Source organism: Chelonia mydas, chromosome 14 (genome assembly GCF_015237465.2).
Source record: "Chelonia mydas isolate rCheMyd1 chromosome 14, rCheMyd1.pri.v2, whole genome shotgun sequence".
Taxonomy (NCBI): Eukaryota; Metazoa; Chordata; order Testudines; family Cheloniidae; genus Chelonia; species Chelonia mydas.
Genome location: NC_051254.2, coordinates 35,224,978 through 35,295,381, shown reverse-complemented (window position 1 = coordinate 35,295,381; position 70,404 = coordinate 35,224,978). Strand labels below are relative to the sequence as shown.

Genomic DNA, 70,404 nt, shown 5'->3' with positions numbered 1-70,404 from the left:
GGGGCAGGGCCTCAGGGGGGAGGGGCGGCACAGGGGCCGGGGCCATGGTTTGGGCACTGGTTGCTTCCCCCCTCCCTCACTTTTAGGGAGCTTAAGCCGCTCCTGTCCCCCACTGGAAAGGTCCATAGACAGATAGACAAAACAATCACAACAACCTGCTGACAAACAGACTAACTGTCAGGGCACCCACTTCCTGCTCTGCTTTGTCTCCTGTATCCCCTTCCCCCACCCATCGTCTGACTGGTCAACCTAAACCAAAGGGTCTTCAGGGCAGGGAAGGTTTTAAACCTCCGACCATCCCCGTCTCCTCCCACTGAGGGCAGGTCTACGCTTAAAACGCTGCAGTGGTGCCGCTGTAGCACTTCAGTGAAGACGCTACCGACGCTGACGGGAAGACGTCTCCCGTTGTTGGCGTAGGTGCTCCACCTGCCCGAGAGACGGGAGCTACGGCATTCTCCCGGCCACACAGCGCTCTCTACCCTGGGGGCTAGGTTGTGTCTAGGCTGCACTAGGCTGTGTCACTCACGGGAGTGGATTTTTCACATCCCCTGAGCGATGTCGTTAGACAGCCTGAATTCCCTAGTGCAGACCAGGCCTCAGTTTCTGATTTTTGCTTTTTGTTGCTTGTTTGCCTTGCCTTTAATGGTCTGCCATGGCTGATGTATGGCCCTGTCTGCAGCATCCACTTCTTTCCCCGCTCCAGGAAATCGTGGGAATGTTAATGAATACGGAGGAAGGATTTTTCCTTTGACCCAGGTCCTGGAATGTATTTAGTCTCCTAACTTCCAATGGAGGCTAAATACCTGAGGATCTGGGCGTTTATTACAAGTCTGTCTGGCTTGCAGCACACCGAGCCTGACTGGGGCAGGTCTAGGAGCTACAGGAATATCAGTAAATATAAACACAACTTGGGTGGCGCAAAGGTGGCAGATCAGCAGGGGATAAAGAAGGACAGGGACAGAGATACGCTTAGCTTGGAGCGCTTCCCTACTTGGTAATCATAGAATCATAGAACTGGAAGGGACCTTGAGAGGTCGTCTCGTCCAGTCCCCTGCCCTCATGGCAGGACTAAGTATTATCTGATCATCCCTGACAGGTGTTTGTCTAACCTGCTCTTAAAAGTCTCCAGTGATGGATAATCTTTATCTGTTAGGTGAAATCTGACTCCTAACCGCCAATAATTTTTCTTACTGTGTCTGGATGTAAATAAATGATTACATTACATTCATTTATTGACATTTGGGGGCAGGATTTCACCGTTCTGCCCTTCAATAGCAGAGAGATGCATTCTCTTAAATGCAGTTTCAAAGAGTTTTTTTTAACCTGGGAATTAAGTAGCACTGTTCCCTGCATGGGGAGGGTCACATTGCTCTCCAGGGCCTCAGGGGCTGAAACTAGATGGGGCTCATTCCAGCCCAGCAAATGAGCCGACTCCAGAAGAAGAAATGCTGTCAGGATGCACTCAAAGGGAAGTGATGTGAATTTAACCTGCTGTCACACTTGTCCTCACGGAGAGCCATGGCTACTGTGGAAAAACTCCAAGAGGAAGCTTCTTGTTCCATCTGCTTGGAGTATTTCCAGGACCCGGTGTCTATACACTGCGGGCACAACTTCTGCCGAGCCTGCATCACTCAGTGCTGGGGCGAACTGGCTATAAACTTCTCCTGCCCCCAATGCAGACAGACCGCCCAGCAGAGAAACTTCAGGCTCAACAGGGAGCTGGCGAACATGGTGGAGCTAGTGAAACAGCTGAAGTTACCTCCCGCAAAAGAGCCAGAGGCAGAGCGCGTGTGTGAGAAACACAGGGAGCCTCTGAAACTCTTCTGTGTGGAGGAACAACAATTAATATGTTTGGTCTGCAGAGAGTCCTGGGCGCATGGAGCTCACGCTGCGGTTCCCATAGAGGAGGCTGCCCAGAAGTACAAGGTAGGAAATCTCTCTCTCCAGAGTCTCTATTTATGCCTCATTTATGTTTTTGGTTGGTTGGCTTTTCAAAATCAAAATGGCAGCAGTTCAGTAAATCCTAGTGTAATTTGGGCCCTTCGCTGGGCAATTTCTAGACTAAACGTTTGGGTTGCTTTCCAGTTTAACTTGAACTTCTCATTTCCTGCGTTATTGATGGTCTATTTATGCTCACAACTGAGTTCTTGCATGGAATTTTGGCCCAGAGCTTCAGAGGTATTTAGATTTCTGGATTCCATTGAAATCACTGGAAATTGAGAGCCTAGGTATCTTTGAGGAGCAAGGCCTTAGCCACTAAATTTTTTATCTTTGCTCCTGATAACTGTTTTTTTTTTCTAGTGGAACCTGAACACCTAACGTCTCATTCATTCATTTTACTAACAAGCGTTCCTGCAAGGGGTTGTGCTCTTAAGTTACTGATCTGTGCACCTAACATTAAAGAAAATGTTACATAGTCTGGGAATTAGACCTAAATGAATGTGCCCTTTTGCATCGAAGGTCACAGTCTTCCAAACACTACTTAGGGCTTGTCCATTACATGGAGAAATTCCTGATCAACTCCGTGTGTGGACGCTCTTATTTTGGAGCAAGAGTGCTCTTGCTCCTGTAAAGTGGATTAAGCTGAATAGGAATACATCACTGTTGTTTTGGAGTAAAACTGTCCACACATGTACTGTGCTTTAAATTCACACCTGCAATGACTGGCAAGTCGAGATAAATCCTTATGCACATGCTTAAATTTATATTACCATGTCAATGAGGCTACTTAGATTAGTAAATTAAGCATGTGTGTGCCGGAGGATCAGGGCTATTTCACCCTGAAATGACATTCCTCAGTCACTGAACCTGTTGTGAATAAAATTGACTGGAGTAATATATTACTCCTTGCTCTACGCCACTTATTTCACTCCCAAGAAGGTAATGCCTTTCTCCAATTCTTGTACGCTGGGTATCCAGTTTAACACTGACTCCTAATTCCCTGGCTTTTTAATGGCTGTATTTTGCTAACAACTGCAATTGGTACAGCTGTGCTGCTGTGGCGATTCTAGCATAGATGAGCCCTTTAGATGTTGCAAGTTCCTTTCTGAAGCTGGTCTATTTGAAATAAAGTTGACTTTGGTCGTTTTTGTCTTCTTTTGTGTCATTAATTTCATACCCAACAAAGCAATAACCCACTCCTTGCTCCCCAGACTGCCTGACTGCTAAGCAGAGCCCTTGGTTTGTTATACAGGCCAGCATTACTGACGGGGGGGGGGAACCCACTGAATTATGGGAGGCAAACTTGGCCCCAGCCAGCCAGGGAATTTACATGCAAGTGGCATTAAGAAAGTTCTCCCCGTGAGTTAGAGTAGCTGGTAAAGAGTTTATTTAAGTGAAGTCTGAATTGGATCCACTCCTCCGCCACCCAAAAAGGAAATCCCACCAAAATCTTTTTCTCTTCTCAGGAGCGAGTCAAGGCTCGACTGCAGGCTCTGAGGGAAGAGAGAGAAAAACTCCTGGAATTTAAACTGACTGGCGAGAGGAGGAGCTGCGAGTATCTGGTAGGTGCCCAAAGCAGAGAGGGGATCTCTATCTGTGAGTGAGTATCGCTGGCTTTGTCTAGACTAGGATTTAAATATGGGCTATTAGATCTTGGGGCTTGTCTACACTGAAAAGACCACCACTGCACAGCTGTAGACACAAGTGTGGACACAACTTACGCTGATAGGAGGGGCTCTCCCATCAGCGTAGGTAATCCACCTCCCCGAGAGGTTGGCGGAAGAATTCTTCCTAGCGCTGTGACCCCGACCGCTGTGATTATGCTGATATAACTTTTAAGTTTCAGAGTAGCAGCCGTGTTAGTCTGTATTCGCAAAAAGAAAAGGAGTACTTGTGGCACCTTAGAGACTAACCAATTTATTTGAGCATGAGCTTTCGTGAGCTACAGCTCACTTCATCGGATGCATGAAAGCTTATGCTCAAATAAATTGGTTCGTCTCTAGGGTGCCACAAGTACTCCTTTTCTTTTTGCGATAACTTTTAAGTGGAGCTCAAGCTTAAGAGCCCGGGATGTGAATGCTTGTGTCTCTCTGAGACAATAAATAAGTATGTGTCAATGTGTCTCTCACTCTATGACTTCCATGTGGGGATGGTATTTCTGTTCTTCTGTGACCACATGCTCCTGAGTTTGATGCGTGTGTGATTGCATTTCCACATGCAGAGGCAACACATAGGGGGATCATGTGCCCCCCCAGATTTGCGGCACGGTTTGTACTGAGCATGCGCCCACGGACTGAGCATGCTCAGTTACACTGCTGAAGCCAGCTGCCCTCACTGTCCCCTCCCGCCCCCGCCACTAGTGGCAGGCGTGGGTCGTCTCTGTCCACGGGAGTGCCTATAGGAAATTTCTGGGTGTCTCTCTCTTGTGTGTTAATGAGCATTGGTCTCTGTGGTTTGTATTTGTTTTTTAAATGACTGATATGCTGATATCATGATTTTTCTCATTGGATTTTTTTGTTGGTGTCATGCTTTTAATTTCCCGCACCTCCCTTTGCCCAGGAGTCTCTGCCACTGCAGGGGGTGTGTGTGTGTGAGATAGAGAGATGGGCCAGGTCTGCACTAACATGTTAGTTTGACCTAGCTATGTCATTCAGGGATGTGAAAAATCCACCACCCCCCCCCGAAAGACATAGTTACGCTGACCTACCCTGGTGTAGACAGTGCTAAGTCGATAGAAGAATTCTTCCATCAACCTAGCGACTGTTTCTCGGGGAGGTGGATTTAGCACAGCAATGGGAGAACCAGTGCCAAATTACTGCATGGGCCGACGGCCTGGAAAAATCTCCCCCCGCCACGGCCCCAGGGCGGGAGGAGCTCTCACCACAACCTCGGTGCACAGCTTCTCCAGTCTTGGTGCCACAGTGGGGGGAAGGAGCAAGCGGGGAGGGGGGTGCGATAGGGCTGTGGGGGAAGGAGTGGAATGGGGGCAGGACTGTGGGTGGAACAGGGGCAGGACCATGGGGGAAGAGGCGGAACAAGAGTGGGGCCGTGGGTAGAACGAGGGGAGGGCCACGGGGGGAGGGGCGGAACAAGGGTGGGCCATGTGCGGGGTTGCAGGTGGAAGGGGCGGAACGGGGGTGGGGCTGCAGGCGGAAGGAGTGGGGTAGGGCCACGGTTTTGGCCTCGGGGCCCCCTCACTTGCTGCAGCCCAGGACCCCAGGAGACCTTGATCTGCCTCTGGGGTGACCTCCTCCTGTTGCTGCAGTGAGTGTCTACACTGACGCCCTACCACAGCGCAGCTGCAGCGCTGCCACTCTGCCGCTGTAGCGGTTTCAGTGTAGACACAGTCAGAGAGAGAGAATGTTAACCTGAGACCTGCCTCCTGCTGCCCTTTCTGCTGCTAGATGAATCTGGAGTTCACTAGGCCAGTGATATGAGAACATCCTCATCATGCAGCACTGTAGCCAAAATGTGATCCTTGGATGCGTAACCATGGGACTTTCGAGTAGGGGTAGAGAGGTTATTTTACCTCTGTATTTGGTCCTGGTGAAACTGCTGTTGGAATCCTGTGTCCAGTTCTGGTCTCCTCAATTCAGAAAGGCTGTTGATAAACTGGAGAGGGTTCAGAGAAGAGCTACGAGACTGACCAATAGCATAGAAAATGTGCCTTCTAGTCATAGATGCAAGGAGCTCCATCTATTCAACTTAACATAAATAAGGCTTCAGAAGTGACTGGATCACGGTGTGTAAGTACCTACGTGGGAAACAAATGTTTGATAATGAGCTCTTTGGAACTAGAGGACAAAAATATACCACAATTGTCTGGCTGGAAGTTGAAGCTAGACAAATTCAGACTGTAAATAAGGTGTATATTTTTAACAGTGAGGATAATTAACCACTGCAATATTACCAAGGGTCATGGCAGATTCTCAATCGCTGCCAATTTTTAAATCAAGATTGGTTTTTTTAAAAAAAAATATGCTCTAATTAAAGAACGATATGCTATGCATCCGATGAAGTGAGCTGTAGCTCACGAAAGCTCATGCTCAAATAAACTGGTTAGTCTCTAAGGTGCCACAAGTACTCCTTTTCTTTTTACGAATACAGACTAACACGGCTGTTACTCTGAAACCTAAAGAAAAAATGTTTTGGAAAATCCTATGGCCTGTGTTACACAGGTCAGACTTAGATGATCACAATGGTTTCTTCTGGCCTTGGAATCTATGAATCTATGCTAAAGATCACACACTATTAACATAAATTAGGACTGACTAAGGAAGCTTTAGGAAGATCTCTCTCTCATCCATAGGGAGTTTGTCTCAAAAAAAAGTCTTGAAATGACTTTTTGGGATAGTGAGAAATTTCCCTTTGGCAGACACATGGCTGTATGAAATACCCCGATCTCTCTGCAGGGTCTTTACCTGCCCATTCCCCATTTCTATCTGTTTGTTACAGGAAAAGATCAAAAAGGAGAGGCAGAGAATTGGGTTTGAATTTCAGCAGCTCCGCCAGTTTCTGGAGGAACAAGAGTGCCTCTTGCTGGCCCGGCTGGAAGAGTTGGACAGGATTACGAAGTGGCAAAAGGAAACAGTCACCAGATTTCCCATGGAGATTTCCCACCTTAATAGCCTGATCAGTGAGCTGGAGGGGAAGTGCCAGCAGCCAGCGAGTGATTTCCTGCAGGTGAATTTCCTTGCTGTGGCGATAGGCTCCAGCAGTGGACAGGAGCCTTTCCCCACTTCTGTTAGAGACACCCAGTTGCCTCTGCACGGTATCCTGAACTATCTTCACAGGGGATGATGCACAAATTGGGATGATGCACAGGGGATGATGCCAAAATTGCCCCCAAAATTCTCTCTGATGTGGAATTGGAATTCATTTGCAAATTGGATACAATTAACTTAGGCTTGAATAGAGACTGGGAGTGGCTAAGTCATTATGCAAGGTAACCTATTTCCCCTTGTTTTTTCCTACCCCCCCCCCCCCCATTTGTGCTGGAAATGGCCCACCTTGATTATCATACACATTGTAAGGATTGATCACTTTAGATAAGCTATTACCAGCAGGAGAGTGGGGTGGGGGGAGAGAAAACGTTTTGAAGTGAAAAACACCCATTTTTTCATGGTCTGTGTGTATAAAAACATCCTCACTGCATTTTCGACTTTTATGCATCCGATGAAGTGAGGTGTAGCTCACGAAAGCTTATGCTCAAATAAATTGGTTAGTCTCTAAGGTGCCACAAGTCCTCCTTTTCTTTTTGCGAATACAGACTAACACAGCTGCTACTCTGAAATCTGATGTGGAATATTCCTGGTATGTAGCCTGCTCTCCCAGTTCTTTGTGAGACGCTGCCTATGGCTGCCCTGTGCATGCAGAATGCCAGAGCCCTGTGGCAACTTTGCTTGCCAGAGTTCTGCACTCAGCTAGTGCCCTAGGGAAGATCAAATCCAAATGAGCCCATAAATATTTAACTTATTGTTTGTATTGCAATAGCCTCCAGAGGCTCCAATGTGCCAGGCACAGAGAGAGCCTGCAGCAGAGCCAGCAAATGAACCCCACAACCCAGCGTCCAAAGTAGGAGTCTAAACATTTTGCTAAGGCAACATAACATGTGCCAAACCCAGGAATCTGCTGTGGAGATGGAGGTGGAGATTGGGGTGGGAAATGTTAATTTTCCTGATTAGCATTTGCCTTTTGAAAACACCCTGGATTGTTTCTCTGTGCCCAATAGAGCGCACCGTCTAACCCCAGGGGAAGATTTAGTAGCTGTTTTGGAAAATCCAACTCTGTGATCTAGATGCTTTAATAAATATGTAGAAGTAGGTTGTGACTTTAACCTATGGAACTTGATGGGTGTTTAGTATTTCACATGTGCAATCAACTTCCTCTCTCTCTTTCTCTCCCTTCTAGGACATCAGGATCACCTTGAGCAGGTACATGGCTCCTTCTCACTCCCCCTCGCCTTTCATTCTCTTGTCACGTTAAAACCCCAGGGCACAGCAGCAATGTGTAGGGGGCACAGTCACAACTCTCCTGTGTTAAGTTTAATTAAGTGGTTTTAAATGTCTTCCACCCAGTGATTACTTTGTAATGAAAGAAGTGCCGTGGCTCAGGCAATTAGGAGCCATATTTTTTACTTTCATAACTGATGCATCAAGCCCAGAGGTGCCGGGGCTGTGAACTGCCAGGCCCAGAGGTGCGGGGGCTGTGAACTGCCAGGCCCAGAGGTGCCGGGGCTGTGAACTGCCAGGCCCAGAGGTGCCAGGGCTAGGAACTGCCAAGCCTAGAGGTGCTGGCACTGAGCCCTGGCATGCCCTGGCACAAATTAAGCACTGCTTCCACCTCTAAGGGACTGGCTGTCTCAGGATGCTGGGGATGGATTAAGAGGCCTTTCATCTCTAGGGCCCTGGTTACAATCCAGCACTGCTGACTCTTTGGCTACGTCTACACTACACACCACTGGTGGTGGCATATAGGGTGTGTGTAGCTACACGACGCAATGAGAAACAGGCTCCGTCCACACTGTGCTGTGTAACTACATGCGGTGAAAGGCTCCGGCAGGGGGGAGGCAATAAGGAAAGGCCACTTTTCCCTGCGGCCTTCCCCTGCTGGAGACTTTCCCTTGCTGTGGGGACAGGCTCCTGTAGTGGGAAGCTGCAGGAGCCTTTCCCCGCTGTCTCTCCCATTGCCAGAGCCTTTCCCCACTTCTGGAGTCTTTTCTCCTGCAGCGGGGAGAGGCTCCAGCTGCAGGGAGTCAGTAGGACGCTACCCCACTGAAAACAGCACTGAGTAGATGGGGAGGCATGACTTGGGTGAGCAGAGAGCATGTGGGGTATGTTCTCGTCTACATACCCTCACCCTTCAGGAGTGTCTTTACTCACCTAAGCCATGCCTCATGGCCTGCACTGCTATTTACACCCATGCTAAGGGGGCCTCCCCGTGTATGCACTCTATACCGTGCTGAAAGAAGAGTGCAGATGTACCCTTTGTGTGGAGTGAGCTGTGTCTGGTGAGGGACTGGTCTGACTCCAGTTGCTGTTGGGCTCGAGGTCTACAATACAAAGACCACTAGCAACATGGGAACATCCTGGCCATCAGAGCATGGAGGACATGGACCAAAGTGGCCAGGATGCAACTTCCTTCCTACCCATACACATAGGCCCGTATCTTCTAAGGCATTGCAACGATGAGATTTGACCATAGGGTTTCCACCTCTCAGGTGAGTGCCCTCTGGGACTGGCAAGGCATTCTCTGTCTGGCCCAAGTCATATTTAATTATGTATAAAAAGGTTGAACCACCTCAACAGGAGAGACTGAGAGACCCACTGCAGAACATCCCATACCCCAGGGGTTACCGATTTTGTGTGCCGTTAGGCATGTCTCAGCACATCTACAGGCAAGATAGGTGGGGGGGCACCTCCCTGGTTTGAGGACTGCACTGCAGCATAGGCAGGAGACGCCTATGGGGAGGTAGCAGTGCCTGTGCCCAGAGGCAGAAACATAGGTACCTAGGGCATTTTTAGAACTTAAGAGCGGCCGCACGGGGTCAGACCAATGGCCCATCTAGCCCACTATCCTGTCTCCCGACAGTGTCCAATGCCAGGTGCCCCAGAGGGAATGAACAGAACAGGCAATCACCAAGTGATCCATCCCCTGTCGCCCATTCCCAGCTTCTGGCAAACAGAGGCTAGGGACACCATCCCTGCCAGCCTGGCTAATCGCCATTGATGGACCTGTCCTCCATGAATGTATCTAGTTCTTTTTCAAACCCTGTTCTAGTCTTGGCCTTCACAACATCCTCCGGCAAAGAGTTCCACAGGTTGACTGTGCGTTGTGGCTGAAAGGTAGGTGTTGAGTGTGCTTAGGAATTGTTAGGATGTAGATATTCAGGTCTGTCTGCAAAGGGCTATACTTTAAGAATTTAGGTGTATTCTTATCACTTAGCTAGTTATAGAGGTATAAAAGAAAGAATCAAAATCACTGTCTGCGGGTGTAAGAGCCTTCTCTTACTGTAAAAAGAAAAGGAGTACTTGTGGCACCTTGGAGACTAACCAGTTTATTTGAGCATGAGCTTTCGTGAGCTACAGCTCACTTCATCGGATGCATAGCAAATCGTGGAAACTGCAGAAGACATTATATACACACAGAGACCATGAAACAAAACTTCCTCCCACCTCACTCCCCCGCTGGCAACAGCTTATCTAAAGTGATCATCAAGTAGAGCCATTTCCAGCACAAATCCAGGTTTTCTCACCCTTCCCCCCCCCCCCCCCCACATACAAACTCACTCTCCTGCTGGCAACAGCCCATCCCCTTTGAAACCCCTCTTTATAATAAAAAGAAAAGGAGTACTTGTGGCACCTTAGAGACTAACCAGTTTATTTGAGCATGAGCTTTCGTGAGCTACAGCTCACTTCATCGGATGCATAGCATATCGTGGAAACTGCAGAAGACATTATATACACACAGAGACCATGAAACAAAACTTCCTCCCACCTCACTCCCCCGCTGGCAACAGCTTATCTAAAGTGATCCTCAAGTAGAGCCATTTCCAGCACAAATCCAGGTTTTCTCACCCTTCCCCCCCCCCCCACACACACATACAAACTCACTCTCCTGCTGGCAACAGCCCATCCCCCTTTGAAACCCCTCTTTATAATGCGCATGATAATCAAGGTGGGTCACCTCCAGCACTAATCCAGGTTTTCTCACCCCCCCCACCCCCACCCCCCTTTTTTCCAAAAACCACACACACAAACTCATTCTCCTGCTGGCAACAGCTCATCTTACAATGTGCACAGCAATAATCCAAGTTTAACCAGAACGTCTTGGGGGGGGGTTTGCAGGAAAAAAACAAGGGGAGACAGGCTACCTTGCATAATGACTTAGCCACTCCCAGTCTCTATTCAAGCCCAAATTAATAGTATCCAATTTGCAAATGAATTCCAATTCAGCAGTTTCTCGCTGGAGTCTGGATTTGAAGTTTTTTTGCTTTAAGATAGCGACCCTCATGTCTGTGATTGCGTGACCAGAGAGACTGAAGTGTTCTCCGACTGGTTTATGAATGTTATAATTCTTGACATCTGATTTGTGTCCATTTATTCTTTTACGTAGAGACTGTCCAGTTTGACCAATGTACATGGCAGAGGGGCATTGCTGGCACATGATGGCATATATCACATTGGTGGATGTGCAGGTGAACGAGCCTCTGATATTGTGGCTGATGTTGTTAGGCCCTGTGATGGTGTCCCCTGAATAGATATGTGGGCACAGTTGGCAACGGGCTTTGTTGCAAGGATAGGTTCCTGGGCTAGTGGTTCTGTTGTGTGGTATGTGGTTGTTGGTGAGTATTCGCTTCAGGTTGGGGGGCTGTCTGTAGGCAAGGACTGGCCTTTCTCCCAAGATTTGTGAGAGTGTTGGGTCATCCTTCAGGATAGGTTGTAGATCCTTAATAATGCGTTGGAGGGGTTTTAGTTGGGGGCTGAAGGTGACGGCTAGTGGCATTCTGTTATTTTCTTTGTTAGGCCTGTCCTGTAGTAGGTGACTTCTGGGAACTCTTCTGGCTCTATCAATCTGTTTCTTCACTTCCGCAGGTGGGTATTGTAGTTGTAAGAATGCTTGATAGAGATCTTGTAGGTGTTTGTCTCTGTCTGAGGGGTTGGAGCAAATGCGGTTGTATCGCAGAGCTTGGCTGTAGACGATGGATCGTGTGGTGTGGTCAGGGTGAAAGCTGGAGGCATGTAGGTAGGAATAGCGGTCAGTAGGTTTCCGGTATAGGGTGGTGTTGATGTGACCATCGTTCATTAGCACTGTAGTGTCCAGGAAGTGGATCTCTTGTGTGGACTGGACCAGGCTGAGGTTGATGGTGGGATGGAAACTGTTGAAATCATGGTGGAATTCCTCAAGGGCTTCTTTTCCATGGGTCCAGATGATGAAGATGTCATCAATATAGCGCAAGTAAAGTAGGGGCGTTAGGGGACGAGAGCTGAGGAAGCGTTGTTCTAAATCAGCCATAAAAATGTTGGCATACTGTGGGGCCATGCGGGTACCCATAGCAGTGCCGCTGATCTGAAGGTATACATTGTCCCCAAATGTAAAATAGTTATGGGTAAGGACAAAGTCACAAAGTTCAGCCACCAGGTTAGCCGTGACATTATCGGGGATAGTGTTCTTGATGGCTTGTAGTCCATCTTTGTGTGGAATGTTGGTGTAGAGGGCTTCTACATCCATAGTGGCCAGGATGGTGTTATCAGGAAGATCACCAATGGATTGTAGTTTCCTCAGGAAGTCAGTGGTGTCTCGAAGGTAGCTGGGAGTGCTGGTAGCGTAGGGCCTGAGGAGTGAGTCTACATAGCCGGACAATCCTGCTGTCAGGGTGCCAATACCTGGATTAGTGCTGGAGGTGACCCACCTTGATTATCATGCGCATTATAAAGAGGGGTTTCAAAGGGGGATGGGCTGTTGCCAGCAGGAGAGTGAGTTTGTATGTGTGTGTGTGTGGGGGGGGAAGGGTGAGAAAACCTGGATTTGTGCTGGAAATGGCTCTACTTGAGGATCACTTTAGATAAGCTGTTGCCAGCGGGGGAGTGAGGTGGGAGGAAGTTTTGTTTCATGGTCTCTGTGTGTATATAATGTCTTCTGCAGTTTCCACGATATGCTATGCATCCGATGAAGTGAGCTGTAGCTCACGAAAGCTCATGCTCAAATAAACTGGTTAGTCTCTAAGGTGCCACAAGTACTCCTTTTCTTTTTACGAATACAGACTAACACGGCTGTTACTCTGAAACTTCTCTTACTGTGACAGTCTGAGGCCCTGTTCTTAGGCTAAGGCCTCTGGCTAAGCAGCAGAGGCAGCCATAAGCTGGGAAGCGACCGGTCACATCCTCACATTCCAGCCTAGTCACATTGAAATAAGGTGCTATTGGGCTGTTAGGAATACAATGCTGTCCTGATAGTGCCTATCGCCTCCAGAGAAAGGGAGGTGCCTAGAAGATGTAAAAGAAAACTCAGTTTGATAGCATCCTGTCTGGCAAGAACCCACTTATCAATAGCTGGGATGTGAAATCCTCATTTCTTTGTTGTTCTGTCACTGTAGACCCCATTTCCCTATTGTTTGTCTGTATAATCTCTGTCTGGTTCTGTGATTGTTTCTGTCTGCTGTATAATTAATTTTGCTGGGTGTAAACCAATTAAGGTGTTGGGATATAATTGGTTAGTTAATCATGTTACAATATGTTAGGATTAGTTAGTTAAATTTCAGGGAAATGATTGGTTAAGGTATAGCTAAGCAGAACTCAAGTTTTACTATCTAGTCTGCAGGCAATCAGGAAGTACGGGGGGAAATGGGAACAGGGAATGCAGGTGGGGAAATTGGAATCATGTTTTGTTAAGGGGGGAATGGGAAAAGGAATCGGGGGACACAGGCAAGGCTCTGTGGTGTCAGAGCTGGGAAGGAGGATACTAAGGAAGGAAACTGGAATCATGCTTGCTGGAAGTTCACCCCAATAAACATCGAATTGTTTGCACCTTTGGACTTCGGGTATTGTTGCTCTCTGTTCATGCGAGAAGGACCAGGGAAGTGAGCGGGTGAAGGAATAAGCCCCCTAACAGGCATCTACAGGGTTAGGTGGCAGATGAAGGGGGTTTCAGTGCCACCTAAATCTGGGACTTAGATGCCTAAATCCCTTTGTGGATCTGGACCTAATAGTCTCTGTAGCCTAAGGATGGATCATGACTGTGGGGGAAGTATGCACAGCCAGTGCCTTGGTGTCACCTTCTGTGAGGGTAGGACACACAGAGGAATCCATTCTCTGTGGCCCCAGAGCAGGAGCATTGACTGGCGTGAGCTTCATATTAAAAGGCAATTAAGTAATGCATAATAAGGAGTAATTAATGTAATGAATATAATTTACTTCAGAGAGTTTTCTCTCTCCAGGTGCAAAATGTTCCAGCAGCCCATGGGGATTTCTCCTGAGCTGGAAAAGAGGCTTACTGATTTCTCTCAGCAAACTATTGCTTTAAAGGAGACCCTGAGGAAATTCAAAGGTACCAAGACGGGAGGCAGGTGGAGGATCGAGTTGCGTCTCTGTGACTGTGAGAGGAGGTGGGCTCTGGCCACTTAGCAGCCAATGTACAACCCAGCAAAAGAACAGTATAGGACCATTGGACGGGGCCGTGGGACTGGGAACTGTCCAGGCCAAAAGAAGTTTCGAATGAGGATTCAGAAATGAAATAACATGAATGTGGTTCAATGTTTTATTCACTTGTTTCTCCTACATCATGAGAAATTTGGGATACAGGTGAAGGGAGCAGTGCCAGATCCAAAAAGGTCTGAATCCTGCTTATGAATAGGGCCCTACCAAATTCACAGCCATGAAAAATGCGTCACAGACTGTGAAATCTGGTCTCCCCCTGTGAAATCTGATCTCCCGGCCAGCAGCCGCTGCTCTGCAGCTGCCCAGCTCTGAAGGCAGCACTGCCCCCAGCAGCGCAGAAGTGAGGGTAGCAGTACCACAACCCCCCCCATAATAACCTTGCGACTCCCGCACAACTCCTTTTTGGGTCAGGACCCCTACAATTACAACACCATGAAATTTCAGATTTAAATAGCTACAGTCATGAAATTTATTATTTTTAAAATCCCATGACTGTGAAATTGACCAAACTGGGCCATGAATTTGGTAGGGCCCTACTCATGAATGAACGGAGAAAGAGATCCAGTAAACAATGGTTTAATGATAGAGAAAAAGGAACAGATCCAGGAGATAGAGCTGGGGGCTGGGAGTCAGGAGACTTGGGTTTTGTTCTAGCTCCTCCACCGATTCGGAGAGTGAGCCTGGAAAAATCAATTCAGTGCTATGTGCCTCAGTTTCCCCATCTTCAAAATCACGATGTTCTATTCCTCCAGCACAGCCAGCCCCTTGCACTTCATGCACAGGAAGTCCCTTCTGGCTTCCGGCAGAAAAGAAAACATGGCGCATCCATGGTAGATCACCGCTGCTGTTCTAGCACTGGCCATCTTGAAATCCGCACAGAGAAGGAAAGCCTCTCGTGTGCCCTCTCTCGGCTCCCTCCTAAGCTCTCCTGTTAGTTCGCCTAGCAAGTGACGATTTACACCAAGTCTCCCAGCTTAGCTCAGCCCAGCCCCTCACCACTAGGGAGCAACCAGTGGGGCTGATCAAAGCTCAATGGGTCAGGCCAACAGAGGAGAAATGCAGTCTGCGCTGGGCTCTCTCATGTTCAATCTAGGAATGTATTGGTGTTCTGAGATCCTTCGAGAAAGCAAGTGATATAGTCACATAAAAATGCTCCTGGGATATTCTTGATTCCGTTTAAGTTACATCAGGCTTGACTAAACAAGTTTTTTCTCTCCATATCTCTGCCCCTTTCCCTATCTCTGTTTCCTTACCCTCATTAAGCGGATTTGTTTAATTCAGAGTGGAAAGCTGGGCATAAAGCTGACTCCATGACATCTCTCCTCTCTAGACACTCTGGCTCTGGGGCTAGAGACCAGTGCAGGGAGATCTCTAGCGTGGGGCGTGGACACCACAGGAAGAAAGGGTGAGTTTTTACAGAGATATTTCCTGGTTTGCATTTGTAGCTCCAGCTTGAATGGCAGAAGACCCTCCGAGATCAAACAAAACAGCCTCCTGCCAACAGAGAGAGAGAGGGCGACAGGAAAAGGGATGGGGACTTAAACATCCTACAATATTAACCCCTTAACTGCTGTTCCCACATGACAAGCGCGGCATGGGAGTGAGATGGGGGGTGGCAGTGCAATCCACTGACTGACTGGGACTCAGTGCTGTTGGCTTGATCCTCCCCCAGTGTCCCCCCGGGGCACTTGCTTCTCTCCCTCAGTCACCTGGATCTCCCATTTTCTCTTCCCACTGGGCTGCGGGGTCTCCATTTATGATCCTCCCTTCACCCTGGCTCTTTAGGACCTCTCCATTATTGCCTGACCCTTTGGAAGGTTAATCATGTTTGGATTGGCGACCAATTGATTGGCGTGTGGTGAGGTTCTTCCCCCAGAATCAGACCTAACACGATGGAGGTTGATATCTTGTGGGGAGTCTCAGGTTGGATGACAAGGACACATACCCTGAGGGCAAAGTAAAACCTTAGATACCTTTATGAAAATAATGAAGAAAGCTAGAAAAGACCCAAGCCACATAACAAGGTAGAGATCATACAGTACCAGGGTTATCCTAGAACTGCATACTCACAGCCTTGGTTGAGGACCTGGTGGTAAGAGACAACAGGACCAGCCCTGTCTCTGGCATCTATAGGTTAACACAGCGGTTCTCAAACTTTAGCAACCTGAGGACCCCCATTTTGATTTAAATTTTTTCACAGACCCCCCAATCCCCTGCTCAGCCCCAGGCCCCACACCACTCCACCCTTCCCCAATGCCCCACCACTGCCCCATCTCTTCCCACCCCCGCTCCACCCCTGCCCCTCCTTTTTCCCGCCTCCTTCCCTGAGCACACCATGTCCCTGCTCCTCCCCCTCCCTCCCAGGGCCTCCTGCACGCCGCTGAACACCTGTTCCCCGGTGTGCAGGAGGCTCTGAGAGGGAGGGGGAGACGTTGAGGGAGGGAGGGGGAGGAGTTGATCAGCGGAGCCGGCAGACCCCCTGGAATACCCTTGCGGAACCCCCGTTTGAGAAATGCTGGGTTAACATGTAACAGCCATTTCAGCCTATGATCATACCATCACCCCTTGCTCCAGTGGATTTGTGATTATTCCTTCTGATGTTCCTTGCAGTAGCACTGTCTGGAACATTGTAACTCGTACCACTGAGCAAGCTCTCCTTATTTCCCAACATCTAAATGTAACCGTTAGGCCATTTATCTATTCAAAGGTTACCACCTGCTTAACCACACTTATGCTAATTTATACTTCAGCTAATCCTGCAGCGGTTCTCAAACTGGGGGTCGTGACCTCAAAGTGTATCGTCATGACCCCGTTTTAATGGGATCACCAGGGCTGGCGTCAGACTTGCTGGGGCCCAGAGCCAAAGCCGAAGCTCCAGCCCCTCTGCCCGGGGCTGAAGCCAAAGCCTGAGGGCTTCAGCCCTGGGTGATGGGGCTCAGGGTTACAGGCCCCTCACCTGGGCTGAAGCCCTTGGGCTTTGGCCCCCCTGACTGGGGCAGGAGGGCTCAGGCTTCGGTCCCCCCCTCCTGGTGTCATATAGTAATTTTTGTTGTCGGAACAGGGTCGTGGTACAATGAAGTTTGAGAACCCCTGATTTACGGTACACATGCCTGTAGGTTTCTTGCATTACAGCTAAATATAATGAAGGCAAGACAGTGAATACAGGCAAGCTTGCCCTATGGCAGAGGTGGGCAAACTACGGCCCGCAGGCCACATCTGGTCTGCTGGACCCTCCTGCCTGGCCCCTGAAGTCCTGCCCCGGGAGGCTCGCCCCCGGCCCCTCCCCTGCTGTTCCCCTTCCCCCGCAGCCTCAGCTCACTGCACCGCTGGCGCAGTGCTCTGGGCGGTGGGGCTGCGAGCTCCTGGGGCCTGACCCGGTGCTCTGTGCTGCGCGGTGGTGTGGCTGGCTCCAGCTGGGTGGCACGGCTATAGCGCCGCCAGCCAACAGTGCTCCAGGCAGCGCAGTAAGGGGGCAGGGGGGGCTGGATAGAGGGCAGGGGAGTTCAAGGGGGTGGTGTGGGGGCGGGGGTGTGGATAGGGGGTGGGGCGGTCAGAGGGCAGGGAACAGGGGGGTTGAATGGGGGCAGGGGTCCTGGGGGGCAGTCAGGAATGAGAGGAGGGGTTGGATGGGGCAGTCAGAGGCCGGGGGGCGCAGGGGGTGGTGGATGAGGTAGGAGTCCCGGGGGGGCCATATGGGCACAGGGAACAGGGGCGGTTGGATGGGGGGCAATCAGAGGGCGAGAAGCAGGGGGGCTCGGATAGGGGGCGGGCACAGCCTCCCCTAACTAGCCCTCCATACAATTTTGGACACCCGATGTGGCCCTCAGGCCAAAAAGTTGCCCGCCCCTGCCCTATGGGCTACACCACTGGGTGCCTCCTCCTCCCCTCTGCCCCGTGGGCTGGGAGGCAGTTCTCCATTGTTTGGCATCCCTATTTCCACAGTGGGCTGGGTGCTCTTCCCCAGGGTTGTGCCCCCCTCCAGCCACACAGGAGTCTGGGCTGTGGTCTGGGCTGCCTCCTCCTTCCTCCTTGCTAGCTGGGGCTGGGGTGTCTCTCCTTAACGGGCACAACTGGTGACTCCCAGGCTCTGCTGCCTCCCCTGCTCTGTCCCTGCTGCTGGCAGTGGGGCAGCCCCCAAAGGGAGACGCAGCAGGGGAGGAGGCAGAGAGAAGCAGTCACAGCAGCAGATATTGCAGCACCCGTAGAACCTGGGAGAGGACAGAGAGCCGGGACAGAGAGGCAGAAAATCAGGGAGTGACCCAGATGGGACCGGGCTGCTGGGGAGTGTGAGAAAAGGTCCCCTCCTTCACCAGGGCCGAGCTCTGCCCCTAATGCTCTGATTCTCTCTCCCCAGTGAATGTGACTCTGGATCCAGACACGGCTCATCCCCAGCTCGTCCTGTCTGCAGACGGGAAAGGTGTGAGACGGGGACACGAGCAGCGGGATCTGCCCGACAATCCCGAGCGATTCGATTCCGTTCTCTCCGTGCTGGGCCGTGAGGGGTTCGCCTCGGGCAGATGCTACTGGGAGGTGGAGGTGGGCGTTGGAGGAATCTGGTCAGTGGGGGTGGCCAGGGAGTCTGTAAGGAGGAAGGGACGGATGAGCAATTACCCTGAGCAGGAGATCTGGGCTGTGGGTCACTGGGGCAGTCAGTACCGGGCTTACACCTCCTGTGAGACCATTCTGCCCCTGCCTACGATCCCCCGGAGAATCCGGGTGGCTCTGGACTATGAAGGGGGGCGGGTGGCATTTTTTGATGTTGACAACAAGTTCCTGATCTTCATTTTCCCACCGGCCTCTTTCACTGGGGAGAGACTCTTCCCTTTCTTTTTGGCAGGATCCCCACTCCGGCTGTGTCCCTGAGGTAGGGGCGAAGGGGAATGGTCCCATGGGATCATAGGTGCTAACTCCTGGGGTGTTCTAGGGATGGAGCACCCCTGGGAAAAAAATAGTGGGAGCTCAGCACCCACCAGCCACAGCTGTTCAGCGGCGTGGCCGATCAGCTGTTTGGCAATGCCCCGATCAGCTAACTGGGGGGCACCACTAAACAGTTGATGGCAGCATCAACAAACAACTATTTGGTGGCTCAGGGAGGGGTTTGGAGGAGGGCAGAGAACAGTGAGTGGTGGGCAGGCAGGGGCTTCCGGGAGTGGGCAGAGTGGGGGTGGGAAGAGGCAGAGCAAGGGTGGGGCTTTGGGGGAAGGGGCAGAATGGGGGCGGGACTAACCAATTTATTTGAGCATGAGCTTTCGTGAGCTACAGCTCACTTCATCGGATGCATACTGTGGAAATTGCAGAAGACATTATATACACAGACACCATGAAACAATACCTCCTCCCACCCCACTCTCCTGCTGGTAATAGCTTATCTAAAGTGATCATCAAGTTGGGCCATTTCCAGCACAAATCCAGGTTTTCTCATCCTCCGCCCCCCCCCACACAAACTCACTCTCTTGCTGGTAATAGCCCATCCAAAGTGACCACTCTCTTCACAATGTGTATGATAATCAAGGTGGGCCATTTCCTGCAGAAATCCAGGTTCTCTCACCCCCTCACCCCCCTCCAAAAACCACACACACAAACTCACTCTCCTGCTGGTAATAGCCTATCCAAAGTGACCACTCTCCCTACAATGTGCATGATAATCAAGGTGGGCCATTTCCAGCACAAATCCAGGTTTTCTCACCCCACTCAGTTTGGATGAGCTATTGCCAGCAGGAGAGTGAGTTTGTCTGTGGGGTGGGGGAGGGTGAGAAAACCTGGATTTGTGCTGGAAATGGCCCAACTTGATGATCACTTTAGATAAGCTATTACCAGCAGGAGAGTGGGGTGGGAGGAGGTATTGTTTCATGGTCTCTGTGTATATAATGTCTTCTGCAATTTCCACAGTATGCATTCGATGAAGTGAGCTGTAGCTCACGAAAGCTCATGCTCAAATAAATTGGTTAGTCTCTAAGGTGCCACAAGTACTCCTTTTCTTTTTGGGAATACAGACTAACACGGCTGTTACTCTGAAACCTGTCATATTTGATTGCATTTATTTTGCACTATTCCCAGGTGATCAGTTTCCAATATCCCAACATCTTTGTGCTGAGCATGCGTAGCTGCAGGAGAGATTCTTTTAAAGGGGAGCTGGAGGTTTTAGTTCCTCGATGGGGGACATTTGGGGATTTTGGCGCAGGACCTTAAAGGTATATACGAGAGTATTTCAATGGGAATTAGACACCGAAATACCTTTGAGGATCTGGGCTGTTGGCACCTGGGGTGGGATGAGAGGCTGTTTGGTATTGAGGGATTGGCATGTGGCTGGAGGTTTCAGTGAAAAAGATCAGCAGCGAAAGAATTGACAATGCCCAATGTAGTAGGAAGAGAACCTAAGATATAAGCCCTTGTATCAGAGGCCTCGTATGAGGCTTGAGCTAAAGTAGTGGGCAAGCTTTGCGGATATAAAGCAAAGTTAGCAAACGCCAGGCCCCGCCTGCTTGCAAGCTCACACCATCTGGCAAGAACAGGGCTGATACTGCAGAAATACAGATTCCTAAGAAGTTCGAGAGGTGCAGAGCACTCACCCAAACACATTCCAAAAGGGTGGTACCAGAACACCCCAATATCAAGGATGGTACAAAAGCATTCCCCAAGGATAACAGGAACACACTGACCCCTCCTAAAAGACAAGGTCAGGATGACAGTGTAATAAATAAAGATGTTTTATTTAAACCAATATGTACAAGGAAATGGGTAATAACTAGCTAAGTCAGAGGGCAGTAACTAACTATGTCAGAGGGACAATACGTAATTTGTTTGTTATAAAGATGTATCTCTGAGAGAGTGTCTTGTTCCTGCCAAGGGGGGAATGGAAAGTCCTGCCATTCACTGAACTGCGTCCATTGTCATGGGCATACATGTCTTTGTATCCTCGTAAAGTCTGCCTGGTGCTATAACTGTGCTGATGACAATAAACCTGACCTTGTGCCTTCGTACCTTAACGGATCTTGTGGTCGTTCGCTCGAGGTCTGCTGGGCTGGCTATTTGCACAGAGCTGGGGCAGCACGCAGGGAGAACACACACATGCAGCTGAACATTTAACCACACCCATCTTTAAGTTTGAATTAAAAACACATTGAGCTCCATGGGGGAGTCCATATTTCTCAGAGCAATTGGAGGTGGGGGAAGGGAGGGGAGAAGACCAAAGAGGGGGGAACCTGAAGAGAAGGGAGAAAACAAATCATTTCCAAGTTTGAAGTTTTACAGTTTTTTTAAGGAAATAGGTTTGACCTTTTCAAGATTCACAAAATTGATTGTGTTAAAATGTCTTGATAGCTCAAAAAGGCTCTTTTGGGGTTTGGGGGGGTTTATTGATTTGTTTGTCATTTTTCTCTTGGTTGAAAGAATTTACGGTGCCATCATTAGGTTTCTGAGTACCCCTTTGACATCAGTGGTACAAGCCACATTTCTCCGAGCTATGGGATTGTGGTTGGGGACCCCATGGAGAGGGGAGAGGAGATAGTGGGACTGGAGTGGCAACCTGAAGATGGTGGAGAAAATTATTAATCTCCCTATCTGAAAAGTATTTCACAGGGTTCTAGATAGAGAGATAAGGCAGGGGCGGGGATATCTTTCATTGGACTAACTTCTGTTGGTGAGAGAGACAAGCTTTGGAGCTTGCACAGAGCTCTTCTTCAGGTCATTTTATTTCAGGATTTCATTTCTTTATTAAGGAAATGGATTTGACATATTTATGATCGACGCCGAGCCCAGGAATGGCTTTGTGTGTGTGTGATATACAGGAGCTCTCAAATCCCTTTTATAAATTGTGAATGCTTTTTTTGCCAGCGTGTTCGTTGCCACTGAGATGAGTTACAATGAATGGGAAGTTTCAGAGTAGCAGCCATGTTAGTCCGTATCCGCAAAAAGAAAAGGAGGACTTGTGACACCTTAGAGACTAACAAATTTATTTGAGCATAAGCTTTCGTGAGCTACAGCTCACTTCATTGGATGCTTACAGTGGAAAATACAGTGGGGAGATTTTATATACACACAGAACATGAAACAATGGGTGTTACCATACACACTGTAATGAGAGTGATCAGGTAAGGTGAGCTATTACCAGCAGGAGAGCCGGGGGGGGGGCGGGGGGGGGGAGGGGGGAGCCTATTGTAGTGATAAACAAGGTGGGCCATTTCCAGCAGTTGACAAGAATGTCTGAGGAACAGCGGGGGGGGGGGGGGGGGGGGGGAAATAGTTTTACTTTGTGTAATGACCCATCCACTCCCAGTCTCTATTCAAGCCTAAGTTAATTGTATCCAGTTTGCAAATTAATTCCAATTCAGCAGTCTCTCTTTGGAGTCTGTTTTTGAAGTTTTTTTGTTGAAGAATTGCAACTTTTAGGTCTGTAATCGAGTGACCAAAGAGATGGAAGTGTTCTCCAACTGGTTTTTGAATGTTATAATTCTTGACGTCTGATTTGTGTCCATTTAGTCTTTTACGTAGAGACTGTCCAGTTTGGCCAATGTACATGGCAGAGGAGCATTGCTGGCACATGATGGCATATATCACATTGGTAGATGCGCAGGTGAACGAGCCTCTGATAATGTGGCTGATGTGATTAGGCCCTATGATGGTGTCCCCTGAATAGATATGTGGACACAGTTGGCAACAGGCTTTGTTGCAAGTATAGGTTCCTGGGTTAGTGTTTTTGTTGTATGGTGTGTGGTTGCTGGTGAGTATTTGTTTCAGGTTGGGGGGCTGTCTGTAAGCAAGGACTGGCCTGTCTCCCAAGATCTGTGAGAGTGATGGATCGTCCTTCAGGATAGATTGTAGATCCTTGATGATGCGTTGGAGAGGTTTTTGTTGGGGGCTGCAGGTGATGGCTAGTGGCGTTCTGTTATTTTCTTTGTTGGGCCTGTCCTGTAGTAGGTAACTTCTGGGTACTCTTCTGGCTCTGTCAATCTGTTTCTTCACTTCAGCAGGTGGGTATTGTAGTTGTAAGAACGCCTGATAGAGATCTTGTAGGTGTTTGTCTGAGGGGTTGGAGCAAATGCGGTTGTATTGTAGAGCTTGGCTGTAGATAATGGATTGTATGGTGTGGTCTGGATGAAAACTGGAGGCATGTAGGTAAGCATAGCGGTCAGTAGGTTTCCGATATAGGGTGGTGTTTATGTGACCATTGCTTATTAGCACCGTAGTGTCCAGGAAGTGGATCTCTTGTGTGGACTGGTCCACGCTGAGGTTGATGGTGGGTGGAAATTGTTGAAATCCTGGTGGAATTCCTCAAGGGCCTCCTTCCCATGGGTCCAGATGATGAAGATGTCCTCAATGTAGTACAAGTAGAGTAGGGGCGTAATACAGCTACCACTCTGAAACCTTTAAAAATGCTGTTTCTTTCGAGGTGCAAGAATGAGGACGTTACAGGGGGACAAGTTTTCTCCTGAAGAGTCTCAAGTCTTCTCTCTGACATACATCTTTCTGAAAGAGACTCTGAGATCTGACAAGGGATCTAGGAGGGGAAAGTAAGCAGCGGGGGGGAGGGGAAGGTAAGCAGCAGAATACGGACCCTGGACTTCAGAAAAGCAGACTTTGACTCCCTCAGGGAACTGATGGGCAAGATCCCCTGGGAGAATAACATGAGGGGGAAAGGAGTCCAGGAGAGCTGGCTGTATTTTAAAGAATCCTTATTGAGGTTACAGGGACAAACCATCCCGATGTGTAGAAAGAATAGTAAATATGGCAGGCGACCAGCTTGGCTTAACAGTGAAATCCTTGCTGATCTTAAACACAAAAAAGAGGCTTACAAGAAGTGGAAGATTGGACACATGACCAGGGATGAGTATATAAATATTGCTTGGGCATGTAGGAATGGAATCAGAAGGCTAAATCACACCTGGAGTTGCAGCTAGCGAGGGATGTTAAGAGTAACAAGAAGGGTTTCTTCAGGTATGTTGGCAATAAGAAGAAAGCCAAGGAAAGTGTGGGCCCATTACTAAATGAGGGAGGCAACCTAGTGACAGAGGATGTGGAAAAAGCTAATGTACTCAATGCTTTTTTTGCCTCTGTCTTCACGAACAAGGTCAGCTCCCAGACTACTGCACTGGGCAGCACAGCATGGGGAGGAGGTGGCCAGCCCTCTGTGAAGGCAGAAGTGGTTCGGGACTATTTAGAAAAACTGGACGTGCACAAGTCCATGGGGCCAGATGCGTTGCATCCGAGAGTGCTAAAGGAATTGGCGGATGTGATTGCAGAGCCATTGGCCATTATCTTTGAAAACTCATGGCGATCGGGGGAAGTCCCAGAAGATTGGAAAAAGGCTAATGTAGTGCCCATCTTTAAAAAAGGGAAGAAGGATGATCCTGGGAACTACAGGCCGGTCAGCCTCACCTCAGTCCCCGGAAAAATCATGGAGCATGTCCTCAAGGAATCAATTCTGAAGCACTTAGACGAGAGGAAAGTGATCAGGAACAGTCAGCATGGATTCACCAAGGGAAAGTCATGCCTGACTAATCTAATTGCCTTCTATGATGAGATAACTGGTTCTGTGGATGAAGGGAAAGCAGTGGACGTGTTATTCCTCGACTTTAGCAAAGCTTTTGACACGGTCTCCCACAGTATTCTTGTCAGCAAGTTAAAGAAGTATGGGCTGGATGAATGGACTATAAGGTGGATAGAAAGCTGGCTAGATTGTCGGGCTCAACGGGTAGTGATCAATGGCTCCATGTCTAGTTGGCAGCCAGTATCTAGCGGAGTGCCCCAAGGGTTGGTCCTGGGGCCGGTTTTGTTCAATATCTTCATTAATGATCTGGAGGATGGTGTGGATTGCACCCTCAGCAAGTTTGCGGATGATACTAAACTGGGAGGAGTGGTAGATACGCTGGAGGGTAGGGATAGGATACAGAGGGACCTAGACAAATTGGAGGATTGGGCCAAAAGAAATCTGATGAGGTTCAACAAGGACAAATGCAGAGTCCTGCACTTAGGACGGAAGAATCCAATGCACCGCTACAGACTAGGGACCGAATGGCTAGGCAGCAGTTCTGCAGAAAAGGACCTAGGGGTTACAGTGGACGAGAAGCTGGATATGAGTCAGCAGTGTGCCCTTGTTGCCAAGAAGGCCAATGGCATTTTGGGCTGTATAAGTAGGGGCATTGCCAGCAGATAGAGGGACGTGATCGTTCCCCTGTATTCGACATTGGTGAGGCCTCATCTGGAGTACTATGTCCAGTTTTGGGCCCCACACTACAAGAAGGATGTGGAGAAATTGGAGGGAGTCCAGCGAAGGGCAACAAAAATGATTAGGGGACTGGAACACATGAGTTATGAGGAGAGGCTGAGGGAACTGGGATTATTTAGTCTACGGAAGAGAAGAATGAGGGGGGATTTGATAGCTGCTTTTAACTACCTGAAAGGTGGATCCAAAGAGGATGGATCTAGACTATTCTCAGTGATAACAGATGACAGGACAAGGAGTAATGGTCTCAAGTTGCAGTGGGGGAGATTTAGGTTGGATATTAGGAAAAACTTTTTCACTAGGAGGGTGGGGAAACACTGTGCTTCCGTCCACATTTGGCACCATCTTTCAACGGCCTGTGTACTGCGCGCCCTGCCTTTCAAGCTGCAGGAATGGATCCTGAACTGCTGACCAGTATGCTGCTCGCTCTGACCAACACATCACGAGTGGCAGTGGAGTTATTCCTTAAACTACAAGGAGAAGAGGAGTGCAACACTGATCTCGCCACTCGTAATAGCTACGACTCGAGATTGCTTGTGGCATTCATGGAGGTGCTGACCATCGTGGAACACCGCTTTAGGCTCAGGAAACAAGCAGTGAGTGGTGAGATCGTGATGCACGTCTGGGGTGACGAGCAGTGAGTGGTGAGATCGTGATGCACGTCTGGGGTGACGAGCAGTGGCTGCAGAACTTTCGCAAGAGGAAAGCTGTAGAACTGATCAATGAAATTGTTTGTAATTGTTCACTTTATTAATATAACTTCATAAGCAAAGTTTTATGAATGAAACAACATTCATTCACAAAACCAGCTACCCCAATAACTGGCTAATTGAGTTTCACTTTCAATCCAATTGCTGCTTAAATCACTGAAACTTACACTGTTTCAACATTGACAGGTTTCAGAGTAGCAGCTGTGTTAGTCTGTATTCGCAAAAAGAAAAGGAGTACTTGTGGCACCTTAGAGACTAACCAATTTATTTGAGCATAAGCTTTCGTGGGCTACAGCTCACTTCATTGGGTGCATTCAGTGGAAAATACAGTGAGGAGATTTATATACACACAGAACATGAAAAAATGGGTGTTATCTTACACACTGTAAGGAGAGTGATCACTTAAGATGAGCTATTACCAGCAGGAGAGGAGGGTGGGGAGGAGGGGGAAAAGAAAACCTTTTGTAGTGATAATCAAGGTTGGCCATTTCCAGCAGTTAACAAGAACCTCTGAGGAACGCGGGGAGGTGGGGGGAATAAACATGGGGAAATAGTTTTACTTTGTGTAATGACTCATCCATTCCCAGTCTCTATTCAAGCCTAAGTTAATTGTATCCAGTTTGCAAATTAATTCCAATTCAGCAGTCTCTCGTTGGAGTCTGTTTTTGAAGTCTTTTTGTTGTAATACTGCGACTTTTAGGTCAGAGATCGAGTGACCAGACAGATTGAAGTGTTCTCCGACTGGTTTTTGAATGTTATAATTCTTGACGTCTGATTTGTGTCCATTTATTCTTTTATGTAGAGACTGTCCGGTTTGGCCAATGTACATGGCAGAGGGGCATTGCTAGCACATGATGGCATAGATCACATTGGTAGATGTGCAGGTGAATGAGCCTCTGATAGTGTGGCTGACGTAAGCAATATAAAAAACTTTCCCTCCAAACTGCCACATGAGGCTGAGCCCAAACCTTTCTGCCCTCAGGAGCCTGAAAGTGAGCCAGAGGAGTAGCAGGGCACAAGGAGAGCTGAGCTCCACCACACAGGCACTGCTGCTCCTGTGATCCTGCTGTGGTTGTGTCTGGGTGGGGCTGCTTAGCACAGTCAGGGCAGGGGAGGGCCCCTCTCAGTGAGAAGGCTGTGAGAGATTGCATAACAATCTCTCATTATGCAGCCCGTGCTGCATTAACCAGTTGGGACCCCTGACAGCTTCTCATGAACTCCTCCCTTACCCCTCGCATGTGTCCTTCTGGGAAGGCCAGATACAGATGAACAAGGAGAGTATGGCTTTTTTGCGAAGCAAATGCCTCACATCCAGAGGCTGCCATTATTTTCTAACCTCCAGGGTTTACCCACTTGCCCAGGGACAGCAGGTCTGACTAGCACTAATGGGTCTCTCAAAATTGCTGAGGATGTTTTTGGTGGAAGCTCTTCAGTTTTGAAGAGTCTGGCTGCTGTAGGTAGCCCCTGCTCAGTCAGGAGCAATCAGCAGCCCAGCCACTGGCTTGGGCATTGGAGCCCATGGGCACCAGCATCCCTTTCCTCAGACCCCATCTCAGGCTTTGCTCTCTATCCTCAAATTCCCAGTTATCTGCAGGGTTCCTCTGGCTCAGAGCCACATTCCAGGCCAGTGGAGTCCAGGGCTCCAGGGCTCGCCCTCGGTGACATTTCCTGTCAAGCAGCCCAGAACCACACCAGCATTGAAACAGACTCCAAAGAGAGACTGCTGAATTGGAATTAATTTGCAAACTGGATACAATTAATTTAGGCATGAATAGAGACTGGGAGTGGATGGGTCATTACACAAAGTAAAACTATTTCCCCATGTTTTTCCCCCCCGCCCCCCACTGTTCCTCAGACGTTCTTGTCAACTGCTGGAAATGGCCCACCTTGATTATCACTACAAAAGGTTTTCTCCCCCCCCACCCCCGGTAATAGCTCATCTTAAGTGAGTGTGTATGATAACACCCATTTTTTCATGTTCTGTGTGTATATAAATCTCCTCACTGTATTTTCCCCTGAATGCATCTGATGAAGTGAGCTGTAGCTCACGAAAGCTTATGCTCAAATAAATTTGTTAGTCTCTAAGGTGCCACAAGTACTCCTTTTCTTGTTTCAACATTGTAACTTCTGCTCACTGTTTGACATTCCTTACATTTGTCCATATTGTAACTCAAAGTCCATTTTAACTTGTCCCAAACTCCATTTTAAAATGCTCACTCCATTTTGTAAAAGCTTGCTGCAACCTTCATTTTTGCAAAACCCTGCTGTAATCTTATTAGTTTAGTTTAGATGTGTGAATGAGGTATGTATGGGTGATGGAATCAACTTCCAGCCCCAGCCTGCCCTGATGAAATAAAGTGTAAACTGTTATACCAATAAAATAAAAACCAGCAGGATCTTATTAAAGGGAAAAAGGCAAAATACCACATTTATTGTGAATACAGAAAGAATCATAGTAAGCAGTTAGTTACAGCTGTAACATTCCATTCAATCTCATCTTTATTCACACATTCATTCATACACACACACACACACACAGGTGCTGCAAGGTTGTTATCATAGTAAGCAGTTAGTTATAGCTATAACTTTCCATTCAATCTCATATTTATTCACACATTCATTCATACACACACACAGGTTCTGCAAAGTTGTTATCATAGTTACCAGCCTTAGAGTTGCTCATGCCAAGCCACTGGCCAGGTGGCCTGGACATGAGGAGGGAGCAGGGCCTTGTCAGATGCTCATCTGATGCTCCTGGAAGTTGGTTTGCAGAATCAGACCCCAAAGTTCTCACTTTTTAGAGTCTATTTTTATAGGAATTTCTTCCTATGCCAGTCTATGGGAATTGCTGCATCATGCTGTTGCTGAATCAATCAGCAGATAGCACATTCCTGACGGCTCCAAGATGTTATCTTGTTCTTTGGTTCTCCCATTCTTGAGGCTGTTGGGTGGATTCCAGTCTGCCCTCCGGGGGTCCTCTGGTTATTTCCACTTGACGCCTTCTTCAGCCGATGGACACTGGATTCTTAGGCTGGCACCTCCCTGATCATTCAGTTATTATCCACACCAAGCATCCATCCACATACATCCTCTATCTCTATTTTAATCACAATTGTTAATACAACAAAAGGGCGGGGAGTCTCTGGGTGCTGTTTCTGTTGTTAGAGTATTGCTTTGAGTCTCTGTGAATTGCTTTGAGAACAGACTCTGTCTTAGAATGTACTAACACAATTAGCAGCTTGCAAGTTTCACACACAGAGGGAGAGAAACAGTACCAAAAACCAAGAGACCTCTTAATTAGTAATACCCTGGAATTTAAACTATGGGGAATCAAACTCATTTGTGATTTTAATACAGAACTTCTTTAATATGATCCAACATAATCCCCCTTTTGACACTAAGATTTATAATCGTCAGTGTCACTTTCTATGTAGCCTATTCAAGAGAAAGTACTGTGAGGCAATTTGACTTTGTGATTCCAATTCATGCCACATACACGATCCTAGTGATGTATCTTTACTACAAGGTTCTGGGGCAACAGGCAAGGTGAGGCACACCCACTTTTGAGGAGTCCATTCGGTACAACCTCTAGTGTCCAATAGCTTCACTCCCTCCCCAGCCCACTGGCTCGAGGTCCAGGGTAGCCAGAAGGATCCCATGTGTAATATGGGGAGTGGGTTAACCTTCAATACCTTTGCCTCCAAGGACTGTTGGTGTGCAATTTTGACAACAATTTCTCCCATTAACAAGTCTGGTTTTACAACACTGGAAACATATTGCATCCATTCATATTGATAAGTGTTAAACAATGATCTCTTTCTTTTTTAACAAATGCATCAAACCCTTAATATTTCCCAATATGACCCAGAACATTTTGTGTTCCAAAGTAGCTAGTGCAAGTATCTGCATTTCAGTGCGTCCCATAGCTATGGCTGTGTAGTTTCCTATTTCTAATTTTTTTTTTTTCTTATGGATAAGCCATGTGATAGTATTAAGCCATTACTAAAGATTCCATTGGCCTTTTAGGTTACCCAGACCAATTTGGACCAAGTCTACATTGGCATGTACTTGTTTTTGTATCAGGCTGTCCTGTAGTTGGGACAGAAAGCTTAATTTATTTTTAATTACCTGCAGGTCTTTAGTTTTTTTTTTTTTTTTAAACACACAACAGTGCTAGCAACAAGACAAAACACAAGACAACACTTAGAACACAAAACACAGTTTCTAGTAGATTCATAGTATTGGGTTGCTCTTCAGCTGGCATCAGCTTTTCCTGATTTTCTGAAAGACAAAAAGAACATGTTTCTACCCCTTTTGGGGTGGCAGATTATTGCTTAAAATATTTCTTTTACAAATACCCTTGCTGATTGCAGGCAAAACAGAGCAATTGCCCCCACATTTTCCTGTTTTTGTTCTATAGGCAGGCCAGGTTTCAATGGCTTTTATCTTTTAAGGGTTATGGGGAAATTATCCCACTGTTTAGTCATTAAATCCCTGAGTTTTCCTTCTTATACAGCAGACCAAGTTTATAATGTTTTTCCTGCTGTGTTAAGCTTTAAGTTTTATTTACAGGTAATAACTGAGAAGCATCATTACCATACGACGTTAAAGGGTTTTTCCAAAAATCATACACACTATACATTGTTACAGGGGTACTTATTATCATTAAATTTATTAAAATTATCTTGTTATCCCATGCCTTTTATTTAGACAATTTGTTTGCTGACCAGGTGTGTCCTTTATCTGCAGCTCCTTTGTGCTGCTAGTTCTTTCCTTCCTTTATCATTTAGGTAATTTGCATTTTCACAGAAGCTTCCTGCTTTTGGATTTAAAGCCATCAGCAGCTCAGAGACTCTATCTTAAAAGGGACACAATCAACTTTCACCAGAGTTTTGATTACTTTTAACTTCTGCTTCCAAAACACACAGCAATCTGAAAAAGAAAACCCAACCTATTGTGGCTCCCTTTGGAGCCCTAATAGCATTTTAATTAAGTAGCATGGTATTTTTGCATTTCTTTTGCCCCTTCTACAATATACCCTGCACATGTTCTGGGGCAAATGCACATTCCTTCCATAGTTTAACTTCTATAACATTATCCAGATCCATTTTTACATAAGGTGTCACTATTTCTTTTTTTTTTTTTTTTTTTTTACAGAGGTTTCATGTACCTTTATCAAAGTGACAGTCTGATTACTCAGAGCCATTTTAAGACTCAGTGTTTCTAACATTGCTTCTTTTTGTTTTGTGCACCTCACCCCTGCTGTTGCTTCAGAGAGGCACTGTCTTTTTTTTTTTTTTTAATTTTTTTTTTTTACTACAACTCTCATCTGCTATTTTGTTACAAAAACAAACAAACAAAAAACAAACAAACAAAAAGAATCCAGATTTTTTTTTTTTATATTCTCCTGATTTTGACTGCCCTGCTGCAGCCACAACTTAAAAACATTTTAAATTTTGTAAAGCATTGAGTTACCTTTTAAGGGTTAAATGCCAAATCCCAAAGCCAAACAACACTAATTACCTGTGTCTAGCAAAAAGGTCTGTCAGTTTTGCAACTTTGAATTAAAGAGTCAAATGGATTTTTAGTGGCATTATTTAAAACAAAAACAAAACCAACTGGTCCTTAGAACTTTACATATTTACACACACACAGACAGATACATATACATTTTCTTTTCCTTAACATCCCTTCCACACTGCTCTGTTTTTTACATCTTACATTCCCTTTATACATTTGAGGCAGTTAAGTTCCAATAGAATCCTCTTATGTTCTTTTAGCAAATTTGACTAAATTGTCCAGTCAAATGATTTTAATCAGATAGTTTATTTTTGCTTGGCTAATTTACAGACATTCCTTTGGAAAAGGGCCCATTTTTCTTTCAGAATGGCTGCAAAGAAACCAAGAATGCTCTTTCTCTAACACTTTTCCTTTTTAACATTTTCACAAAGTTTAGCTGCTTAATTCCCTCCAGCCTCTGCAGAGTTAACTTTTTTTTTTTTTACTCTCTTTTCTCTTTGTAATTATGCCTGGGGGTGCCGTACATAGGACCTTCTCCCCCTTTACCTGCCTCCCTCCAGCCTCTGCAGAGTTAACTTTTTCACTCTTTTTGTATTCTTGGAGTGCCTCTTTCACTATTTTCAGCTGGCTTTGGGTATTTGTAGCCAGCACCTTCCAATTGTCTGCTCCCTTTTCCGTTTGTGCCTTTTCCTCTTTACATGAAGACAAGCGGAGGGAAGAATCCTTACATGCCTCCCACAACAACCAAATTGCTGCTGCATCTCTTTTGGCAGCACTAGAAGGTTTGTATATGAGGATATACTGAGCCAATCTATCCTCTAGGTCCGAAATAGTGCAGACATCAGCTAGGGCTTGTTCAGTCCAAGGACTGTGGCCAAATTTTTGAAGGATTTGTTTAAAAGGTGTAATTTCTTTAACAAAAGGTGAGGTTGGAGTTCCTTCTGACTCCATTCCTCCCTCTGGTACTGGCTTACCCTGTTTTCTTTTAAACATCTTAACATGGAAATTTCAATCTCTTTGTCACTGATGGTATTACTTAGCAAGTGACACAGCCTAGATTCTGAAATCATAGCTTAATCTATGCGTTTTTCTCCTGCTACCTTCCCGGAGGCCAGCAGGTTCCCTGCTACCTTCCCGGAGGCCAGCAGGTCCGGTTAACCTATTTCTCCCTGCTACCTTCTCGGAGGCCAGCAGGTCCCCTGCAACCTTCTCGGAGGCCAGCAGGTCTGGTTAAATCTGTTTTTCCTGCTACCTTCTCGGAGGCCAGCAGGTCCCCTGCTACCTTCTCGGAGGCCAGCAGGTCTGGTTTAATCTGTTTTTCCTGCTACCTTCTCGGAGGCCAGCAGGTCTGGTTAACCTAATAGAAATGCCTAGCTCAATAGAGCTGGCGGTGTGCACACCAATATTTACAATAACTGAGGTTTTTTACCAATATTCCCCCTTTCGCAATTCTCCACCAAAATGTTATACCAATAAAATAAAAACCAGCAGGATCTTATTAAAGGGAAAAAGGCAAAATACCACATTTATTGTGAATACAGAAAGAATCATAGTAAGCAGTTAGTTACAGCTGTAACATTCCATTCAATCTCATCTTTATTCACACATTCATTCATACACACACACAGGTGCTGCAAGGTTGTTATCATAGTAAGCAGTTAGTTATAGCTATAACTTTCCATTCAATCTCATATTTATTCACACATTCATTCATACACACACACACACACACACACAGGTTCTGCAAAGTTGTTATCATAGTTACCAGCCTTAGAGTTGCTCATGCCAAGCCACTGGCCAGGTGGCCTGGACATGAGGAGGGAGCAGGGCCTTGTCAGATGCTCATCTGATGCTCCTGGAAGTTGGTTTGCAGAATCAGACCCCAAAGTTCTCACTTTTTAGAGTCTATTTTTATAGGAATTTCTTCCTATGCCAGTCTATGGGAATTGCTTCATCATGCTGTTGCTGAATCAATCAGCAGATGGCACATTCCTGACGGCTCCAAGATGTTATCTTGTTGTTTGGTTCTCCCATTCTTGAGGCTGTTGGGTGGATTCCAGTCTGCCCTCCGGGGGTCCTCTGGTTATTTCCACTTGACGCCTTCTTCAGCCGATGGACACTGGATTCTTAGGCTGGCACCTCCCTGATCATTCAGTTATTATCCACACCAAGCATCCATCCACATACATCCTCTATCTCTATTTTAATCACAATTGTTAATACAACAAAAGGGCGGGGAGTCTCTGGGTGCTGTTTCTGTTGTTAGAGTATTGCTTTGAGTCTCTGTGAATTGCTTTGAGAACAGACTCTGTCTTAGAATGTACTAACACAATTAGCAGCTTGCAAGTTTCACACACAGAGGGAGAGAAACAGTACCAAAAACCAAGAGACCTCTTAATTAGTAATACCCTGGAATTTAAACTATGGGGAATCAAACTCATTTGTGATTTTAATACAGAACTTCTTTAATATGATCCAACATAATACCAAGGGCTGAAGATGCAGACAACAGCCCGGACAAAGCAAGAAGAGTCCATCCTAACAAGAAAAGAACAAAAGTACAATTGAAGAAACATCAAAGCCAGGTCCTAGGCTGAAAGTCTGCAATTGACGGGTGATCAATCACACCGAACCCAGAGGCAGCGTGACACAGCAAGACCTATAGACTCTGGATTCAAACTAAAGCCTACAAAAAGGATGGATGAGATGGAAGACTTTGGAGGGTAACATTCTGCTGCCAACATGGAAGGGCATCAGTGCATGCCCAACAGAGACCCAGCCCTTCCTTGTGCCCGGCTTTCCTGGCCAGTTAGCCTCCACAAGCTACGAACCCAAGCCACGAACTCAAGTTACATTCAGGACTGGTAACAATACAGCAGCTGCAGAACATTTGTGTGTGTGTGTGTGTGTGTGTATACATAGGTATTAGATATTAGTTATTGATCATAAATCAAATTGTGTTATAATAAACGTCACGTCTTGTCTTGTCCCCTGAAACGATCCTGTGTAGTTTTGTCTGCATAACAAAGCCACATTCATGGGACTGTGTGATGAGCTCGCCCCAGCCCTGCGGCCAGCGGCGTTTTAATGCCTAGGCCTAGAGTGGCAAATTTGCAGGGGCGGCAAATTTATAATAGCAGCAAGAGGCTGCTCCCCCCCGCCCCGGTGCTAGTTCGCGCCCTCCGCCCCTGGCACCGCCCCAACTCCACCCCTTCCCGCACCATTCCCCGCCCTCATTGGTCCCCTTCCCCAAATCCCCACCCCGGCCCCACCTCCTCTCCTGAGCGCGCCGCTTTCCCCCCCCCCCCGTCCCCCCTGCTTTGCGAAGCTGTTTCGTGCACAAGCACTGGCAGGGAGCGGGGAGAAGCAGGACCGGGCGGCGCGCTCAGGGGAGAAGGCGGAGGCGGAGCGGAGGTGAGCTGGGGTGGGGAACTGCTGGGTGGGAGGGGGGGCGGCAATTATTTCTGGGCCTAGGGGTGGCAAAATCATTAATCCACCTCTGCCTCCGGCGCAAGGACGTGAGAATGAGAGCTGCCCTGTCACTGGAGAAGCGCGTGGCAATTGCACGGTGGAAGCTGGCTACTCCAGACTGCTACCGATCAGTTGCTAACCAGTTCGGAGTGGGAAAGTCGACTGTTGGACTCGTGTTGATGGAAGTGTGCAGGGCCATTAACTGCATTCTGCTCCAAAAGACCTGGCTTTTGTCTCTTGTTCGGTGCTTCGAGTGTAAGCTCTTTGGGGAAAGGCACTGCCTTCTGTTTGTTCTGTATACTGATCCATGACATGGGTGCTTTGGTACAATGGAGTTACGAATAATAAATCGTTATGATCTGACCTGTAAACAATCCAACATCTCATTGGCCTTAGAAACAGTGCCCATCCCGAACAGCACAAGGCTGCCCAAGACAGCGAGGGCAGGAGGTGCTGATTTGTAATAGTGCATCCCAGTCTGTTTCCAACGTATTCACATTGAATGGATGTACCATTCCATCCAGGTGCAGAGCAGCCAGTGCAACTAGCCGCATCTGCAGAAGCGTCTCCAGCCAGCACTGCCTTCCCCCTGCCGCTGAATTCCCTTTCGAGGCCCCTGTTTAAACACCACACCCACTCTCCAGTCTGGCACCAAATCTCCCTCTCAGGGGGGAGGGATAGTTCAGTGGTTTGAGCATTGGCCTGCTAAACCCAGGAACGTGAGTTCAATTTAGGGATCTGGGGCAAAAATTGGGGATTGATCCTGTGTTGAGCAGGGGGTTGGACTAGATGACCTGCTGAGGTCCCTTCCCACCCTGAGAGTCTAGGATTCCTGGAGTCTGCACTGAGTCCCAGACTCAGAGACTCAAAATTTCAATGCCTCTGCTGCGCAAAAGGAACAAAATTCTGGGGTACCTCTGAGTCTCCCGCAAATAGTTCCCCCACTCTCTGCAATAAGAAACCTAGTGCAGTCTCAGACACGGTCCACGGCAGGAAGCTCTGCACTGGATTGGACATTTGCTAGACGCGGCCCTTGGAATTAAGGTTCTAAATCAGCATCCTCAGACTGAAGCAAGCTGCCAAGCCGCTGCATTTAAAATAAACCCCGGCAGTAAACCCGTAAGGGAATCAGATGCGTGTACTCTAGTCTGCACAATGCTCCGCTGCAGCCCATGGTCGATCCAGCTGCTGCCCGGTCTGTCTGGGCCTCCAACAGAAGGGCACAGCCCTGCCTGGGAGAGCATCCCAGCACTGAGAAATCAGATCTGCTGCAGTGAACAAAGCCCTGCCCAACCAGGGGGTGTGTGGTTTTGGGAGTCAAATAATAGAATTCAAGTCAACGCTTCACTTTTTCGAAAAGAGTGACATTCTCCCTAACCTGACCCTGCTTCTTCCCCTGAGCACTCTTCCCAGCAGAGAGAGGGTCACGTTTCCCATCAGAGCCCCCAGGGGCGGGGAGAACTCACAGACCCAGCTGATTCTAGCTCCGCCAATGAGACAGAGCCAGGAAGGGAAACACCCAATTCCCGTCCCAGACGCTGGAAATTCAAACGAGCTTTTTGTTCCCCTTCCCGCCGGGAGCCATGGCTGCAGAGAGCAAGGCAGAAAGTCTCCGGGATGAACTTTCTTGTCCCATCTGCCTGGAGTATTTCCAGGAGCCGGTGTCTATCCACTGCGGGCACAACTTCTGCAGAGACTGCATCAGCCAGTGCTGGGGGGAGTCGGAGCCCAACTTCTCCTGCCCCCAGTGCAGAGAAACCGCCCAGCAGAGAAACTTCAGGCCCAGCAGGGAACTGGCGAGAGTTATCGAAATAGCCAGAGGGCTGAGTTTCCAGGCAGCCAAAGGCTCAGGAGGGGAGCGAGTGTGTGAGAGGCACCAGGAGGCTCTGAAACTCTTCTGCGAGGAGGATGAAACCCCCATCTGCCTGGTGTGTGATAAATCCAAGGCTCACAGATCTCACACGGTGGTTCCCATAGAGGAGGCTGCCGAGGAGTACAAGGTAGGAAATCTCCACCCAGCATCAGTGTTTGTACCTATGGGGTTTTTCCGATATACTTCCAGGCCCAGAGTAGAGCTGCTCATGCAGAGGTCATGTAGCCTGCGGCCATAACTGGGGGTTCCCAGGCTTTCCAGTGTTTGGGTTTCCTTCTAGTGTCACCTGAACTCCTCATTTCCTGCTGTCATAAAGGATGTTTTTTTTTTGCTAACTACAGTGTTGTGATAAAGATTTGGAACCTTACACATGGATCTCTGCTCTGACTTGAGGACCAATTTCCAGGAGTGGGTGGGGAAAAATATTCATTATCTTGTGATGCCCTTTTCCTCAGTGAATATTTCTGTTCCAACACACGTTCCTGCTGAGCGGGACACACCAGAACCAGCCCTGCCAGCCCCCACCGTTCTTAAATCCTGCGATCTTTGAAAAGATTCAATCAGACTGCGGGAATTTATCCTCCCACGCTCTGCTTCATTCATTTCAAACCAACAGAGAAATAACTTGCTTCTTGGTCCCCAAAAGATGCTGGTGGAGGCGAGGTGAGGCAGGGGTGCCGTCAGAGCTCCTGACTGGTGGACAGATGAGGAATTTTTGGAGCAAACCTGACACCATCTGTTTTACTAGGATCAGCAATCTGAGAGCAGAGTTGTAGGAAATCACTGGCCTCTCAGCAAGATTTCTATCTGCGGAGGCATTAGGGTTTGTGCATTGGCCGCATGGACCCAGTTTGTGCTCCTAGCCCCCAGGTGTCAGAATGAATTAGTTCTCTGCTGCCTGCTGCTTTTCACCAGTTCCTGCAGTGTCCCTGGCCTGGCCTGTGAGTTGCCCTGTGGGTGCTCTCCCGGCCTGCTGCTGGGTTAAATAAGCTGGAAAAGCTAAATCTGTGCAGCAGCGTTATTGCAGGGGGAGGGTGGGATTCGTTGCTCCTCAAGCTCCAAAAGAAAAAAAATTACCGCCCCACCCCCAATTGTCTTTGCCCAGGAACAATTCCAGACCCGACTGCAGGCTCTGAAGGAAGAGAGAGAAAAGCTCTTGGGATGGAAATTGACTGGAGAGAAGGGAAGCTCAGAGTACCTGGTAGGTGCCCAGTGCTGTTACCCAGCAGGGCTGTGGGGATGAAGGTCAGTGAGGGAGGTTTGTGTGTCTCTCTGGGGCCGTGTGCTGCTGGTTGGGGATCGTGTGTGTCTGTCTCTGTTCCTCTCTATGGGCTGGAATGTGACTGAGACTCCTTGCCTGGCTCTGGGGCTAGGACAGATTCCCCAGGAGCAATGGGCAGCCCTGGGGCAGAGCAGACGCTGATCGAATCCAGCAGCAGGTGCAGCCTGTGCTCCCCTCTGCCCAGGATGGACAGGATGTGGGGTCATGGCCTGACCTCCTCCCTTCAGCTCTGGCAGTGCCAAGGCTGTGTTAATGGTCTATCCCCAGCTGTCAGAGAGGCCTGCTGGGCTCGGCTTCAGGCTTGATCTTTGTCTGTGTCTGCAAAACACTGTCTGTTTCACCCTGTGCAGTGCAGTTGTAGCCATGTCGGTCCCGGGATATTGGAGAGACAAGAGGGGGCGGTTAGATCTTTGCACCAACTTCTGTTGGTGAGAGAGACAAGCTTGCACACTACCCAAAGCTGTTCTTGAGGTCTGGGCTGGAGAGCTCTGGATGGCTCGAAAGCTTCTCTCTCTCTCTGACTGAAGATGCTCCAATCAAAGAGATCACCTCAACCCCTCGTCTCTCTCTTTGTTATAGATGAGCACTAGAGAGTCAATAGCTGAGTGACAGCCAAGCTCTCATGCTAAGAGCTGATGGCTTCACAGTGCTCTAAAACCCACCTGCATCCTGACGTTGTCTTGGAAAATCACTGTGCCCCATCCAGGCCTGAGACAGGGTTATTGGACTGAATCAGGAGTCAAGTGGCCAATGGGCTACAGAGGTGAAGGGCTCAGACAAAAATAACCTGACATTCAATTTGTCTCCCATTCTCAAAACTTTTTTGTGCCCGCCTATGGCTCAGATCATAGCACTGATCAGCCCCAAACTGAGCTGGGTCTGATTGGATTTCACTTGGCTAGCATCCGGCACCCAGGGCCACACCAGGGTAACAGCACTGTAGAAGTTATAAGAGGGTCTTTCAGGCTCTGTAAATACTCATACATCTTGGATACGCACATGGGAAAGTGATGTGAGCACGTTCGAGGAGACAGGTGCTCCTCAAGCCAGAAAGGGGGCAGAGTTAAGGTTGGGTGCCAGTGTGCGTGGGAGACGCAACCTTAACTCTACATTCCCTTGTCTTCAGAGCTGTGCTTGTCTTTGCTTCATTCTTGATTTCATGGTATAAGATTATGGCCTGAGGCTGCACTAGAGATCCTGATCTCTGCACTAACACACTTAGCTTTTAGGCACTGAATTCTCATGGCTCTCCACAGGTGTGGCTGGGCAACCTGCAGGGCATGTGAATATCTGGAGCTTCCTCAGTGAAACTTGGGAGTATTAGTTTGTTTTCTTATTTTGTGTTTTCTTTACCCCGTTCAGTCTCTCTCAGGAAGTCTCTGCTCATGTACCTCTGAATCCTGCCCTTTCTACTGCTCGAAGGACTGAGATTGTCACAGGTCACTGATCACAAGAGAAACAAACCATGTGAGATGGGAAGGGAATTTAGGGCGAGGTGGGACTTTCTAGGAAAATGTCTCTGGTCACAGGGGAAAGTTTCTGTCTGCTTTTGAGGTGCTGAATATTTAGAAATTCCCCCTCCCACTGACACAGGGCTCTGTGAAATCTCCCCTGCCTCTCGGTGTGTCCTTGACATGCCCTTTCCCTGTTTGTGCCTCTTCTTTACAGGAAAAGACAGACGCTGAGAGAGAGAAAATTGTGTCTCAATTTAAGCAGCTGCACCAGTTTCTGGAGGAAGAAGAGCGACTCTTCCTGGCCCCGCTGGGAGAGCTGGAGAAGGAGATTGTGAAGCTGCAGGATAAAAATATCACCAAACTCTCTGCGGAGATTTCCCGTCTCAGCGAGCTGATCAGCGAGATGGAGGGGAAGTACCAGCAGCCAGCGAGTGAATTCCTGCAGGTAAGACCTCAGAGCTTTGGAGATATTTGGGAAATGGATGAACGGGGAGACCCATGTGGCTTGGAGTGCAGGATCCTAACACTACAGTGGAACTCACTATTTCTAGTTTTTACGTAGGAATCCTCTCTCTCGCTCTCTCTCTAATGGTACCTCATTTAATTGTTAGGAACTACTGTTAAAATGTGAATTCGCTGGTTTACAATCACTTCCACTTGCTTCTGTTTTATTATTCTCTTTTGTATTATTAGTAATTTGATGAGGGGTCTGGAACAGCTTCCATCTGAGCAGAGATTAAAAAGACTGGAACTGTTCAGCTTAGAAAAGAGGTGACTAAGAGGGGATATGGTGGAGGTCTATAAACTCATTCCGGTGCGGAGAAAGTGAACAGGGGAATGTTTTTTACCCCTTCCCATTACACAAGAACCAGGGGTCACCCAATGAAATTTAATAGGCAGCAGGTTCAAAACAGACATAAGGAAGTGCTTCTTCATAGACCTCACAGTCAACCTGTGGACCTCGTTGTCCTGGGATGGTGTGAAGGCCAAAAGTATAAGTGGAGTAAAAAAAGAATTAGATCAGTTCATGGAGGACAGGTCCATAAATGGCTGTTAGCCAAGACGGTCAGGGACACAACGCCATGCTCTGGGTGGCCCTAAAGCTCTAACTCCCAGAAGCTGGGACTGGGGATGGATCACTTGAGTTTGCTCTGTTTTGTTCATTCCCTCTGAAGCATCTGTCAGAAAACAGGACACTGGGCAGATGGGCCATCAGTCTTGTGTTGTTAGGATTGAGGGATCCCAGGAGAAGGGCCCCTTTGTAGGGTTTAGATTTTAATGGTCTGTTTTACAGTGTTCTGGGTCCACTTAAGGCCCACATCACTGGGGGAGCAGAGCCCGTTAATAACACACATGAATTCATCCACCACTCCTGAGGCAGGGAAATATTATTTAAATAATGTGATCCCCATTTCACGGAGAGAGAGGGGGACTCTGTTTCGGAAATCATCCCAGGCCAGCTACTGCTCTCCTCATGACACCACCAACCACCCCTGAACCAGGATCACAGTGTGACCCACCCCACCCTCTTTTCCACCAGCCGAAGTCCTTCTCGTAGTTATCACTTGTAACTGAGCTCTTTGTTCTCTGTCTCCCCCCGCAGGACATCAGAAGCACCTTGAGCAGGTACGTGGCTCCGTCTCGCTCTCAGGGATACGTCACTCTGTGGGGCAGGGCCTTGAGCGCCATGCGACGTCCACATCTCCTTGGGGCACCATGGCCAACTGTGCGGGGCAGGATCACCCCTCAGATCCAAATCTCCCCTCTGCTGACATTACTCCTGGGATTGATGCTCTTTATTTGAGATGCTGAGCCCTGGTCTACACTAGGACTTTAGGTCGAATTTAGCAGCGTTAAATCGATGTAAACCTGCACCCGTCCACACGATGAAGCCCTTTTTTTCGACTTAAAGGGCTCTTAAAATCGATTTCCTTACTCCTCCCCTGACAAGTGGATTAGTGCTTAAATCGGCCTTGCCAGGTCGAATTTGGGGTACTGTGGACACAATTCGACAGTATTGGCCTCCGGGAGCTATCCCAGAGTGCTCCATTTTGACCGCTCTGGACAGCACTCTTAACTTAGATGCACTGGCCAGGTAGACAGGAAAAGAACCGCAAACTTTTGAATCTCATTTCCGGAGACTGCGGGAACTGTGGGATAGCTACCCACAGTGCAACACTCCGGAAGTCGATGCTTGCCTCGGTACTGTGGAAGCACTCCGCCGAGTTAATGCACTTAATGCACTGAGAGCATTTTCTATGGGGACACACACACTCGAATATATAAAACTGATTTCTAAAAAAACGACTTCTATAAATTCGACCTAATTTCGTAGTGTAGACATACCCTTAGATGATGAAGCATGAGGGCAGGTTAATAAATCCGAATAGATTCATTAAATCTCTTGTATCCCGGGGAACGGGAATACGGACACTTCCAGAGCAGCAGTGTTCAAATATGTTCAGCTTGTGTCCGTTTGGCGCCCTGCGTGAGGTGATCTGGGGTTAGTGCAGTAATTCTCAAACTTTTCTACTGGTGACCCCTTTCACATAGCAAGCCTCTGAGTGCGACCCACCCTTATAAATTAAAAACATTTAGCACCATTATAAATGTGGATGCAAAGTGGGGTTTGGGGTGGAGTCTGACAGCTCGCGACCCCCCATGTAATAACCTCGTAACTCCCTGAGGGGTCTCGACCCCCAGTTTGAGAACCCCTAGGTTACTGGTCTCCATCCATTTCTGACTGGGCAGGTGTCCACACCACAAAGCTTAGTAGAGTCAATGCAGCTTGTTGGCCCATCTCCCTGCTCCACTTCCCCTCGATGTCGTCTCTCTCCGGGTTATGCTAGAAACAAACTGGGCCGCTGGGGGTGAAGCTTGTGCTGCCATTGCCTGAGCGGTACCTGCTCTGAGGCCGGGATACATAGAACAGTCCAGCCTCCAGGCCCTGCAGTCCAGCAGCTTTCCCTGGCATGAAATTCATCTGAGATGCGGATAAAATCGTGATTTACAATCAGTTAATTAGAGAATTCTGTTTCTCTCCAGGTGCGAGCAGGGGAAGTTCCAGCAGCCGGTGGAGATTTCTCCTGATCTGGCAAAGAGACTTGGTGATTTTACCCAAAGAAACATTGTGCTAAAGGAGACTCTGAAGGAATTCCAAGGTAGTGAGCAGGGATTGAAAAAGGAAAATGGAGACTGGTCTCTGTGAAGGTTGGAGGAAACGGGCTGTGTCCAATTAGCTGCGAATGTAAAATTCAATTTAAGAACATGGAAGAAATATAAACAAAGTTTTGAATTTATTAAGACATTTTTTCCCAAGATATACGATATTTATGGAGGAACAACAGTAGTCTGAATGTGATTCGTTGTCACTTTGTTTGCCCTAATTCTTGAGGACTGCAAAATACTTGGTTGAGTGAAACTGTGTGCTAATGCAAAGGGCTCCATCTACTCTTCCTGAGTCTGTTTCGTTCCAGTCTGAGCTGTCTAGGAATTTTCTCTTGTAGAAATGCCACTTAAGCCATGTTTATAACCATGTTATTAGTGCAGAAAGGGGTCCATAAGCCTGAGAGTGGCCCAACTCCACATGGGCGAATTTTGCACTGTGTGTCTCTCTTTATTTGTCTTTCTGGGTCTCCCTTCCTTTTCCCCTCTGTTCGTGGCCCAGAACTAAAGCACAGTTATTCTGATTAATTGTAGGAAATCCTGCATGAAACATAATTTTGATACCATGAAATCTCTTTCTCTCCCTCTCCTCCCTAGACGCTCTGGTGTTTGAACTGCAGACAGCAAGTAAGTGGATCTCTGGCAAAAGGGGGTAGTGTTATGGGTCGGGTTTTAGATAGATTGAGAGAAAAGGACAGTTTGTGTTTGTGGCACTGGATTCATTTGAGGAACAAACTTCTGAGATCGAACAAAAGAGAGTCCCCCATCCATAGAGAGTGAGCATTGCAGGGAAGGGGGCTGGCCTTAAGCACTCCAATATATTATTAACCCCTTAATTATTGTGCAGTGTACTGACTGAGTGAGGCCTCTGTCTCCTCTGTTATGCTGATTGGGGATGGGTGCCTGGTCTGACCCTCCCTCGGAGTGTCCATAGGACATCGCCCCCTTCTCTGTCTCTCCCTGTGGGTCCCACCTCTCCCTTCCCCCCTGGACTCTTGGGTTGCCAACTAGGCCTCTCCATCCTCTCTGTCTTTGTGTGGTCTTCTGTTCACAATGCCTCCTCCTCTCCCATTCCCCATGGGCTGGGGGCCCTGCTCTGGCATACCCACCAACTCCCTCCCGCCTCCTTCCACCCAGGGCTACTGCCTCCTTCCCTGGTCCCAGCTGCACTGGGGTTTGCGCTCCTCTCTCTGCTGGCTCCTTGATTCCCTCTGACTGGGGGTGTCTCCCCAAGAGGAGGCTGAGGCTGATGCCCCTTCGATCCCACCCCATGCTCTGCTGCCTGCCCCGCCCAGTCCCTGCGGCTGGGAGTGGGGAGCCACAGCATGGGGAGCAGGGAGATGCAGCAGGGGAGGAGATGGAGATGCAGAATCTGAAGCTATAACAGCCCCTCTAGGCCCTGGGAGGTGGGAGCTGCGGTGAAATTCCTGCTCAGCCCCAGCACAGAGGCAGCTCCCTGAGACCCAGGACAGAGAGGCAGGAAGTCAGGGAGGGTCCCAGCCCGGATGGGGCTGCTGGGGAGTGTGAGAAATGGTCCCATCCTGCCCCAGGGTGGAGCTCTGCCCCTCACGCTCCGATTCTCTCTTCCCCCAGCGAATGTGACTCTGGATCCAGATACGGCTCACCCCAGATGCAACGGGCCTGCTGATTGGCTACATGTGAAACGGAGAAAGACACGGAAGCAAGTGTCCAACAAACCTGGAAGCGATTTCCCAACATTTCTGGGAGGTGGGGATGGGTGATGCTGGGCTGTGGGGATGGCCAGAGAGTCTGTGAGGAGGAATGCGGGATTCAGTTTTAACCCTGAGGAGAGGCTCTGGGCTGTGCAGTGGCTGCAGGGGGATCAATACAGGGCTCGCACCTCCCCTGAGACCACAGTGTCACTGGGCCAGATCCCCACCAGGATTCGGGTTTGTCTGGACTATGACGAGGTGCAGGTGGCATTTTTCAGTGCGGACAGCATGGCCCCGATCTTCACTTTCCCACCATCATCTTTCAATGGGGAGAGAGTCCACTCTTGGTTCTGTTTCTGGGACAGCGAAACCCAGTTTAGGCTCTGTCCCTGATCCACAGGGTAAAATATCCTACTGCAGGCCATGAAATAGGCTTCTCTAGCCGCTGACATCCTCATTTCTACAACCCTGGAAGCTAAAGGTGACCAGTGTTCCCTCTCATTTTTGACAGGCCGTGTGCGCAAAAAATTTTCCTCTGCAAATCGTTGTGCTTCTGTACAAATTTTTGTGTGCACGGTGTTTTGCCGTGTGCGCAGGGTTTAGGATCTGTGTGCGCCTGCACACGCACACAGCTTAGAGGGAACACTGCTGGTGACCTGTTTTCCACCCAAAAACCAAACAACTGAACTCTCAGGGACACTGATGAGCCTGGTTTTCACTGTTTTCTATGATCCCGGAGGACTCTAACAGTCTGCGTAGTCAGAGACTAAGAGGAAGGTCCCGAGTGAGGGAGGCGAGTCCACAGGTGGGGAACCTTTGGGACAAGGGGAGGGGCAGAAGACAATTGATAATCTTCACTTTTGATGAGTGTTGTCTAGAATTTAACAAAGGTATTTTTATATCAAGCCCATGGAGGTTTGTTTTATGGTTCCCACAATCATTGGCTGCTGCAGGCATTTTTGTTTTTTCATCAAGTGGATTCTGTGTCTTCACAGCTGTAAAGATGCTGAAATTTTTGTGCCTCACAATAATTTCTCTTGTCTCCTGCTGGGTAAAATATAGCAATAAACCCAGGAGCCATCAGAACTATTTGATTCACCAGTGTAGGGTTTGTTTGCATTTTACTGACATGCTCAGTGGGCTCGAGGTGGGTTACAGGCCATTGGAATTGCAACAGTAGTAATGATCATGTCTCTGCTAGGCCATATTCAGGTGCTTTCACCCAGTGTATGTTGGATCCAAATTTCCCAGCCTGGGCGCATCGAGCATTCAGACAAACAGTGACATGCAGCTAGTTATTGGTCCAAACTTTTCATAGACCAGGGTTGTTGTGTAAAGCCTCCGCCCACTCCAGTAGAATGTGATTGTCAGATTTGTAACTTTTCAGTCATTGCTAGTATGATCATTGAGTTCTGTAACCTTTTGCAAAACTTTGTTACTTTTAGTCATTGTTAGCATGACCTTTTAAATTTTGTAACTTTTGCAAGCTTTGTAGTCTTTTCAGTTACCACTTGTATAACTTCCAAGCTTTGCAATATTCCATCACACCATCACAGAGAGTGTGAACAAGGGAGTATATGTGGGACTGGGTGGAGAGGAACTGCAAGGAGAAAAGAGCCCGGAGACAAGCGTGTCTGATGTAATCTGCCCCGAGAAGGCAATCATAGGGTGCTGTAAAGAAAAGAAGAACCTGGTATGCGTGAAAGGAACAAGGTCTGGGAATGTTTCTCGGTGACGGACACAGAAGGAAAACTCAGTGTATGTGACAGGAGCTGCCCAGTTCCAATAAAAGGAAGAAAGCATGCTCACAAGCCCTTCTTTTTGACCTGCTTGCTGGCCTGGATCCGTGACCACAGGCGGACACACCAGATCTACTATGCTTTGGCTTCTTGGCTTCCTATGCTGTCTCCGGTAACTTTCCGCCTGCATGAGTGTGTGGGCGCATGAGGGTATGAATGCGGTGAATGTGTGCGTGCATTAATAAGCGCCATCCCTTTTCTGTTTGATCCAATAGCAGCATTTAATAAAAGCAATATAAGTGTAACCCTGCGTTGGTTTCTAGTGAAATTGAGGTCACATTAGTGGTGGAGAATGCAGGCAACCACCGATAGGGTACACTAGTGGAAAGGGGCGACAAGGAGTAGAGAGCATGTGTGGCGCCTGCTCCCCCTTCCAGGTACACACGAGGAAAGGGGTGACATGGAGTAGAGAGCGCATATGGGTAGCCTAGGAACTGCGGTGCACCTGCTCCCCCTTCCTGATTTTGGGCACGATGCCACTGTTTAGAAAGGGAAAAAGCCCCCCCGAATCCACAATGGAGGGGAAGGGGGCAAAATTTCCGCATCTCCTCCTCTGGGCCCACCCCAAGGGTGTTGACTGCTGGGTCCCAGGGACAGTTTCATCAGGGGACATCATGGTGGATGTAGAAACTACATACCAGAAATATTGTGAGTTTTATCATCCGGATTCAAAGACTAAGGATCGGGCAGCAGCATGGTTGTTGTGGCAAACTTGTTGTGCTTGGCAAACTGCTAAAGGTGATTATAATTCTGAAACTGTGCAAGTAAAGCAGGAGTTGGAACGAGTAAGGGCGGGAAGGGATATGTGGAAGGCACAAGCGGCAGGGGCAAGTTGTCAGCAGCTAGCAATCTCCGCCGTCAGGGTGAAGGAGAGAGCTGAACAGGCCGAGGAAGAGAGGGAACTATCTAAGGAGCTGGAGGTCCAGGTGGAGTGTTTGCAGGGATTGGTGTTAGAGGAGGGGACCTGTGCAGGCGGGAGAGCAGCAGGACCCCTGGGATCGGGGACAAAGGTGCTGCTCCTATATGACCCCAGAGACTGGGACGGGGACATATGGTATGACCCTGACCCGGGATGGCTGCCAGATGGGCCAGGAGCTCGGCTAGCCCCGGGGGCAGCTGTGCAATGGTTAACTTTCCAGCCTGGCCCCCCGCCCAGGGAGGGATCCCGAGACCTGTAACTGGGGTAACTATGCAGGAAATAGCCTTGACCCCTGCGGAGATAACTTCTCTGGCTCAGGGGTTAGGGCCAGCCAAGACGAGCACATTGTCGGAATGGGCGTGTCAGTTTCTAGGGGGTTAAACCCAGAGGAGGTTAGGAAGGGGTTAAAGCCAGGGGAGGTTAGGAAGCTGTTGAGGACGGCATCCACCATACCGGGTTGTGATATGGGAATCGCACTGTGGACGCAGGCAGCTGGACAGTGGCAGTCCCTGTTCGTGCTTTTCTCAACTTGGCTCAAGGAGAGGCACTGCAGGAGGTCAGCCCCCAGTAGGCAGCAGGCTCCCCGGCTCTGGGGGAGGCCCCTGATGTCTTTGTGGAGAGAACGGTATTAGCGGGATTGTTAACTGGGCGGTATCCGGCCCGTGCCCTGGGGAGAGCGATCCCCAGGACCCTGTCCGAGATTGTGGTTCCAACGGCCGAATTAAGGCTTAGTGCAGCAATGTTGCCTGAAGATGTCCAGATGGCTGTGGGAGTGTGGAGGCAGGGAGAGCCCCTAGACATATCACACCTTAAGGAAGCGGCGTGCCAGGCAGCAGAGCGGTTGGTCAGCTGGGAGCTGGGGCTCCTGCTCCCGTTGCTGTGGCTGTAGCCCCAGCGCCTCAACACAGGCGCCCCCGATGGGACACCAGTCAGCTCCGCGTACAGTTGTGGATGGCCTTAAAGGACCAGGGGGAACCCATGGGCCAATGGGATGGGAAACCCACAGAGTCCCTAGTACTCCGCTGTATTCAGCTGGAGTTGAAGCTCCCAGAGCCGGGAGGCAATATTTGGGCCAAAAAAGCAACCTCAAATTAGGGGAGCCCCGACTCTCCGAGCTCCCAATAACTGGGAGAGGAAAGCACCCAGGGATGGACCTGGGTGGGACCTCTCCAGGTGGACTCGGCAGGAAAGTTGCAGTCGCACCTTTGGGTGGGGGCGCCATATGAGCACCCTGAGACATCTGAACTAGATTTTCTGACGCTGGTGGACACCGGCGTGGCTGTCTCACTGCTTCCCTGCCCTGTGCCGGGACTGCCAATCCAGGGAACCATTGAGATCCAGGGATTTGATGGCACCTTGGTGCAGGGACAAGTGTTGGGATGACTGGTCACCCGGGTGGGGAATCTTACCCGAAGATGGCCCTGGATTTGTAGCCCCGCAACTACAGAACCAGTTTTGGGCATAGATTGCTTGCGGGAGGGAGGAATAGTGGTTGATTGTGCTAACAAAGGTTTATAGAGGACCCCAAAGAAAGACTGGACCCCTGAAGTAGGGAAGGGAGATACCGGATTGCTGATGGTAGTATGTTGGGAGTGGCGGCAGTGACCGGGGATAGCAAGGAGGAATGGAGGAAGCATTTTCCCCAGGCATGGGTGGCTCACAAGCTGGACTGTGGTAAATGGACTGGAGAACCAGTGAAAATAGAAGGACCAGCGGTCCCCCCACAGAAACAATGTCCTATCCCCACTGTGGCATGTCAGGCTGTAGCAGAGATAGTTAGAGAGCTGGAAGGACAGGGAGTAGTGAAAAGAATGACTTTCCCCTTTGACTTCCCCATATGGCCTGTGAGGAAAGCTGATGATGTCTCACGGAGACTGACTGTCGACTATCGGAGAGTCAATGCAGTGACCCCCCAGTGGGCACCAGTAGTCGCAGACATGACCCAGGTGTTGCAAGACATACCAAGGGAAGTGATACAGTGTTCCAAATTGACCAAAGCCCCCATAGGAAGTGGGTCCATTGGGGACAGCTCAAGCATGTAGGGGGAACCACCCTGACTCCATGTTCCTCCCTACGGTTTACAATGTTTAAGTCTTTTTCGCAGCTTCTGTTTTTCAGAGCACCAGAGAGAGCTGGTACCAGCTGAAGTACAATTGGAACATACCATGGTGCATTGTGGCGACAAACTTCTATGTTGTCTTATGTTCTGTGTTTTGTGTTTCGTGTTTCATGTCTCATGTTTGTCTTGTAGCGCTTGTCTCATTGTTAGCATTACGGTGTATGGTGTTTGGGGAAAGGGGGGATATTGCATTAGGCAGGGAACAGCAACAAACCATACTCACAGCCCTTTGTAATCTAACCGGACCCCTCCCTCTCCCTACCCCTCCGCCTCCTGCCAAATTGTCAATTACACACCTATCCCCCTGGTGGCCACCTCTGTCCAAAAGCCTGTGATACATCAAGATTATTACTGCCTCTTTACCGATTATTCACCTCCCCACCGAATGCTCTGATTTTCATCTCAATGTAGTACATGAGAATGGCTATTTGACACTCATTACATCCACTGGTCAATGTTTTGATATGTATTTTTGTTACTGTGGACATGCTACATGTAATGAAAATCTGGAATTGCTCCGGCAATCGAAGCACTGGCATGGATGAGCGGCGGCACACCATCCCCCTTTGGATGGTCACCACAATTTGGGTGACCAAGGGGTGGGAAATGTTGTGTAAAGCCTCCGCTCAATCCAGTAGAATGTGATTGTCAGATCTGTAACTTTTCAGTCATTGCTAGTATGATCATTGAGTTCTGTAATCTTTTGCAAACTTTGTAACTTTAGTTATTGTTAGCATAGCTCTTTAAGTTTTGTAACTTGTGCAAGCTTTGCAACCTTTTCAGTTACCACTTTGTATAACCTCCAAGCTTTGCAATGTTCCATCACGCGATCAGAGAGAGTGTGAACAAGGGAGTATGTGTGGGAGATAAGGGAGTGTGAATCAGGGAGTGTATGTGGGACTGGGCGGAGAGGAACTGCAAGGAGAAAAGAGCCAGGAGCCAGGTGTGTCTGATGTAATCTGCCCTGAGAAGGTGATCACAGAGTCCTGTAAAGAAAAGAAGAACCTGGTATGCATGAAAGGAACAAGGTCTGGGAATGCTTCTCGGTCATAAATGATCTGGAGGATGGTGTGGATTGCTCTCTCAGCAAATTTGCGGATGATACTAAACTGGGAGGAGTGGTAGATACGCTGGAGGGGAGGGATAGGATACAGAAGGACCTAGACAAATTGGAGGATTGGGCCAAAAGAAATCTGATGAGGTTCAATAAGGATAAGTGCAGGGTCCTGCACTTAGGATGGAAGAATCCAATGCACCGCTACAGACTAGGGACCGAATGGCTAGGCAGCAGTTCTGCGGAAAAGGACCTAGGGGTGACAGTAGACGAGAAGCTGGATATGAGTCAGCAGTGTGCCCTTGTTGCCAAGAAGGCCAATGGCATTTTGGGATGTATAAGTAGGGGCATAGCGAGCAGATCGAGGGACGTGATCGTTCCCCTCTATTCGACACTGGTGAGGCCTCATCTGGAGTACTGTGTCCAGTTTTGGGCCCCACACTACAAGAAGGATGTGGATAAATTGGAAAGAGTCCAGCGAAGGGCAACAAAAATGATTAGGGGTCTAGAGCACATGACTTATGAGGAGAGGCTGAGGGAGCTGGGATTGTTTAGTCTGCAGAAGAGAAGAACGAGGGGGGATTTGATAGCTGCTTTCAACTACCTGAAAGGGGGTTCCAAAGAGGATGGCTCTAGACTGTTCTCAATGGTAGCAGATGACAGAACGAGGAGTAATGGTCTCAAGTTGCAATGGGGGAGGTTTAGATTGGATATTAGGAAAAACTTTTTCACTAAGAGGGTGGTGAAACACTGGAATGCGTTACCTAGGGAGGTGGTAGAATCTCCTTCCTTACAGGTTTTTAAGGTCAGGCTTGACAAAGCCCTGGCTGGGATGATTTAACTGGGACTTGGTCCTGCTTTGAGCAGGGGGTTGGACTAGATGACCTTCTGGGGTCCCTTCCAACCCTGATATTCTATGATTCTATGATGGACACAGAAGGAAAAACTCAGCGTATGTGACAGGAGCCACCCAGTTCCAGCAAAAGGAAGGCATGCACACAAGCCTCCTGCTTCTTGACTTGCTCACTGGCCCGGATCCGTGACTGCAGGCGGACACACCAGATCTACTATGCTTCGGCTTCTCAGGTTCCTCTGCCGTCTCCGGTAACTCTCCACCTGTGGGGGTGCATGAGGGTATGAATGCGGGGAATGTGTGCGTGCATCAATAAGCTCCATTCCTTTTCTGTTTGATCCAATAGCAGCATTTAATAAAAGCAATATAAGTGTAATCCTGGGTTGGTTTCTAGGGAAACTGAGGTAACAAACAAGTCACTGTATGAAATTTTAGTTTGCACTGACTTCACTAGTGCTTTTTATGTAGCCTGTTGTAAAATGAGGCAAATATCTAGAGGAGTTGGTGTACCCCCTGGAAGACCTGAGTACCCCCAGGGGTACACGTACCCCTGATTGAGAACCCCTGGGCTAAAGCACCAGAGAGATGTATTCTCTTCTCTAGGACTCAACGGGGTTGTCCACCAGCACAATCACACAGCTCCCAGCCCAGCCAGGGTCACCAGAGCTCAGCCAATGAGAGGGATCCAGGAAATGAAACCTGCAGCTGGGCTGTACCAGAGAAGTGAAACTAACTTGGTCCCCCACATCTGCAGTGCAGGGAGCAATGGCTGCTGTGCAAAAACTCCAGGATGAAGCCACGTGTTCCATCTGTCTGGAGTATTTCAAAGCCCCGGTGTCTATCCACTGCGGGCACAACTTCTGCCGGGCCTGCATCAGCCAGTGCTGGGGGGAGTCGGAGCCCAACTTCTCCTGCCCCCAGTGCAGAGAAACCGCCCAGCAGAGAAACTTCAGGCCCAACAGGGAGCTGGCGAACATGGTGGAGCTAGTGAAACAGTTGAAGTTACAAGCAGGGAAAGATCCAGAGGGGGAGCGAGTGTGTGAGAAACACAGGGAGCCTCTGAAACTCTTCTGTGAGGAGGATCAAAGCCCCATCTGCGTGGTGTGTGACAGATCCAAGGCTCACAGAGACCACCCTGTGATTCCAATCGAAGAGGCTGCCCAGGAGTACAAGGTAGGAAAACACCATCAACGATTCGAAACCCAGCTGGCAGGAATTGGATAAAGTCTGACCTTGGAATTACTAATCTGTGTTCTTTACTTTAAAGGATTTATTTTTAGTGTAGGGGGTCTGTTAGGGTGATCAGATGTCAAGTGTGAAAAATCAGGGTGGGGGTTAATAGAGTCCTATATAAGACAAAGCCCCTAATATCAGGACAGTCCCTATAAAATGGGGACATCTGGTCACCCTAGGGTCTGTGAATTAGACCTAAGTCATGCTGCCTTTTGCCTGTTTAACAGCTCTCTTTGCAACCAGGTTCTGTAGGAGCAGGACAGATTAAAAAATGTATTAAAGCTAAGGTTACATAGTACACAGGTTAAGAAAAGAGTGTCTGTACATCTGGGTATAGTGCTTAGATTATCCTCAAATACAGGGTTTGTTTTAAAAGTCATAAGATACATAGCACATAATCAGCAAGAACCCAAATTTAGGTGAATACATTGAACAATACAGTTTAGATATTAGCATCCAAGTTTTTGGGTACATCACTTATGAAAAGATATACAGAGAGTGGGTTGTGGAAAGCAAATATATCAATGAGTGAAGACTGTCCCTCAATAATTGAAAATTTGGGGTAGGTTGTCCATTAGAAAATACAACCATCAGGGTAGTATTTCAGTCACACCTAAGGAAATGAAGAATGAATCTCTCATCTGCTATAGCTGCTCAGCCGCTGGTAGCCTCTCACTGGAAAAAGAAAAACAGCCCAACCAGAGAGAAATTTATTCTGCCTCTGTCTGTGCCAGTCATTTCAGTCTCCTAAGAGTAACAACTCAATTCTTCCTTCCAAAACATCCTGGCCCATCATAAACCAGCACAGTGGACTATTCAGAGCCTCTGGGTTACATGGATTATCCAGACCAGGGTTATAATATTGCTAACCAATAAAACAATCCAGTAAATTGTGAGATGCAAATCTGGTTACATTCAAAAGCTCTAGGAAGTGAGTTTTCCTATAAACAGCACCAGCAACTCCTGTAAAGTTGAATACATTGTGTAAATTCTTTCTAAAGTCTGAATCGGATCCATAGGTTTTGTTTATTTAAATTGTTTTCTGTGAGAAGACACCCAGGATGCCCCTCCCAGCAGAACAGATCACGTACTGTGTTTCTTTGCTCAGGAACAAATCTGGACACAACTGCAGACCCTGAAGGAAGAGAGAGAAAAACTCCTCAAATACAGACAGGCCAAGGAGGGGAAAAGCCAGGAATACCTGGTAGGTTCCTGTTATGAATCTGTAGGTTGGTGGTGGTGGGGGAATAACATGACTACTGCTTACTGACTAGGGGTGTCTCTGAAGGCCGACCCCCCCCCCTCCATTTTCCCCTCTCTTCAGGATCCTTTAAGAACTCTCAGAGGCTTTCTCTGGTAAACGGTACCCCTAGTTTCATACCAGAACCAGTTTGCAACAAGCCAGAGTCCCAAACTAAAGTCTATTCCAACAACACAAAGAAAAAGTCCATATTTAGCTCTAGAGAGAGAGAGAAGGTGGGTGAGGTAATACCTTTTATTGGACCAACTTCTGTTGGTGCAACATACAAGCTTTTGAGATGCTGGTCTGCTAAAAGATGTCACCTCACCTACCATGTCTGTCTAATATTCTGACTAGCTGTGGAAGATATTTAGCTCGAGTACTTTCTCTCTCCCTCTCCTGCCCCCCCGGGCTCTTCTTCCATTCTGGTCTGATCTCCCAAACGTTCCCCCTCACTAGAGCTCTGACACCCACTCCCAAACACAGTCAGGGTTTCCCAGCGCCCTGAGCCTCCGCTCACTGGGCTTTACCCTCCTAGCTTCCTGGTGTCATGGTCCTGCCAGAGCCTTCCTCTGCAGCTATGTGTACACTGCTGCCTAGGTCAGCAAAACTTCTGTCGCTCTGGGGGGGTGAATATTCCACCCCCCGAGCGACGTCAGTTACACCGACATGTTCACAGTGCTTCTCCCGCCGACATAAGTTATGCTGCTCCCGGGTGATTTTTTTTATGCCAACAGGAGAACATAGAGCGCTGTACGTGTAGACATTGTCTTCCTCTTTGCACTAGCCATTCCCTGAGGACAGCCACCTCTATCTGCTCTTTGTCGGCAATTGCCTGATTCCCCTCAGGTGGGGCTTCTTCCAAAATCTGGATTGGTTTCGCCCAGTGGCCCCAAAACTTTTGAGGGTCGCCCCGCCCCCCATCCCTGTTCAAGCCTGCTCCTGCTGGGAGTGGGGCCATGGCTCCGGATGGGGGGAGAGGCTGGGGCCATAGCTGGGGCTGGAGCTGCAGCCAGGGCCTGGGGGGCAGGGCTGGAAGCAGAGCTGCGCCGAGGGGCCAGGTGTGAAGCTGGGAGCTGAGGCTGTGTCTGCAGGTGGGACTGGAGCACAGCTGGGGGCGGGGAGGGGTTGGGTGGTGCTCCCTCCCTGCCCCCTGTGGGGGCTGGCCCAGGCCCCGCTGCGCCCCCTGAAGGGTCCTCTGTGTCCCCCCAGGGGGGAACGCCCCACAGTTTGGGGACCTCTGGCTTAGCCCCACACTCTTCAGCTCCTGGGGCAAGTGGCCCTGTTCCAGGGTGTGTCTTGGGTTTGCACAGTTCCTCTGTTCCTCTCTCTCTTTGCATGCATGTTTGCAGCCGTGTGTGCATCACAGTTGCCCACTTTCACGCAGTAAATAAGCACCCTGACTTTCACAATAAGCCAAAAATCTAGCTAATCCCATTTCAAAACAAGGCCAAAACAAGCCAATCCCTAAGAACCCCAACACTCTATGTGACTAGATCCCCCCAGCGTGCAGTCTGGGACTGTGGTGGGCCCACTGTGCACCCCTGACTCTCTCCTCAACTTGCCCTGCGTGCTCCCCCTTGCCCCTGCTTGCTGGGAGCCAATCAAAAAAAAAGAAGCAACAAGCCAAACAAGCAACAAGCTACAAGCCCAAAACTAGCCAACAAGCAACACACAAGCCAATTAAGCCAAAACCAAGTCCAATGTTTGCATTTTTTTCCTCGGGTTTGGCATGTCTGGTGTGTGTCTTTCTTTTGTCTCTGCATGAGCATCGTGATTCTCCTAAATTGTTTGTTTTGATCTATACTGATTTTCACCCCTTCCTTTGGCTTCTGTCCCAATAAACCGCTGCCCTTGTCGCTCTGAAACCTGCTCTTGGAAGAATCTGGATTGTTGGAGCCCATTGATCAGATGATACATGACGAGGCAGCAGAAAGACAAATTAGGGCCAACACAACATTAAGAGACATTATGACCAAAGTGGGAAGCTTTAAGGGAAAACACTGATCTAGTGGCGTGGGGGGAGTTTCTATCAAAAGGCCCTGTTGACATTTCACAAGTGGCAATGAAATTCTCTTGAATGTGCACACCTGGCCATGGGGGCGGGGGGGGGTGTCAATGAAAATATGTTACTTTTAGGGCTGTCAATTAATTGCACTTAACTCAAGTGATTAATTTGTTTTTAGTTACCTCAATTAAAAAAAATTAATCACGATTAATTGCAGTTTTAATCTCACTGTTAAACAATAATACCAATTTAAATGTATTATAAATATTTTTGGATGTTTCCTACATTTTCAAATATATTGATTTCAATTACAGCACAGAATACAAAGTGTACAGTGCTCACTTTATATTATAATTTTTTATTACAAATATTTGCACTGTAAAAAGGATAAAGAAATCGTATTTCAATTTACTTTATACAAGTACTGTAGTGCAATCTCTTTAACATGAAAGTGCAACTTACAAATGTAGAATTGTTTTTTACATATCTGCACTCAAATATAAAACAATGTAAAACTTTAGAGCCTACCAGTCCACTCAGTCCTACTTCTTGTTCAGCCAGTCGCTAAGACAAATTTGTTTATCTTTACGGGAGATAATGTTGCTTAATTCTTATTTTGTAGCCAGCGTTGCAAGGTATTTACGTGTCAGATATGCTAAACATTCGTATGTCCCTTCATGCTTTGACTTCTAGATTGCATCTTTTGTTTATCTTTTTTTACAGTGCAAATATTTGTAATAAAAAAATAACGATGTAAAGTGAGCCCTGTACACTTTGTATTCTGTGTTGTAATTGAAATCAACATCCAAAAATATTTATAATAAATTTAAATTGGTATTCTATTATTGTTTAACAGTGTGATTTAAACTGATTATTATTTTTAATCTTGCAGTTGATTTTTTGAATCGTTTGACAGCCCTAGTTAATTTACATCTGGTGCAAGGTATCCCACGACATGTCCCCTGCCCTACCTTTTCCTTATTTGTGTCTGTCCGTTACAGGAGAAGACGGATGATGAGAGACGGAAAATCATGTCTGAAATTCTGCAATTGCGCCAGCTGCTGGAGGAACAAGAGCGACTCCTGCTGGCCCAATTGGGAGGCCTGGAAAAGGAGATTGGGAAGATGCAGAATGAAAATGTCACCAAACTCTCAGCGGAGATTTACCGTCTCAGTGAGTTGATCAGTGAGATGGAGGGGAAGTGCCAGCAGCCCGCGAGTGAATTCCTGCAGGTGAGACCCCCGATTCTTGCAAGGCATTTGGGGAAGGGGGAGAGGATAAAACTCACGAGTCATGGAGTGCAAAATTCAAACCTCACTATAGAGCTCACAGTGTGTATTTTTAAACAAATTATGTTGCTATTAATGAATTTTCCTCCTCTTGTGAGTAGGGAACTGAGACCCAGCGAGATTAAGGGTACGTCTCCGCTGCAAGCAGGAGTGTGACTGCAGCTCATGTAGACATGCCTGAGTCAGCTTTGATCTAGCTAGCTCCAATAACAATTGCTGTGAAGCCAGGGCAGTGCAGGTGGCACCATGGACTCACTGCTCAAGTACATATCCAGGGTCCCAGCTGGGGTGTATAATCCATGCTGCTGCTTCACTGCTTCACTGCTATTTTGATTGGAGCTAGCTCACGTACGTCCCCACATGCTACACGTGCAGTCACACCTCGGATTGCAATGTAGCCGTCCCTTAAGTGAGTGCAACTCTGTCTGTGCCCAAGAGCTGAATGGAGTTTTCCTGCACCTCAATCAAGTGCTTTGCCACAAAGCCAAACGTCCTCTCCTACAGACATCATTGCCCTCTGCTGGCTGGGTAAAGAACCCAGGAGAAGGGCTTAGAAGGCAGATATGCTAACCACTTAAACACCAACTCAGCAGCATTGGGATGGTGTGTAGCCAAATACCGAGGCCCATGTGGCTACTTCATTCCAACACAGATCTGGGCATGAGGATGATAATTATTAATTACTGTTACACTTTTTTGTGTTCCAAAGTGATTGTGACATGGAAGTACAGTTAACTAAGCAGTTAGGTACAGAGGATATCCCTGAGATTACGCTGTTAAAGAGAATCATAGAAAGTAGGATCGGAGGGGATCTCGAGAGGTCATGTAGTCCTGTCCCCTGCATGGAGGCAGGGTCAAGTATTCTCTAGGCCATCCCTGACAGGTGTTTGTCTAAACTGTCCTTAAAAACCTCCAATGACTGAGATTCCACAACCTTCCTATGTAATTTGTTCCAGAGCTTAACCACCCTGCCAGTTAGGAAGCTTTTCCTAATGTCCAACCTAAACCTCCCTTGCTGCAATGTAAGCCCATTGCTTCCTGTCCTGTCCTCGGTGGTTAAGAACAATTTATCACCCTTCTCTTCATAACAACCTTTTACATACTTAAAGATGGTTATCATGTCCCCCTTTTGTCTTCTCTTTTCCAGACTAAACAAACCCAATTTTTTTCAATCTTCCCTCATAGGTCATGTTTTCTAGACCTTTACTCATTCTTGTTGCTCTTCTCTGGACTTTCTCCAATTTGTCCACCTCTTTCCTGAAGTGTGGCTTCCAGAACTGGACACAATACTCCAGTTGGGGCCTAATCAGCACGGAGTAGAGTGGAAGAATAACTTCTTGTGTCTTGCTTACAACACTCCTGCTAATTCATCCCAGAATGATGTTTGCTTTTTTTGCAACAGTGGTTACACTGTTGACTCATAATTAGCTTGTGGTCCACTATGACCCCCAGATCCCTTTCCGCAGTACTCCTTCCTAGGCAGTCATTTCCCATTTTGTATGTGTGCAACAGATTGTTCCTTCCTAAATGGAGCACTTTGCATTTGTCCTTTTTGAATTTCATCCTATTTAATTCAGACCATTTCTCCAGTTTGTCCAGATCATTTTGAATTCTAATCCTGTCCTCCAAAGTACTTGCAACCCCTCCCAGCTTGCTTTCGTCCACAAACTTTATAAGTGTACTCTTTCTGCCATTGTCCAAATAATTTATGAAGATATTGACTAGAACTGGATTCAGGAGAGATCCCTGTGGGTCCCCATTTGATATGCCCTTCCAGCTCGATTATGAACTATTGATAAAGCTTCACTGAGTACGGTTTTTCAAACCTTAGAGCAGGTATGTCGAGGCTTCTATTGCTCTAGTTTACGTGTGAGATAAATAAAAAAATTAATGGGCACCAAGATAATTTGTCAGCTCTGATTCATGTCCCTGTGATACGGAGCTCCTTTTCTCTCTCTCTCTCCCCTCTCTAGGATATCAGAAGCATCTTGAGCAGGTACGTGGCTCCTCACTTCCTCTGATCCCTCACGATGCTGGGAAAGGGCTTGCACACGCATCTTCCCAGCCACTAATCTTCCCTGCTTAAAGACATGCTGAGTAGAGTTGATTGGGAGACAGGGGATGAGTCACTGGATGGTCCCCTGTTCTGTTCGGTCCCTCTGGGGCACCTGGCCTTGGCCACTGTCAGCAGACAGGACACTGGGCTAGATGGACCTTTGTTCTGACCCTGTCTGGCCATTCTTATGTTTTTATGATTAACCAAACCCCCCCCCACCCCCCCCACAAAAAACCCACGGGGAAAGAAATACAAACATGGCAAAGTCATTTTTGTTCCACAAGCTTCAAAAAGCAGCGTTTCCTTTTCCTTAATGTACCCATTTTCATTTATATACTTGGGTTTCAAGAAAGTATTTTCCTTTTTTTCCAATTTAAAAAAAAACCCCACTGAAAACAAAAGATTGACGACACAGTTTTCAAAAGTGCCTGAGTGACTTAAGAGTCTGAACAGCACCAGACTTAGATTCCTGGGGCCTGGAACCTCAAAGGTATTTAGGCCCTTCACTCCCATTGATTTCAGTGGAAGATAGGCACCTAAATATGTCTGGCAGTCTGGGCCTAACCGTTCCCCCCCTCAGTTGGAGGGAGTACTTGAACTGGGGGTTTCCAATGTCCACGGTGACTACTGGAATCCCTGGGCTAGAAGTTCGGAAGGAGTCTCTTCTCCCCCCAGCCATTTTGTGTAAGTTCTCCAATAGGCTTGGGTGGCACGTATAAAAGACCAGGGAAGGCTGAGCGTCCTGAAAAGGCCGGCCACACAGGGGGGAAATGCCGTGGATACAGCACGGGTCACCTGTCTGGAGGTGTGCTGGCCAGCCACTGCCTTTGGAGAACCAGAAGCTAAGCTCCATGGAAGTGGGAGGGTCCCCCACTGGTGCCTGGACCATGGCCTTGCCTTCGCTCCGCCCTACCCCCACTCGACCTTTTCCCCCATGGCCCTGCCTGCCTCTTTCCACCCCCGCTGTGTCTCTCTTCCCCCGAGGCCACTCCCTGCCCACCGCTTGCTCCTCTCCGTCCCTCCCTGCTGCCCCCGGGTTGCTTGCATAAGGCAGAAAAAAGTGATGGGGCCAGGGCTGGGCCTCCAGGGGAAGAGGCCAAATAGGGGCAGGGTCTCAGGGGCATGGTCTCTAGGGTGGGGCCATGGTCCAGCCACCAGTGGCCCACGCCTCACTTCTAGGGAGCTTCTGGCATGTGAATCTCCCCAAATGGAAGACTCATGTGCCACCTATGCCAATAGGGACCCGATCCAGCAGAGGTGATGTCTGAGCATGGTTACCAAATTGGGCCGCATGGGAGGCTTAGGCAGAGGAATGCCTCTCTTCCCCCAGTTAGTGGATTGTTCTGGGGCTTGGGCATCCGGACATCTGGTGAGAAGCAAGAACGTAGGCATCTAGGGCACTTGCACTGCAAAAATGTCAGTGCTGAGCAAATTTAGGTGCCTTTAGGGTTTGGCAGCAGCTGGGGCACATGGATTGTGGCACCTAAAATCGGGACATTGGCACCAAAATCTGAGGTTTTGTTGCCCAAGTAACTTTGTGGAGCTGGGCCTACTTGCCCCGAGTAGAGCAAGTTATCCAGCAGGCTGCTCCACTTCACAGCTTTCGCTTCCAAGATGATCAGAATGTAACGAATGCATAATTACACAGCAAACTGCGATTCCTTAACAAAGCCTGTTTCTCTCTAGGTGCGAGAAAGGGAAGGCCCAGGCGGCGGTGGAGAGTCCTTCCGAGCTGGAAAAGAGAATCTGTGATTTCTCCCAGAAAAGGATCATTCTGGAGAAGTTTCTGAGGGAATTCAAAGGTATCAAGAAGTGCAAATCAAAATGTCACTGTGGGAGGACATGGGCCTTGGATAAACAGTGTTGATGTCAAGCCCAACTCAATAATAGTAAAAAAATAGGTTATACATTCCTGGGAAGGGCCAAGGGAAGAGAAAATGTTATATCATAAAAATAAGACCAACAGGATCTTGTAAAGGGGATAAGGCAAAATGCCGCATTTATTGTAAATATAATACAAAGATAAAAACACACAATTCTATGTCACTACAATTCCTTATTTATACCTTATTTATACACATATCCATTCATACATTCATTCTGCTTAGTTGTTATAGTTAACCAGCCTAGAAGTTGCCCGTGACAGAGTACTGGCCAGGTAGCCTGTTCATGAGAGTGGAGCCAAGTCCATGTCAGATGCACATCCGATGCTCCTGGAGGGTGGCAGCAGAACCAGACTCAAAGTTCTCACTTTCTAGAGTCCATTTTTATAGGAATTTATTCCTAAGCCAGTCCATGGGAATTGTTCATCATGTTGTTGCTGAATCAATCAGCAGATGGCACATTCCTGACGGCTCCGTGCTGCCAGATGTTATCTTGTTCTTCGGTTCTCCCATCCTTGAGGCTGTTGGGTGGATTCCAGTCTGCCCTCCGGGGGTCATCTGGTTGTCTCCACTCTGCGCATTCTTCGGCCCATCGATACTGAATTCCTAGGCTGGCACCTTCCGAACCATTCATTCATTACCATTATTCATCTGAACCAATCATTCATTCACATACGTTCTTTATCTTAATCACAGTTATTCTACTGTCTTTTTAACTTTTGGGGTGTTGCTAATTCATTTGAAACTCCCTGTCTTTTAATATGTAAAGTGAGATAAAACTACAGAGAGTGGGAGTCTCTGTGTCATTTCTAAGAACAGTTGTTGTCACAAAATGTCAATATCAATTACAAAGTATCACTTAGAGCAATTGAGTGGTTTACAAGCTTTACGCAGACACCGTCAGCAGCTTGCAAGTGAACAAGAGACCCGAAAGATCTTTTAATTGGTAGTGCCCTGTACTTTAAATTGTGGGGGATTAATCATGGAGAATCACAAATATAATTATGGGGAATCACAAAATATGCCTAAAAAAATACAATAGAGAGCCAACAACAACAAGAGTGAATTTTATTATTCACGCTCTCTTCCTTTGTTTCTCTCTCTGGGTATCTGAGCTCCCTTCCCCTGTGTTTGTGTAACAGAAATAAAGCATGTCAGTTGTAGGAAACCTTATCATAAATATGAGTGTATGAAAATGCATCTCTTCTCCCCCTGTCTTCTCTCTAGACACGCTGGTATTTGAGCTGGAGGTGGAAGGGAGTCAATTTTTGGCAAAGGAGATGGAAAACGTAGGTGAAAAGGGTAAGTTTTCCCAGGGATATTGTAACAGTGAGAAGAACCGAAGAGGAGACGGGTTTGCGGATCTGGATTCACTTGCAGAAGAAAAGTCTGGGATCAAACAGAGCCAGTTTCCCACCTCATGGCAGTTTCCCGCTTCCGGAGACTTGTAGGAAAAGGGCTGGGTGGAGAGGCCATTACTGCTCTAAGCATGCGACTGAGAAGAGGTGATATACAGATGCGCTGGGAGTCAGTGGTGTGATGTCTCCATCCCCCAGTGTCTCCTTGGGGCATGACTCCCATCATTCTCTCTCCTCCAGTCCCATTGCTTTCTTGTCTTTTCCTCCTGGACTCCGATGCCATATTCCCACACTTCCTGCCCTTCCATGGGCTGGGTGCCCTTCCACAGGGTTCCCACTGTCTTCCTTCCCCATAGGCGGTGGGTCTCTCCTTCCACCCAGTGTCACTTCCATTTCCCCATGCTGTTCCCTCCTCTCCCCAGAGGGTTTCCCCAGCGGACAGCTGAAAACGCTCCCTCTTTCACTCAACTTTGCCCCCACTCCCACCCTACCTGTGGGGGTACAGCAGCTCCGGTAGGAGCAGATGCAGAGTCAGTTCTTACAGTGCCTCCTAGTGCCTGGCAGAAGGGAGCTGCCGTGAAATGGCCGCTCAGCCCCCTGCAGGGGCAGCTCCCTGGGACCTGAGACAGGCAGGAAATCAGGGAGGGTCCCAGCCAGGACAGGGCTACTGAGGAGTGTGAGAAATGGTCCCAGCCTCCCCCGGGGCTGAGCTCTGCCCCTAATGCTGATATTCTCTCTCTCCCCAGTGAATGTGACTCTGGATCCAGACACGGCTCATCCCAAACTCATCCTGTCTGAGGATCGGAAACATGTGAAATATGGAGATGCCTGGCAGGATCTGCCCCACAATCCCAAGAGATTTGATTCTTCTCTCTGCATGCTGGGCTGTGAGGGATTCACCTCAGGGAAACATTACTGGGAGCTGGAGGTGGGCGAAGGGGGAGGCTGGGCCGTGGGGGTAGCCAGAGAGTCGGTGAAGAGGAAGGGACCGGTCAAATATAGCCCTGAGGGAGGGATCTTCTCTGTAGCTCTGCGCAGAGGTGAGTACTGGGCACTCACCTCGCCTGAAGAAATCCCCCTGTCTCTGAGTTGGGTCCCCCAGAGGATCCGGGTTTCTTTGGACTATGAAGGGGGGCAGGTGGCATTTTTCGATGCTGATCGCAAGTCCCTCATCTTCTGCTACCTGAGGGCCTCTTTCACTGGGGAGAGAGTCCTCCCTTTCTTCTGGGTGGTGGGAAAGGTGTCCTGGCTCAGACTGGCTCCTTCAGAAATGAGGTTTCAAATCCACATCTCCAACAGTCATTCTCCCCAAAAAGGTCACCATCGTGTCTGCTTCGCACCCCCAGGGTTTCTCCAATATCCAGAAAGAATGAGCGGCACTGAATTAAACCTAGCCACTCCCTCAGCAGCGCACGCAACCCCTGTCTCAGGCAACTCTCGGCTCAGTACCTTCCAACAAGGGAAACTGAGGCCAAACACTTGTCACCCCCGCAGGCCGATCCACCGCTATCCAGCCCATGCCACCTACCCTATAAGGGGAACAGAGCCCCATTCAGCCCAGGCAGCCACCCCCCAGCCCATAAAAAGGAAAAGTTTTTATTCCCTGTCCGACTTCCTGAAAAGTAAATAGTTTCCAGCTGCCTTGCTCCTCACTGCCCCTGTGCCCCCAGGTAACAATCTCCAGTCTCCGGCCGCTCTGCTCCCCTTCACCCACTAGAAACTGTCTCCCAGTGAGAGAGCCCAGAATGAGCCACTTTCTCTCTCCCTGGAGAGAAGCTGGGAGCTGCGGAGGGATCTAGGCCCCTGTGGGCCCTGATGGCTGGGGATGGCCAGCCAGGGAGGAGCTGGAATTCTGTTCCTCACCTTGCAGCTAAAGAACTAGCCTCTCCCCTGCTGCCCTAGTCACTCCTTGGGTTACGGAGGTGGTCAATAGCGCTGGGCAGGCTGGGAAGTTGTTTGACTGGAGGGGAGCAGAGAGGGCAGAGCCCCTTGGAGAGGGAGGCTTTGGAGTATCAGTCACTTTGTGAACGGGGCTGAGGTTTCTGTACTGTACTGATTAATCTGCTTATTTTAGGAGCAAGGGGCCAGGTTGCGGCTGTGCAATGGCTGCTTATTGTGATTCCTGTGACATGCTGATTATTGTGACATGCTGATTCCTGAGTCCGTCCTCCTTTGTTTATGTCCGCCTGCTTTCTCTCCTCATCTACACAGATTGTGAACTCTTAAGGGCAGGGGATGTCTTGAAATACAGCACCATTGGCCCCAGAGCCCAGACGTGTACCGGCACGTGCTAACACAGTTCCAGTACTACACAATAACATCAATGAACGACTTGCCACTGGAAGCATGTCTCTTTCTTTACAGCACCGTTTTGTATTTTACAGGATTTCCTGTCCATTGGAAATTAAGATTCCCCAGTTGCAAAGAGGGTTTGATGGACATTAGGCAGTGTTATTTGAGCAAATTCTCTTTTTTTTAAATGATTCACATAATCTGGGACCGAAGTGTTTTTAGAACAGGGTCTCTAGAGGATGCTAAAGGGTCCTCTTGTCTGGGCCATTTGGCATTAAATACAGAAATAAACTCGGAAGTGATCAGAAAAAGAGTTGCTGTTTCTTTGTTTGCCCCTTTCCCCCCCCCTCTTGAAATGTTCTGTGCCTCAAGATGGGTTACAGGGAATGGTAGCTGCAGCCAGATGAACAGCGCCCCCCTTTGTCAGTTTAGAAATGGGGCAGATGTGGACAAACCCTCTTTAAATGGAAAATGCAGCAAACACCTGTATGTGACTGGTCACCAGGCCCAAATGATAGAGCACGTCATATCTGAATGTCCCCTTCGTTCTTTTGCCGGGGACCTGAAGGATGTTCATCAGCTCACTGCTGCGGCAATGTGCTGGCTATTAAACTTAGATTTACCTTTGTAGTTGTTGCTATCTACCCAAGCCATATGAAAGAAGAAGTAGTAGTTTAGGAAGTATCCTGCCCCGTTGCACTCTGCTTAGCCTGCTAGATCCAAATCTCGACGCCTCGATGGAGCTTACATAGTTAAGGCCCCGTGTACAGGCCTTGGGACAGACATCACAGTTATTAATAGGGATCCAAACTAGGACCTTCAGCCCCCAAATGACTTGCTCCTAACCTTGGGGATAAAGGAGTTAGGCCCAGATCCTCAAAGGTGCCTAACTCCCTTTGGTTTCAATGGGAGTTAGGTGCTTGAATACCTTACTCCTTTATGGGTATGTTTGTGTCTCCCTTACCCTAAATCTGAGCAGGTGGAGGGGAGAGGAAGATGTGTCGAGATTCTCCCCTCAGGGATAGAGAGGAGAGGGGCTGGGGTCTCTCCCACAAGATACCTTCATCCTCTACAGCTCTCCCATCTCCTCCACTGTGACCACAGGACTAGCTGGGAGCTTGCTGCAATCACTCAGGTTGTCTCAGAGCTCCAGCTCCAGCATCCTCAAAGATGCTTAGGTGCCTAAATCACATATGAGTTAGGCACCTAAATATCTTGGGCCCTGTAGTCTTTCTATAGACCTCAGCTGGCTGTGGCTCAGATCCCCAGACTGCCCAGGAGTGGGGAAGGTGACTGTCTTGAAGTGAAAAATCTTATTTGAATGTCAGAGATTAGGAGATACGCTTATCACAGTCTGATTTGCCTTCAGCAGATCTTGCTTCTGGTGTTTTTTACTGTCAAGATACTTTGCTTTAACCATATTGATCCAAAGCCCTGGTTGAGCAGAGGTCCCACTTCCACAGTGGATTACAAGTTCCCTCATCAGTTGGGGAAGGGACCATGTGTTGTGCAGAGCCAAGGATATGCTCCAAGCTCAAGGAGAAATAACAACGAACCATCAGGGCATTTCCAGGTTGTATTTTCAGCTACAGATTAACAGGATGTTGCCCGATTTTATGGGAGATTAATAGATAATATGGGTTATAGGCTCACCAGTTCATCTGATCAGAAGATAATAAGGTTCTTAGCCCAGAATCAGGCTACATAGAATTTGCAAGGACCTTCTATAATAAACCTATTGTAATAACAAAGAACATACTTCTAATGTAACAAATGATCAAACTTGTAAGAAAAGATATATGGGCAAGCAATCAGAATAGCCCTATAGGCCACAAGCCTGAACGGGATTAATTACGTAACTCAGTAAAGCATTCCTGAACGGGAAATGTGCTAGAAATGAAGACACTGGTTTATTTTTGAGGGAAATCTCCAAGATTTCCTAGGATTGGGTAGCAGTACCAGGACATGCTGGTAAAGACTGACCATCCCAGAGGGGGATTTAGTCCTGTAGGGACCAGATCCTCAAAGGTGCCTAAAACCCTTGATCTGGGCCTAAAGGGGATGCTTAGATCCTGTCTTTCCCATAAGCTGACTCCACCCTCACCAGCCAGGCCCATTCTATTCTATTTATTTAATTTGGTTGAGTGAATTTCCTGGTAGCGAAAGGCTGTCAAACTCTGGGAACCACAATCCTTATTGGTCTATACCACAGACCCAACACAGGCAGCTCTATACACTCAGCACCTCTTTCAAACTGCAGGCTTTTTGTTGTAGTGTAGACGTAACCTCAGAGTTTTGCAGCTAAGTACAAGGTGGAACAGATAAGGAGTTAACACATGTTGCAAGGTGAAGTGAGCAGTTAACCCCTCTCCGGCTCAGGACAGAGAAGGTTAGCGGGTTACAGATTGGTGTAATGAGCCATAAATCCAGTGTTTTTTATTAAGCCCATCATTTTTGGTATCTAGCAGAAGGCAGAGAGAACAGAAACCCAGAGATCCAAGGAGACATGACCTCAGTGACTCTTGCACAGGAAATCCAAGAGGAAACCAAATGCTCCATCTGCCTGGATTATATGAAAGAGCTGGTGAACACAGAGTATGGCCACAACTTCTGCCGAGTCTACATCACTAACTACTGCGAGGCTGGGGGAAAGGGGGATTACGAACCTTTGTGCTGCCCCAACTGCAGAGCTCGGATCCAGAAAAGGACTCTCCAGCCCAACTGGGAGCTGGTGAATAGCACTGAAACCATCAAATTCCTGGAAAGGAAGGGACAGGAGAAGCTGTGCGTAAGACACCAGGAGAAACTCAACCTGTTCTGTGAAGAGGACGGGGAAGTCGTGTGTGTGGCGTGTTGGGAATCAGCAGAGCACAGATCTCACAAAGTGCTTTTCGCTGAGGAGGCTGCCCAGAAATACTAGGTAAAGTAGGAAACACTCTGCATCCGGGCCAATTCAATCCTTCCCTTTTCAGACTAATATGTGCATGAACGGTGGGTATAATAGGCCAGGGGAGGCTAAGCCTCCCCTAACCCAGGCTGAGGCCCCACCCATGCTCCGCCCTCGCTCCCCCTCTCCCCCGAAGCTGGCGGGGGCTCAGCACTGCTGCTTTCCCCGAAGCCCCACCCCTGTGCTGCCCCTTCCCCCTGAGCCCCTTCCCCCAAGGCCCTGCCCCTTCCCCCCCCAAGGCCCTGCCTTGGAACCGCCTCTTCCTCCCAAGGCCCTGCCCCCACCCTGCACCTTCATGCCGCCCCTTCCCCCAAGGCCCTGCTGCTGCGCCACCTCTTCCCCCGAGTCTCTGCTTTGGTGCCACCCCTTCCTCCTAAGGCCCTTCCCCCACCCTGCCCCTTCCCCCCCGAGGTCCCACCCTCATGCCACGCACCTTCTCCCCAAGCCCTGCCCTCATGCTGTCCCTTCTCCCAGAGCCCCCCAAGCCCCCACCCTCGCACTGCCCCTTAGCCCCGAGGCCCTGCCCCTGCCCCGCCCCTTTCCCCCAAACCTCTGCTCTCGCACTGCCCCTTCCTCCCGAGCCCCCACCCTTCCCTTTCCCCCCAAGCTCCCACACTTGCACTGCCCCTTCCCCCGAGGTCCCGCCCTCACACCATGCCTTCTCCCCGAGCCCCCATCCCCATGCCTCCCCTTCCCCCCAAGCCTCCACCCTCGCACTGCCTCTTCCCCCAAGGCCCTATCCCTGCACCGCCCCTTCCCCCTGAGCTCCTGCCCTCACGCCACCCCTTCTCCTGAGGCTGCCTCTCCCCCCTAAGACTCCGCCCTCTGCTCACTCTTCTCCCTCCACCCCTCATTTGCCCGTACAGCCAGTAAAATGTGGGAGGGCTATGGCCCCCTGGACCTCCCCGTTCCGGCACCCCTGCTTCACAGTCACGATGAACACAGCAACCCTTCCTATCCTTCAGGGAGCATTTACAGGGCTGGATTAAGGCACGGGATCTATGGACCCCTGCCTACGGCCCCCTGCTCTTGGAGTCTCCTCCTTGCATCCGATGAAGTGAGCTGTAGCTCACGAAAGCTTATGCTCAAATAAATTGGTTAGTCTCTAAGGTGCCACAAGTCCTCCTCTTCTTGCATTGGAACCTCAATTCTGCCACCCCTCCTTTTTGTAAAGTACACTTTTAGCCTTCCTGTCTGCAGAGAAAAGCTTGAAAATGTAAATCAAGCATAGGCGACACAGTGACATCAGCCTGAGTTTGCAAAGAGCCTGAGAAAGTAGCTGGAATCCCCAGCACAGGCCTAAGGGCACGTCTACACTTAAAATACTGCATTGGCGCTACTACACCAACGCAGCTGTGTCACTATAGTGCTTTGGTGAAGATGCTCTATGCTGACGGGAGAGAGCTCTCCCACTGGCGTAGTTAATCCACCTCCCTGAGAGGCGGTGCCTATGTTGGGGGGAGAAGCTCTCCTGTCAATATAGCACTGTCTACACGGGGGTTAGGTTGGTATAACTACTTCGCTCAGGGCCCAGGGTGTGGATTTTTCACACCTCTGAGTGATGCACTTGTTTCGCTATAGGTCTGTAGTGTAGACCAGACCTAAGTGAGGCAGGAGGGGAAGTGGGCAGTGTGATCAGCCAGGACTCCCAAGTGGACACACCATAGTGGTGAACTAATTAATGGGGGGGCCCTACTGCCTCCCCATCTCCTCCTGAGTATAGGGGTCCCCTGGTAGCTAATCCTGGTAGGGAAGGATGGACCCTGCCACCAGCATCCCAAGTGGTGGGTGGAAGGAATGGGGCCATGAGGGCGGAGTCACGGGGGGTGGGAGGGTGGGCATACCTTGGTATGTCCAGAACTCCAGATTGATTTAATCTGGCTGGCCCTGGGAAAGGTTCCCAGCTCATTCATTAGGGTTATTACACATTGCGTTGTTACCCACATTTCATTATTCACGTACAGAGCAGCCAAATGGGTGCTGGTGTCTGACATGTAAACAGGTCCCTGACCCCAAGGGCTTGCAGTCTATACCTTGGTATGTCCAGAACTCCAGATTGATTTAATCTGGCTGGCCCTGGGAAAGGTTCCCAGCTCATTCATTAGGGTTATTACACATTGCGTTGTTACCCACATTTCATTATTCAAGTACAGAGCAGCCAAATGGGTGCTGGTGTCTGACATGTAAACAGGTCCCTGACCCCAAGGGCTTGCAGTCTATAAAGATGGATGCAAACCAAAGAGCAGGTAGGAAGCCAGCCGGGAGTGGCACGTCCCACCCACTCTCTCTGGAACATGCTCTGCTCGGATCCACACACATTGTGCGTTAAAAAGACCAGAGTCATTTACTCTCCCTCCCGGCCGAGCGGAGCTCAGTGCAGGATCAGAGAGGGAGGGCAGAGGTGGCTGTATGACAACTTTCCACCTCCTTATGGTATCTGCTTCTCGGGGGGGGGGCGCCTGGATCCCCAGCCCCAGGGACTGCTCTAGCTTACAGTCTGCTGCCATGGCCTGCAAACAGCCAGAGTGCAGTGCGGTCTGGCCACCCCAACATGCTCCCAGCTGGCCCCTATGAAGGAGGCTGGGAAGAGGATGGCAAATGGTCATTCTGCTGGTCCTGTGTGGCCAGGGATTCCCTCTTATGCCAGGGGATTCCCTCATGGGCAGGTCCAACTTGTTTCTACCTCTTTTATACCACACAGAGGCTGGGATTGAACCCAGAACTAGCCACTTTTGTCAGTGTTACTCACTTCCATCCCAACAAGGGTAAACTCATTTCTGGGGATCAAACTATCCAGATCACTCAGAGGCAGGGCAGCGCTGGGTGCAGGGTCCCCTGCTGCTGTGCACTGTGCAGCCCGGAATGATGGCTGTCAATATTACTGCCTGG

The 70,404-nt window shown here is 48.5% G+C and overlaps 2 protein-coding genes and 1 pseudogene across 3 annotated transcripts; all 3 read left to right on the top strand.

Moving 5' to 3' along the window:
* Positions 1-1,518: 1,518 nt before the first annotated feature.
* Positions 1,519-19,216, top strand: LOC102942115 (zinc finger protein RFP-like). Its single transcript, XM_043527588.1, has 7 exons — positions 1,519-1,926; positions 3,408-3,503; positions 6,397-6,624; positions 7,852-7,874; positions 13,877-13,986; positions 15,427-15,501; positions 18,451-19,216. Exons 1-7 carry the CDS (start codon positions 1,519-1,521, stop codon positions 18,957-18,959), a joined length of 1,449 nt encoding a protein of 482 aa, XP_043383523.1. The 3' UTR covers positions 18,960-19,216.
* Positions 19,217-36,445: 17,229 nt separating this feature from the next.
* Positions 36,446-45,554, top strand: LOC102941669 (annotated as a pseudogene).
* Positions 45,555-51,909: 6,355 nt separating this feature from the next.
* Positions 51,910-64,881, top strand: LOC102941445 (zinc finger protein RFP). 2 transcript variants are annotated; one of them, XM_027832434.3, is made up of 8 exons: positions 51,910-52,382; positions 53,551-53,646; positions 56,692-56,922; positions 58,953-58,975; positions 60,722-60,837; positions 62,146-62,220; positions 63,023-63,204; positions 64,488-64,654. In XM_027832434.3, exons 1-8 carry the CDS (start codon positions 51,975-51,977, stop codon positions 64,500-64,502), a joined length of 1,146 nt encoding a protein of 381 aa, XP_027688235.2. In that variant the 5' UTR covers positions 51,910-51,974; the 3' UTR covers positions 64,503-64,654. The 2 variants fall into 2 exon arrangements, with proteins under 2 accessions (XP_027688235.2, XP_027688234.2); XM_027832433.3 differs by having other exon boundaries at positions 51,921-52,382; positions 63,023-63,163; positions 64,488-64,881.
* Positions 64,882-70,404: the final 5,523 nt, after the last annotated feature.

Bases quoted from the DNA above. Each gene is read 5' to 3' on its own strand.
- LOC102942115 (XM_043527588.1), top strand. From the start codon at position 1,519: ATGGCTACTGTGGAAAAACTCCAAGAGGAAGCTTCTTGTTCCATCTGC. The intron at 3,504-6,396 runs GTAGGTGCCCAA...TGTTTGTTACAG, and splicing joins GGAGGAGCTGCGAGTATCTG to GAAAAGATCAAAAAGGAGAG. The intron at 6,625-7,851 runs GTGAATTTCCTT...TCTCCCTTCTAG, and splicing joins CAGCGAGTGATTTCCTGCAG to GACATCAGGATCACCTTGAG.
- LOC102941445 (XM_027832433.3), top strand. From the start codon at position 51,975: ATGGCTGCTGTGCAAAAACTCCAGGATGAAGCCACGTGTTCCATCTGT. The intron at 52,383-53,550 runs GTAGGAAAACAC...TTCTTTGCTCAG, and splicing joins AGGCTGCCCAGGAGTACAAG to GAACAAATCTGGACACAACT. The intron at 62,221-63,022 runs GTAAGTTTTCCC...CTCTCTCCCCAG, and splicing joins GGAAAACGTAGGTGAAAAGG to TGAATGTGACTCTGGATCCA.